The sequence below is a fragment of the Bidens hawaiensis genome, unplaced genomic scaffold (assembly GCF_021521415.1).
Source record: "Bidens hawaiensis isolate Kalapana, Puna unplaced genomic scaffold, B.hawaiensis_p1.1 tig00001511_1, whole genome shotgun sequence".
Taxonomy (NCBI): domain Eukaryota; kingdom Viridiplantae; phylum Streptophyta; class Magnoliopsida; order Asterales; family Asteraceae; genus Bidens; species Bidens hawaiensis.
The window spans coordinates 2,850,571-2,911,518 of record NW_027491085.1 but is presented as its reverse complement, the minus strand read 5'-3'; the positions used below and the strand labels follow the sequence as shown (position 1 = coordinate 2,911,518).

The 60,948-nt window shown below is 38.1% G+C and overlaps 3 protein-coding genes, 1 long non-coding RNA gene and 1 pseudogene across 5 annotated transcripts; 1 reads left to right on the top strand and 4 right to left on the bottom strand.

Annotated features, from left to right (window-relative positions):
- Nucleotides 1–459: 459 nt before the first annotated feature.
- LOC143581872 (uncharacterized) lies at nt 460–3,318 on the bottom strand. Its single transcript, XM_077064557.1, has one exon. It carries the CDS (start codon nt 3,316–3,318, stop codon nt 460–462), a length of 2,859 nt encoding a protein of 952 aa, XP_076920672.1.
- A 2,460-nt stretch (nt 3,319–5,778) lies between these two features.
- LOC143581079 (uncharacterized) lies at nt 5,779–6,206 on the bottom strand. The gene is made up of 3 exons (XR_013143774.1): nt 6,092–6,206; nt 5,921–5,998; nt 5,779–5,834 (listed from the first exon to the last, which is right to left on the bottom strand). It is a non-coding gene; the product is annotated as an uncharacterized LOC143581079 (long non-coding RNA).
- Nucleotides 6,207–7,741: 1,535 nt separating this feature from the next.
- LOC143583117 (katanin p60 ATPase-containing subunit A1-like) lies at nt 7,742–19,007 on the bottom strand. Of its 2 annotated transcripts, XM_077065517.1 has the most exons (9): nt 18,895–19,007; nt 18,599–18,723; nt 17,159–17,636; nt 15,196–15,393; nt 14,390–14,634; nt 14,137–14,295; nt 8,345–8,432; nt 7,970–8,273; nt 7,742–7,919 (listed from the first exon to the last, which is right to left on the bottom strand). In XM_077065517.1, the coding sequence occupies exons 2-8, from the start codon at nt 18,721–18,723 to the stop codon at nt 7,992–7,994; spliced, it is 1,575 nt and encodes a 524-aa protein (XP_076921632.1). In that variant the 5' UTR covers nt 18,895–19,007; the 3' UTR covers nt 7,742–7,919; nt 7,970–7,991. The 2 variants fall into 2 exon arrangements, with proteins under 2 accessions (XP_076921632.1, XP_076921633.1); XM_077065518.1 differs by lacking the exon at nt 7,742–7,919 and having other exon boundaries at nt 7,939–8,273.
- Nucleotides 19,008–22,997: 3,990 nt separating this feature from the next.
- Nucleotides 22,998–28,672, top strand: LOC143583108 (D-glycerate 3-kinase, chloroplastic-like). The gene is made up of 12 exons (XM_077065510.1): nt 22,998–23,258; nt 24,838–25,223; nt 25,882–25,961; nt 26,042–26,093; nt 26,808–26,849; nt 26,936–27,014; nt 27,098–27,129; nt 27,250–27,318; nt 27,428–27,502; nt 27,873–27,989; nt 28,060–28,110; nt 28,355–28,672. Exons 1-12 carry the CDS (start codon nt 23,105–23,107, stop codon nt 28,496–28,498), a joined length of 1,281 nt encoding a protein of 426 aa, XP_076921625.1. The 5' UTR covers nt 22,998–23,104; the 3' UTR covers nt 28,499–28,672.
- Nucleotides 28,673–31,200: 2,528 nt separating this feature from the next.
- LOC143581861 (hypothetical protein At1g04090 pseudogene) lies at nt 31,201–32,118 on the bottom strand (annotated as a pseudogene).
- Nucleotides 32,119–60,948: the final 28,830 nt, after the last annotated feature.

The following is a 60,948-nucleotide window of genomic DNA, read 5'->3' as shown; positions in this document are numbered from 1 at the left end:
GTGTGAAACAAAGAAGCAAATGAACAAATCTAAATTAGAAGTGGTGCGGGTTTAATTTCATGAATTTTCTATTATAAGCGGTTGTATGTTTGTTTACGTTCTTGTTTTTTAGTTTGTTTGTTTTGACTGCTTGTCTCTTGTAAGTGGTTACTTTTTTAGTTTTAATAGTATTGCCTTTTTTTTATAAATAAAATAAAAATTAAATACTCTCAAGGATAATAAAAACATCCCATAAACCGAACCATTTGGATCTCAAACTCGCCGATGTATTTGCATAGTTCGGCCGGTTTAGGTTTATGAACAACCTTATTAAAGCCTCAAACCAACTGGCCAAATTGTTTTGATCAAACCGGTTTATATAGATTCCAAATCAAGCAAGAAACTTTAGTCATCATTTAGCAATAAAAGTATACAAAGTTTCAAAATGTGTCACACCATCTACAATTCATTACATTACATTCATTCTATATCAACCTCTTTCCTCCTTTCACCATCTCCATTCACACCCGAAGTCATCTCCGCCTCCGCCACCACCGCCGGCAACCGCTCATACGCCACCGTCCTACGTGGCAACACTCTAAATTTCCCAAAATCAAGAACCCGCGCTAGCTTCTCGTAACCCAGTTTCTGTTGAACATATACTAAAACCGCAAGTAAAACCGCAATTATGGGTATCAAAACGTCCCCGATTTTTGAGTAGAAGTCGAGACGCGGGTCCACAAACTCGTATTCTTCTGAAAAATACGGGTTCGGGATCGGTGACCGTACGTAATCGTATACGTGTGGAAGAAGTTGAATTATCGTTAACCCGATAAAATATGATTTCCTTAACGGTACGCACCCGATTTGCCAAATTATGTTACCGATAACTTGCGGGAGTAAAAAGAAATCCCGAACCAGACCCACGTACTCCTCGAGCTCGACTAGCCACGGTTGCACCTTGTGGACAATGACAACACATATGAATCCGACCACGTGGACCACAGCGGTCACAATAACAACCCTTCGATCAGACGGTACACGGTTCGGTTCGTGAGGGGCCCGGGAGAGTAATCTTTCCCGGGACCTCCAAACTTTCTGGTAAAGCCTTACTGTTAACGAAAAGGAAACCAATACGAGAATATTAACCGTGTAATCTATAACCCGAATCATTTGACTTTTCTCAAGAACCGAAGATTCCTCGTACGATTTTGACTTTTTGAAAATCGCTTCGGCTCCCGTAACTAGCGGGATCCCGTACCCGACTGCCTGGACCGCTAACATGACTAATGAAATGTACGGAGTCAAGTCAGGATTCTCTTTAATATAAAACAATTCACTTAAAATAAACCCGATCGCAGCCGAAAGCGTAAGCGCCCGTAATATCCCCTCGACACCTTGTCTAGACAAAATATCTTCCCGTTGAGCCCGATACATAATCGGGACCGTTTGAAGCTTAACAGGCTTAAAAAACAGCGGGTCGACTGCGCTCCTTTGACTTGATATTAAAATTGTAGCTGTTGGATTAACGAGCCAACGGGTCGTGGTGGGTGGATATGATACCACAACCTCGATTAAACAATCAAGTCCGTCTACAAGATCCGCACTATCGTATAACACGTTCCACGAGGCCCGTACATCCCGACACCCCACCATATACAGTTTCCCGACAAGCGGGTGATATAACCCTTCGACAAACAGATTCGAAAAATTCGCGTATTGTGGGCCTGTAAGACTAATTTGGGCTGACACGTTAATCAAAAGCTGTTTTTCAGTGTATGTTTGTTTAACATGGTACGGAGTTTCTTCTTCGGTCACCGACTCGTTTTGTAAAGACCAGTAACGACCAAATAACGGGCCAATTGATAAAATCTCGAGTTGTAAGTCGGTTCGTGTAAACCTAGTCGGGCCCGACTTGGGAACCGCAGGGTGGTGAAGTGTGAGATCCTCGGATAAAAGAGACAAACCAACCAAAAACGAGTCAGCATCTTCGACTTTAGGGAAGGTTAAAAGTGACTTTTTGACCACGGTCCCGAAGCTGAATGGCTCGGTTTTCTCGAGCACGGCCCCCGCTGAGTCGATCTTGGAATACGTGTAATATGGTTTCGACCCGGTATATTGATCGTATAACTCGGATGGGCGTACCAATTTCTCAAATGATAAAGGAAAGTAAGACGAATTACTTGAGCTACCATCTTCGACATGCGATATTGACCCGAGAATTATGCTTCTTTGGTTGATGGAAAACGAGAGCGGGATGTATAAACAGACCCGCGAATCACAACCATTGGATTCTTGATCAACGACTCCACGACAACCTATCATGCACAGCTGCCCACTGGATGATTCCCACTTCCCTTCAACCGAAAGGGTCATATTATTAAGCCCGGTTCGTTGAGACACACGGTAATGATCCTCATATGGCGGCACGACTCGAATAACCCCCGCAACTTTCGTGTATTTACCTTTTTTACCCTTTGGATCCGACTCTTCACATCGAACATCTTGAAGACTTAATCTAACACCTTTAAAGCTCCCGTTAGTCGCTTTTATACTCTCATCGGTTTCAAACGGGCCCAATTTGGTACAAAATGTCCCGTTACCGTCACACTTCCAGTTCGGGACAACAGTCAACGGGTCCTGACCCGTAAACCGTTCCAAAATAAGGCAAAAATCACCCCCTTTATAAACCTCAAGATCCGCATCCATAACATTATCTTTAACCGGGTACGGCTCGCACGCTTTCGCCACGAGTTTCTCATTAAACTCGTAATTAGCCGACCCACTTAACGACGCGGTAACGTGCACATCATCAAAGTACTTTTCACTCGTTTTCGGGCTCAAACTTTTCAAAACCCCAAAAACCCCTCGTTTCGTCAAACTAAACGTATTCGGGTACCGAATCGTCAACAAAATCTGATCATCCTGAATCAACGGCGGTTGGGTCATGAACCCCGGCTCATTAACCCAATCCCACGGGTTATTCCTATCCTTATACCGATAAGGCAGCATCGTGTTACCAAGCAAACACATAACAGTTTCGCCTTCCCCATTACCATCATCCGAGCTATCCGACACAATCCCTTGAAAGGAAATCGTTAACTCCGAATGATCTTGGTATATATGAAAGGCGGGATCATTTTCATACGGTCTAAACCCGAACGAGCCCTCGGTCATGATCCCGAGCTGCAAAACGGCATTAACATTAACCGAGTTCCCGGACCGGTGAGCCCGGTCAACGTCAGTGACCCAGAATGATATTAGGTTTAATGGGGATCTTGGATATGAATACGGATCTGGGTTTGGGTTTGACCCGTTGGGTTTATGGGCAAATGGCATTAATGGGTAATTAGCCAAATCTTGAAACCAATCGCCGTTAATGAAGGATAATTTTTGTTTTAATCTGGTTAATCTTTTGTTGTAGGGTTTTTGGTTGGAAATTGGGGGTAATATTTTGGAGCATTGTTTTTGAACCTGGTTGATTCGGTCGTAAGTGTAGCTGATTTTGGGTTGGGATTCCGAAAATGTAGCTCCGAAGACATCAGATTGTGATGTTACGGAGTTAATGAAGAGGAGTGATATAAACCCTAATAATATTATTGAAAGAGTCTTCATGGAATAATAATAATAATAATAATAAAAATATAACCTAACCTGAACCAGTTTGCTGTGAAGAAGAATCTGATTGAAGAACGGAGTGAATCTTTGTGTGTTTTGAGATCTGAGGATTGATGAGAGTCAACTTGATGTGATTGTCAAATGTCTAGTTATTTTTATTTATTTTCCTTTTTGGACTGACTTTTGGTGGTCGGCGTGTTTTACGTATCGACTCCTTTTTTATTTTTATTTAATTAAGAAACAAACATTGATTGTAGGAACTATGTGGTAGAAGATAGCATAGACTAGTTGGATTTTTAAATTGAACGGATTTTATCTCAGCGTATTGTATCTTAATGTGATGAATTTAGCCATATAATCTAGCTCATTTGTAACCGGGAAAAAGAATCCTAAAGATAGTGTGATGAAGTCGAATCCAAGAATTAAGTTCAAGGAAGTGCGAGCTTTACAAGGTGTGAAGGACCTTGGGGGAACAATAGTAGTTGGTATTGAAAGGGAATGTAAAACTTGGTGCAACACCAACTTGAAGGACCCGAATGATTAATACGAAAAGTATAAGGGTTGTACGGAAAATCTCAAAGGGGTGTTTGGTGGAGATCCAAAGTTTATGGACCAAGTTGAATAACTTGGTGTCATAGTTATCTTTTATTTATTATTAAATATATTTGAAGTTTAGTTTGATTGTGTTTCCTAGTTTGAGTAAAATTAGAATTGCGTGTGTTATATAAAACCATCAAAAGGTTTATTTTTAGAGAGTGGAAAGTATTTTTTTTCTTGTTTCTTATTAATTAAAAGAGTCACATAAACGTTTTATGCAATATCGTGTTTTGTGTTCTTAATTCACTTGTCTAAGGTTTAATAAATAGCTTATTTGAATGATTCATTGATCGTTTAAAAATATAAAATAACGGGAAAAAAATTAAAAGAAAAATAATCCTATGTTGGTTTTTCTATTGTATGTTGCAATTGAACTTTTCTTATTTCCAGCATTATAATCACTTTAAAACTAATAATTAAACTAGATTGAAATTGTTTAATGTAGGTGAGTGAGTACAACTTATTTCTAATCTAGTTGATGGAAACTACATAAGTAGAGGAGCCGCGATGGTGAGCAACAAAACATTTAAAGGTGGTTTTAAACCAATGACTACTAAAACTATATGAGCAAGCTCACCTCAGCTCAAGCTTGACTTTGAAATTTAAACGAGTTAGCTCGGGTCAGCTTGAAAGTTATATGGCTGATTTCTATTAAACATTTTTAGCTACTTCCGAGTAGCAAACTATCCAACATTGTCATTACATGATGTGCAACAAAGCAACATTGTCATTACATGATGCGCAACAAAGCACGAAATCTGGATTTTTGTCAGCTTGATTTAGCCCCGTCCAGATGTGAGATGTTCATAAAACCATTGGAACTATTCATACGCCCTTAGACTGAATTGTTTGGGTTCACATGTTAAAGAGTGAAACGGATTGTGATAATCAAGATTTCAAGAATACGGACAAATAAGTCCGGAGTTTTATTTGTGTGAGTCGTTAGTGATTATCGGGTGTAACTAGATAGGTTTAAAGTTATAATCTAGTTGGTTATTATATTACTTATAGATAGTTTAGGCCACAATAGGTTTAGGATTGAAGTTCATCATGATTGTTTGGCTATAAATAGGGTCATCATGTAATAAGTTTGGATGTACTTTTATACAATCGAGTTATCAATAAAAAACCGGTTCAGTGCTTATCAATGCTCCGAGTTTTCTTAACTTGACGTCTAAATTTTTGGTTTGGATCGGGTTGGTCACATAAACCAGTAAAACTGAGATATACAATTAGGTTCAACGAGCGTGAGCTTATTCATGCGGTTATGAATGTAAAATATTGTTCAATAACCATTTAGAATTTAGAATCAATAATAGAATTACTCAATCGAATTCCATACTTGTTTCTCGTTTTCACTTTGTTTGCCTAATACATGTCTAATATGATATTTTCTAAGTAGATATAAAATCCTCGGGCCGATGTTTAAAAATCTAAGAATCATACGAAAAACCACTATATACGTTACGTATATATAAAAAAACCAGCATGGTCGGATGACCCCACACCCTATATAGCGGTTTGTCCATGCATACATGGATATATTATCATTTATTAGGTCCTCGATAGAAAAAATCCGGTTGCAATTGCAACAAGAACCGCAGGAAGCTTTGTGAGTGAATATGAAGCATCATTTTTCCCTAACACAAAAAAACAAAAAAATAAAAATCAAAATTTACATTTACATAATGAAAATGCATTAACAAGAACATGTAAAACAACTTACCACCACCTGGTGACGCCACACTGCTAGGCGGTGGTGGCGGGAAGAGATTTAGGTGCGCACAATCTCCATCTAGATAACCTGAAAAAAAAAAGATATCAGTCTTTTTTAACATCGATACACAAGACAAACAGACAACAAGTTGCGTCGCTCATTAATCATTTTGTTACGTACATTGTTGCATGCAAATGAATTTTGGATTATTAAACAAATTAGCAGCACGATCATGACACTGACAGTAGTGGTTATTTCCGTTCACCACGCACTCGCCATCGCCGCACCAAACTAAGTTACAAGCTGCTAAATCCGAGAAGATATTATAAGTTAACATCAAAACTCTCAAGCTGAGATATATTAACTAGAGTTATAGGCAAACTGAAAGAGGAAGGACCAATGGATATATGCTTACGGCTGGTGAAATTGATCGGTGGGAATGGAGGCGTGGGCGGATACTTTCCACCGCATGAGAAATCGACAGTACCTGACACGAAATTTACAAGTTTAGTTTTAAACTTGAATGGTTCGGATCAGTTTTGTTCGACCACAACTTTTACCTAAACGGATGTGTTTGGATCACGGGTTGACCTGTTTAATTTTATAACTGTCTTTAGAAAATATTATTAGGACATGACTTAGATTAATAAGTTATTTTATATCAAAATTTTAATTAAGATGAAAAACATTAAAATAAAATCAAATTTTCAAGTTAAATGCAATGAGTTCATGTTAAACAACTAAAACTTGTGTCATGTTTGGATTCATGTGTCTAACTTAATTCCGTAGTTGTCGTGTTCGGGTTTGACTCGTCCCAAAAAACACGACCCATTTAACACATCTAGTTTTAGGACCAGAGTGTACCAGACCAAAACCAAACACAATTTAAACAAAAATTTTTCATTGCCATTTTAGCTCATTAAGATGTTCTAGTCATATCGAATTGGTTCGAGCTTTTTATGAGCCAAGCTGAAGCTCAATATTCTTAACTTATTAAAATAAACAAGCAAGACGATCTAACTTGTTTAACTTCAAGCCTGAGCCCAACCCGACTGCTCCGGTCTTGGTTGTACTTAACGAGGCCATTTATGTGTAAATGTTGAATTAGGAAACTAACAGTTTGGGATAATGCAGCTGCCAAAGGGCATGGGTCCAATCATGATGGTCTTCCAACCAACATCACACTCGCAATGGAAAAATAAATCAGGGAATGTTGAATCAGGTACACACTTTCCTTCACCACAATCTTTGTCTTTACACGCATCTGCTTGTTGCCAAACACAACCACATTGATTAATTCATAATTACAAGTGTTATATAATAGTATGAAAAGCGGATCAACGACAGTTAACATGTTTAACCAGTCTGTAAAGGGACCATTGACTTTGACCAGAATTTCAGTCAATACATTGTAGGCCGGTCTATTAACTCGTAACCAAACAAGCGGCGGCACTAAATCCCGCAGGGTGTTCATTAACCGTTTAGACCAAAAACCAAACTGAATTCTTATTCGGCCCGGGTTGTAACCGTAGCCAAATAACCAATTCAGTTTTCACAACACTAGTTTTCTATACTATGAACAATGGTAAGTGTATGATGCTTAAAAACTTCTTTTTATTACAAACGAATGGCTTGCAATGCACATACCTTGGAGAGAGAGTGAAAAGAAGGCGAAGAGACATGTAATAACTCGAAAACACGAGTTCGAAACCATTGGAACGAGTATACAAATCAATCTTGAGAAAATCAAGATTGGATTTACAGGTAACTGATGTTAGTGAAGTCCTATTAATTAGTTTTATGTACCCATAACTAATGACAAATTGTCTGATTATTGATCATTGTAAAGTTCACAGACAATGATCAGGGCGATGCTAGCTATGATCTTTAACTTTTGCTATTGATCATGCTGCCAAGATTCCTTACATAATTAAATCCCAACAGTCATATAGCAGTCCAAGATTCCAAACCAAACACAACTCAACAAAAACACACAACTGGTTTCCACCTTAAAAATTTTAACCCCCTTTATGTTTTTTCCTGCATCATGACTTGTACGCCATGCAACAACAGTTGTACACTAAGCCGATCCAAATTCTTGAAACCATTTTTCATGGCGTTCAATATCGGCTGCAGAAACACTGGGTTGGACTCTTTTAATGGCTTCTTCAAAGTCACACATGGCGATTGGGTCTTTCGCAATTTCATCTTTCGGCATGCTTTTAATTTCCTCACGCGTTTTTCCTGCTATTTTACGTCGCATGCCGTTTAATGATGCATCACGGCATACATTTGTTAGATCATCACCACTGTAACCTTCGGTTCGGCGTGCTACAACGCTGATGTCCACGTCAGCAGCCACCTGACAAAGAATGTGGTTGGTTCAGTCACTTTTGTTTCCAAATATGCCATTCACAAAGTAACTGAGTTTACCTCAACAGTCTTCAAATTAATTTTTATAAGCTCCACTCGGCTCTCAAAATTTGGCAGAGGAATGTATATACGCTTTTCCAAACGCCGCCTGCATTTTATATATTAAGCAATGAAGCATTAAATAAATGAAATTCTTATGTCCCAAAATTATTATCCATGATTCTATTTTAATTTGTCCAAAATAATTGTCCACTATCTAAAATATATAGTTATAATGTATAAATGACACATTTTACCCTTAATAGGTAACTCCTGCAAGTTCTTCAACTCATTTTTATCAAGGGGTGTATAACGAGCCGAGCAGGTCATGAGCTACTCGATATCGACTCGCTAAAACCTCGAACCGAGCCAACCTTAAACGAGCTGAGCTTCACTTACCGAGCTCGAATATGCTCACTAGCCCATTATTTATGTAACTTTTATTTATTATATTAAATATATTTACATAATATTAGTCAATACATTTATTGTCTTATGGGCCAGCCCTAGGCTTTGTCAGCCGGCCCTAGAAATCTATTGTAGATCTATAAATATAGAACCTATTGTATTATGTTAAACACAATCAATATACAATCTTTCACCAAGTTTATCTTGGTATCAGAGCTTAGGGTTCTGACCCTCCTCTTTCTGCCGCCACTCTCCACAATACACTCATATCATCTTTCTTCTTTCCAGATCCATTACATACCATGGCTGATCAACAACTTACAGCCTTCACCACCACAGAGAAAACTTCACACAACTCTCATAAGTTTGGTTTCACTCTATCCCCTACAAACTATGGTCACTGGAAACTTATGATTCAACCCTTCTCACTACACATAGCCTATTCGGTTATGTTGATGGGAGTATTCCATGTCCTCCTCCCACCATCTCCGCTCCAAGAACCTCTGCAAAGGAGGATACAACACTTGTCACCCAATCAAACCCCAATTACACGATCTGGTTGTGCAATGATGCACATGTTAGGATGCTAATTATCTCAACCATCTCTCCTTTCAACACGTGCAAGGTGTTACCTCACGTGACCTTTGGCTTGGTCTTGAACGAGCCTATGCCCCCCACACACTTCTTCTAGAGAATTTACATTGAAGGCACAATTGTTAAAAATACAAATGGAGAAAGACGAGACATCTGCTGCATATCTTGCAAGGGCACAAGAGTATGCAAATGCCCTTGCAAATATTGGCCAACCCATGCCCGACAAAGATATTGTCATGCTTGTTGCAGGTCTTCGTGAGGAGTACAACGGAGTCAAACAAACCCTCTTTGCTAGACAATATACAGCTATCTTCAACGAACTCCCTGGTCTTCTTGAAGATCATGAGTTTATGATCCAAAAGTCAGCCCCTGCAATTCCAAATGCTCAAGCTTTTACAGCTGCCACAGCAGCTAGTACACCTTCGGTTCCAACTGATACAGTTCAGGCACTTCAACAACTTGTTAGCCGTCTTGGTTTTCAGTTACAACCATCTTCTGTTTCATCACCCGCCACCGCACCTCAAGCTTTTTACACAAACAGGCCCGGTCAGTCCAACTATAGTCGCGGCCGTGGTAATCGTGGCGGTCGTGGCGGCCGTGGGAACAACTTCTACAACCGCAGCCAGGGAAGCACCTCTCGTAATTTAGGTCAAGGTCAGTTTAGTTGGGCTTCAAATCAAAACATGGTACGGGGTTCTTGTAACAGGTGTGGAATTGGACATGTGCCATCTGAATGCCCAAAACGAGATCCCTCCACCTTCCGAACGAGACAACCGTCCGCCAATTATGCAGATTATCGCTCACAAGCGTCTACTTCGTGGCTTCCGGACACAGGTTCTAATCACCATGTAGCACCGGATTTGTCTGGTTTTGACTCCGCAGAATCTTACTACGGTGATGATCATCTCCGTGTTGGTAATGGTAACACTCTTCCCATTTTACATATTGGTTCATCAAAACTTTTCTCACCTAACAAAACCTTTCACTTAAACAATGTCCTTCATGTACCTGAGATCAAACAACACCTTTCTGTACAAAAATTTTGTGAGGATAATCAGTTTATTTTGAATTTCATGCTACATTTTTTGCTGTGAAGGACAATTCTACCCACACTACCCTCCTCACGGGTCCAAGTGACGATGGACTCTACCCTATCAAACTACCACTCCATCAACATCCAAAAGTTGCTTTTTCGACATCTCAAGCTTCAACAACCACATGGCATCAACGTTTGGGACATCCACATTCCCAGTTATTTCAGACTATGCTTTCTAAATATTGTTTACCTATTTCTGCAAAGACACTTTTGATTCTCATTGCATTGCTTGTTATGTTGAAAAATCTTCCAAACTTAATTTATTGTCTGCTGATTATAAAAGTACTCGTATTTTGGATTTAGTTTTCTGTGATGTTTGGGACCAGCCCCTATGACTTCGTTTGATGGTTATAACTACTTTCTTTTTTGTGTTGACCATTTCTCTAAATTTATGTGGTTGTTTCCTTTAAAACGAAAATCAGATGTGTTTGCCACCTTTACACAATTTGTCACTATGGCTGAACGACAATTCTCCACTAAACTAAAAACTGTGCAGACCGATTGGGGTGGGGAATTCAGAAATCTTTCATCTTTTTTTGCCTCTATTGGCGTTATTCACCGTCTCTCTTGTCCTCACACCAGCGAACAAAATGGTGTTGTTGAAAGACGTCATCGTCATGTTGTTGAAACGGGCTTAACATTAATGGCACAATCCCATGTCCCTCAACGTTTCTGGCATTATGCTTTTGAAACTGCCGTCTACCTAATAAATAGAATGCCCTCTCGTACAAACTCCAACACCAGCCCCTTCGAACACTTATACCATCGTAAACCTGATTTCTCCTTTCTTCGCGTTTTCGGTTGCCAGTGCTTTCCTCACCTTCATTCTTATAATCCCAACAAAATGGATTTTCGATCTACACCTTGTATTTTTCTTGGGTATTGCACCTCTCATCACGGGTATCGATGCTTAGACCCCGTCACAAAACGTATTTATATTGCCCGTCACGTTTGGTTCAACGAAAATTCTTTTCCTTTCCTTACTAAACCTACCACCTCCTTCCCGAATTCATCTCCTGATCCATATGTTTCATCTTATCCCACAACTTCCATTCCCCTAAACATGGTGGATTCTTCAAACACCAACACAACCCCACCACCCGACCCTAGTCATACACACTCTACAGATCCACCAACTCGTACTTACACCCGCCGGTCCACAACAAACCCGGTTCCCACTGCCCCAGCCTTTGACCGATACCATCAGTCAACCACTATTCACCCAACAAGCACCACTCAGCCATCTTCTACCACCCTACAATCTGACCAGCCGATTAACGACTTTAATCCACCTGATCCACAGCCTATTTCAGCCCCCCCAATCAACTCACACACCTCCTCCACAACGTCAACGTCCAGCTAACCTACGCCCACAACCCAAACAAACTAAACCATACAATCCCTCGTCATTTCAAGCCTCCATTCCTACATCTCACACAGAACCCTCCAGCTTTACCGTTGCCAACAAAAATTCAAATTGGCGCGGGGCCATGGCGGACGAATACTCAGCTCTTATCCGTAATGGTACCTGGTCTTTGGTTCCTCGTGTTCCACATACTAATGTGGTTGATTGCAAATGGGTATATAAAGTTAAAAGAGACCAAAATGGGGCAATTAAGCGCTACAAGGCGCGTCTAGTCGCTAAAGGTTTTAATCAACAACCTGGTATAGACTATAATGAAACATTTAGTCCAGTAGTGAAATCCACTACAATCAGGGTCGTTTTATCATTAGCTGTCACCAAACAATGGTCTCTACGACAGCTTGATGTTCAAAATGCTTTCTTACATGGTGATCTGAAGGAAACAGTATATTTGAAGCAACCACAAGGCTTTGTTGACCCTAGTAAGCCAAATCATGTGTGCCTTCTGCATAAGTCTTTGTATGGCCTCAAACAGGCACCACGGGCTTGGTTTGAACGACTCTCTTCTGCTTTACTTGCTCTCGGATTTAGGGGATCTAGAACAGATCCTTCCTTGTTTATTTATTCTGGTAAAGGGACATTTTTGTATATGCTAGTATATGTCGATGACATTATTTTAAAATGTAACAACAATCAGGCTATCAATCATGTGGTGCAATGTCTTAGTAAATCGTTTGCAATACAAGACATGGGGCCCTTATCGTATTTTCTGGGTATTGAGGTGATTCGTAAAGGTTTCGATATCATTCTTTCACAACAGAAGTACATTAATGAATTATTGGACCGGGCGAAATTGTCCCAGTCCAAACCGGTTCCATCACCGTGCGCGACAGGTAACCCTCTTTATCTTGGTGACAGCTCTCAGTTTGAGGATCCGGTAAAATATAGACAAATGGTTGGTGCATTACAATATGTTACTCTCTCCCGGCCTGATATCACATTTGCGGTTAATAAAGTTTGTCAGTTCATGCATTCTCCTACTGACAATCACTGGTCTGCTGTAAAACGCATCTTACGATATTTACATGGAACTGCTAGTCATGGTCTCTTGATTTCCAGCTCCTCATCTCCTGTTTTGCATGCCTATACGGATGTTTCCTTTCATCAGTTGACCGCCTTTTCTGATGCTGATTGGGCTGGATGCCTGGATGACCGTCGATCCACGGGAGGATATGCTATTTATCTTGGGTCAAATCTTATTTCATGGTCAGCCAGAAAACAAAAGACTGTATCTCGGTCATCTACCGAATCTAAATATAAGGCTTTGGCCGATACGGTTGCTGAATTGACTTGGCTTGAAACATTATTAAGAGAACTTCGTGTCCCAATGCACTCTGCTCCTACTCTATGGTGTGACAATCTGGGAGCTACATATCTATCTGCTAATCCGGTTTTTCATGCTAGAACAAAACATGTGGAAGTAGATTTTCACTTCGTTCGAGAGAAAGTTGCACAAAGAAGGCTATCAGTTCAGTTTATCTCTACACATGATCAAATTGCCGATGTGTTCACAAAGCCGCTACCATCAGATCGTTTTCTATTCTTCCCCGGCCTTAGCTTGAAGGAGAGTATTAGTCAATACATTTATGGTCTTATGGGCTAGCCCTAGGCTTATGTCAGCCGGCCCTAGAAATCTATTGTAGATCTATAAATATAGAACCTATTGTATTATGTTAAACACAATCAATATACAATCTTTCACCAAGTTTATCTCATAATAATAATAATAATAATTATTATATATAAAATTATGATAAAAGTAGGTAGATAATATATAGCATGTTAGATACACAATTATAATCAGAAATATATATATATATATATAAACAACTATAAAAGTAATCAATTAATTAATATAATACGTAATAAATGATAACGAGTCACACTCAAGTTTTGGAAATAAAGCTCGAAACGAGCCATGCTAGAGCCGAGCACGAGCTTAGGCAAGCTTGAGCTCGGCTCGTTGACACCCTTATTAGTATCTTAAATACAGAGGGTAAAATTGGCATGATGCTAACTAAAATATGCATTAATTCATTGATTATATACATCTTAAGTTGTCTTTAAAAGATTTACCGTTATAATTTACCAACTTACCCATTTTACCCTTAATTACCTTTATTATTAACTCTTGCAAGTTCTTCAAGTCAACTACTATCTTAAATGCATCAAGGGTAAAATTGGCAATATGCTAATTACAGTCCATTAAATGAAAAAATCTTTAATTAATATTTCATTTTGTGGAAAATAATTTTGGGGTAGCAGGAAGTAACATAATATGAGAGAGTAGACCTTAGTGCTTCATCAATATCCCATGGAAAATTAGTAGCTGCTAAAACCATCACTATCTTACGGCTACCATCTTCATTAGTCCCTGAGCTGTTTGCACCATCAACCTGAACTAGAAGTTCAGACTTAACCCTTCTTGAAGACTCATGTTCCCCTGAAGCTCTGAACAAATTAAAAAATGTCATATATCATGTGTAAATTGCACACTCACACACAAAAATGTCATATATTATGTAATACAAATAGAAAAACTCACCCACGAGAAGTACAAAGAGAATCAATCTCATCAATGAATATCGTGCTCGGGGCATATGCACGGGCCAGGTCAAACAAGCACCGAACCATGCGTTCACTTTCACCGCGCCATTTTGAAGCCAATGTGGCAGACGAAACATTAAAAAACGTGGTCCCACACTCGGTGGCAACAGCTTTGGCAAGTAGTGTTTTCCCAGTACCAGGTGGACCGAACATAAGAACACCTTTCCATGGTCTCCTGATTCCCTGAAATTATTATAAGATTCAGATTTAAGGATTCATGGAAAGCACGTAAGCTGACTAGTTGATTTGGGTTGGGTTGACTATACTTTAGTCAACTTTCAACTCCTTTGACCCTTTGAATTAATCTTTTTGAATATATAAATATATACAAATTGTAACCAAAATTATAATCCAAATTTTAATATATATAAATTACAGATTTTGTAGTTTATTAGTAATGCATTATATATATGTTAAAAACATTTTTTTTTAAATAAACGACCTGACTTGAGCTCAACGGTTCAGCTTGTTAAAATAAATTAGTTGAGCCCAAGCCCAACGGCTCAACTCGGTTTGGCTCGTTTACATCCCTACCGCATTAGTTGAATAACAATTTAGGCAGATGAATGCATAGAAATAGACTTTGAGCAAGTTTCAACCCTTTTGGCCCATACTCCTTTTAGCTAAACCTTTTTATTTGACTCATTTTACCCGTGTGAGATAACACAACCCAAATGGCCAAATCGACAAATATCTAAGCAAATGGTTCAAAATTGCCACTAATAATTCAAACCAGCATCATACCTGGAAGTAATCAGGCATCAATAAAGGCAGAACCACAGCTTCTTCTAGAAGTCTTTTTGCTTCACTCAACCCTGCCACATCATCAAATCTCACTCCAGGGGTGTTTTCTAAGACATCCCTTTCAAGCATTGCAGCCAAATCATGATCGGGCCCCTCATACTGCCCACGTTTTGATGTGTGTTCTTCAGAATCTCCATTCTAGTTATTGCAAGATAATGGGATGTGAAAAGTGGATATAATATTATAAAGCAGTAAAAGTAACACACGTTTAGTTGTTTAAAACTACTTCCCTAATTGATAGGCATTGTTGCAAAGTGAAGAATATCTAAAAATGGTAGATTAAAACTATACTTGAAAGTTTAGTAAAAGTAATATTCTCTATTCATTTTTCATTGTGAACGTGTTACTAAAAGTGTAGGTCGTAAATTTGATGTGATTACCACAGCCTAAATAAACACCAGATACAAGTGGGAAATTTAGGGTTGTAAACGAACCAAAACTGCGAACCATTCAATGGGTAGTTCCTTTACTTATCAAACGAACAAACAAGAGCAAGATTTTATGTTTGTTTAGCTAAATGAACAGGCACACACAACCTTCTCATCCGTTCATTTACGTTTGTGAACGTTCGGTAAACTCTTTGTTCATGTATACTAGTTTATCTACAAATGAATATTATGTGTACTTTAACTTAAGTATTTCTTTGATGATTTATGTATTTTATGTTCTTTAATATGCGTTAGTTCGTTTTTTTATTAAATGAACGAACACCAACAGTTATATTGTTATCAAATGGACACGAACAAGAAAATCTGTCCTTTTAAGTGTTTGTGTTCGTTTTAATAAACATAAACAAACGAACACGAAGAAACCCATTTTTATTTGTTTGTTTGTTTCATATACAACAATATAAAATTGAAAACTAGATCAAATGATCAATAATTTCTAAATGCCAAATGATTATGAAAACCTATGTGAGTTACATGGCATACGCAAATCTTAAAACTTTGTGTTGGGACCAGTTACCCTCATTGGCAGTGGGTGATGAGGTATTATGGATGGTTGGCTTCTTCTTTGCATTGTGTTCATTGCTTCATCCCACACCCACTTCAAAATGAAGAAACCTCCAATCACATGAGCATGTCAAAGAAAAACAAGATTTGTGTCTTGCTCCACCTCTGATTCAAACTTCAAGGGAGATCAAATGAAGATCGTTCCTTCCTTGAAACTAATATCTATAGACGTGGAGCAAAACTTGAATCGCGTTGTTCTCTGGGAGGTTTACATGATTAGAGGTTTCTTCATTTTGAAGTGGGCTTGGGACGCTGGAATAAACATAATGTAGGAAAGAAGGCAATCATAACCAGACCGACCATCTTCTTTACTCACGCCGATGAGGGTAACTGGTGCCTACGAAACGTGCTTATGATTTAATCTTTCCATATATGCCATCTAATTCACATAATTATTTTGTAACTCACTGGATTGCGAAGTTATTGATCTAGTTTTCTATTTCAAGTAGGGATGTAGATGAAACAAAGACAGACGGGCTAGTCTATGTTCAGTAGCCTGAGTTTAGTTAAAGAAATGAACTAACACAAACATGTAAACAAACCTAATATAGAAATTAATTTATATAAAACTTGGAATTGTAGATTTCGCATTAAGCCATTAAAAATGAACCTAATATTGAAATTATGATATCTTATATTTAATATTCATTTATGAATAATTGGTTAAATACAAGTCTTTGCAATTATTTAAATAAACAATAACTAAAAAGTAAGTAGAATTGTAGAAAAATTTTAAACTCTAAAAAAATCAGTATCAGAATTTAGTGTACACATTAGAGCATATATGTATTTTAGTTTTAACTATAAAAGTGAACCTTTTCTTCCAAATGGTTCCTCCTGTTTTCAAAACACTGACTTTTACAATAAATTAGTGTAAGAGCGAAACTTACCCCTGAATCATCTTTGGCGGAGTTCGATTTCCCTGAACCCGTTCCTTTTTTCCCAGTCGATGCTCGGGCCCCAGGTCCAACCCTACTAGAACCACCAGCTTTTCCTCCCCGAGCCGTGGCTCCACCTCTAGTGGTAGAACCCCGGGCCCAAGCACCATCTTGTGGTGACTTCTTTGAACCACCTACTCCAACTCTTGCAGATCTTCTAGTTGAAGTGTCTCGGCTAGGTGGTCTCCACACATCTGGATCATCGAATGAAGGACCCGATGAAGTTGGGTACTCATCCAACGGTTCAAACACAAATGATGATTTATTGGTGGATATAGGAGGTGAAGACGGTCTTCTATCAATGGAACTATCTTTAAAAGACCTTTTTTCAGTATCTAACTGTTTTACAACTTCTGTTTCCTCTGCCAGAGCTTTCTTTACATTCATCCACTTTGAACGAACCAGGGGATCATCAAGGGTGCTCAAGTACCTAATATAATATCCAAATGATTAGGTTTTATTTACACTCAACAACAGACACATTGTTGTTAAATCTTGAAATTGTGTTATTAGTTAGCTCTGTGAAGAATCATAAGGTTTGTTTTTAAAATGTAATCGGAATATCACATTTACTTGATGAACACCTGGATATTTACTTAAAAGTGATTATCTGATTATCGTGTCTTCAAATGGAATATGATTCATACCTAGTGTTTGGATATAGTAAAACCGATACATTCAATCCATTCCAGCTTCAGATAACCAAATTAGTAGTAGTTAAAACAGTAACTTATTATAATTAACTAACCCTAGCTTGTATACACGCAATCAGCTGATTAAGCTTATTTTCATATCAAATTATCCTATATCCGAGTGTGTATAAGTAAACCCTAGAGTTTGAATTACATCTGAATCTAACATCTACTAACACTATTTCTAGATCTGACAACAATGAGTTTGGCATCGCGTCTAAAAGTGATTATCTGATTATCATGTTTTCAAATGGCATATGATTCATACCTAGTGTTTGGTTTGGGCATAGTGAGACCAATACATAGTAGTTACAATATAACAGATAATAATTAACTAAGATTTGGATCATATACAAATGAAATTAGCGTGCTAATTGTGAGAATCAAGTAGAGTAATAACTATATATACAAGTCCAGTAATATACAGTTATTACTCTACTTGATTTTCACAATTAGCACGTTAATTTCATTTGTACGTTAAATTTCCCCTAATTAACTAACCCTAACTTGCATACACTCAATCAGCTGATTATGCGTATCAAGTAAAACCTAGAGTTTGAATTACATTTGAAACTAACACTATTTCAGATCTAACAACAATGCGCGTGTTATTATATTAAGTGTAAATCTAAACTGAAAGCAAACAATAGAGAGAGAGAAGTGAATATAAATATAAATATAAATATAAATATAAATATACTTGTTGATCTGAGCAATGGCGCCATCGAAGAAGATGACGGAGGTATCATAGAGGCCTTCAACAGCATACTCTCTCGCTAACTTCAAATGATCTTGTAATCCTGCAAGCGAAGCACCACCTGCCATCTCTAATCAATTGATCGTTGAATGTTAGGGTTTTTTTATTTTATTTTTCAGATCAGGTCACAGAGAAACTGATTTAGAAGCTGAAGGGAATATAAGGTTATAATAATAAAGATGTTTGAATTAGCTAGTAGGATTTGAAATGTAAAGTAAAGAAGAAGAAGAGTGACTGACGGCGACGTTTAAACGGCTAAGAGACGGATGTGCTTTTGCGAGCTAATGTGGTTGCTTGGTTGACGCCGGTTATGACTTATGACGTGTCTTTGCCACTGCCAATCAACGGCTATGTATATTGTTATCTTTTTGTTTACTTCTTAACTTAAAAGAGGGCTTGGTTTCAAATTAAGATTTGAATAAGTAGTAATCCAAATTTTAGATTTTATTTTAAAAAAAGTTTGATATGTATAGGTGGTAAAGCTTGACTCGTACTGAGTTGAAATAAAAATGACATCGTCTCTTTATCTTCACAAATTTTATAAGGTGATCAAAAACACAACACCAATCGTCTTTTTGTATTATTTGATATTCCATTGTTCATTGTCAAATAATAACATTTCTCTTACCGAATTTATCCTCACTGGTATTTGAATTTTTAGCCAAACACATGCCTGTCGGCAAATAGGTTTAGCTTCTAAACATGAGATCAAAAGGTGCTCTAATGTTTCATGCATATGATCACAATTAATAACTTCAATATTATCTAGATACACACCACGGATTGCCAACGCCACTTTGGACGCTATTCAGTCCATCTCTGCCCGTCACCCAAAATAATTGACTGTCAGTGAAACCCATTATTTCAAGGGAACAACCAACCGTTGAAATTAACCCCAACACTCCTTAGTCCTTACCATTTTTCATCTCACCACCTTTTTGCTATAGTCTCTATGATCTTTTCCAATTACATACTTCCAAACATCTTGATTTTGATTAATATTACATCTGTATATTTGCCCATCGTCTCAATGTATTTGATTTGTTGTGTATATATTGTTCCTTGTTTTATAAAGCTTCTTCTATTTTATAAAACTTGGATTTTACTGAATTTAGTATTTAATGTTGTATATCTTTAAACCATTTATTTTTAACCTTAAGTTATTCTATAAAAAAAACCCGGCTTAGTTTGTAAAAGATATAATATTAACAAAAATGCATCCATGGTATTAAGTTCAATCCAACTGTTAACCATTTATCCTTAAATTGGTGTCTTATATATACTCAAGATGTGTGGCTCGTTGTTGCCTCAAAGTTAACTTGGTTACTTTGCCTAGGCATGCATAATAGGGTCATGCATTTATTAAGGGTGTTCTCATCTAATCCCTATTTTATATAAGATATGCTTTTATAATTTAGAAAGTGATTTAAAGTGTTGTGAGTGAAAATTTTTTATACTTTTATAAATCTAGTGATTTTTTTGTATATTTAAAAAGTTACTGTTTTAATATATTTTGAAAATGGTTGTGAATGAAGTAAAGAGAAATGGTAATTACAAAGGTATAAAAAAATATTATTAAAAAGAGGGAAAATATAGTGATTTTTAGTGTAATTATGGATATGAAAATAGGGGTTGGATGTAAATGCTCTAATATCATGCCAGTTCACATAGCCACGTCAAAATTTAAGATTTTCTATAGATAGAAAGTTAAATACGGTTGTATCACGCTCAACCATGTACAACCATCACTTTTATCATAATAGAAATTGTAATTTGAAAATTGAAAAATGTTGCACACATGTATGCGTCATCAGTAATCGATTGTGTTCTTTTGGAAGAGAAACAAGGAAATGTCAAAGATGTGTGAAGTAGAGTCACGTAATTGTGTGTTTAGAGGTGTACATTTTTTTGCCAAACCATTTTGGGTTGTAAAGCGAATCAGTTTGGTCAAAACCCGCTCGCATCATAGACGGTGTATGGAGGAAAATATTTGACCATGTACAAATCAATTTGGATTGGGTTAAAACCGGTAGCTCCAAACTAGCAGTTTGAGGCGGTTTAGAACCGTGTTTGCTCAAACCTATAAGAAATGATTGATCACTTTTTGTACTCGTTACTAATAAAGTACGATATATAGTTACACACACACATATATATATATATGGAGAGGATCATGAGAGAACTTCATTTTATGGAGAGAACTAGAGAACTAATAATGAAGTATTTTTAATTTAATTAAAAAAATATTTTTTAATTTTTTTTTCTTTCATCCTTCTTATATGTTATTCTTCACAACAAAAAAAATAAAAATAAAAAAATAAAAAAAAATTAACGAGTAATGCATATATGCAATACACCGACTTTTTTTATAATGCATATGTGCAATAGTGTGCATTTTGATATTTGAAATAGTGTTGAATAACATATATATAGTTGTATGTATTGTTTATTTGCAATAGTGTTATATTATATACAAAAATAAAAAAAATCGATATAGTGCATATGTGCATTAGTGTTGTATTACATATATGCGATAATGTGTTTTGCATACAATTATTAGTATTGTATTTGCATGTATTCAATAATGTGTATTGGATAATGCAATTGTGTTATATTATATGCAATAAAACACTATTGTATATATGCAATAGGCATTAGTGCACATATGCAATACAGTACTACACCGACAAAAAGTTTTTTTTTTTGTAGTATCAATATCATCTTATTAAAATGAGGAAAGAAAAAAATCACAAAATAATTTTTTTTAAAACAGTTAAAAATAATTTTTCACCAGTTCTCTCTTTAAGATGAGTTCTCTCTAGATTCCACCCATATATATATAAAAGGAAGAATAAACATAACCCATCATTTGGTGTGGTGGGAAATGTGGTTTACTTTAAAATGATGGTGAGGGGTTTGATCCCTATCATTAATACTAATAATAGCATCGGGCTATAACTTTGACTATAACTTTTGAGTAGATAATACACATTCAAAATATACAATTAATGTGTTTCTAATAAAATCGGTTTAGTTTGTAAACTATTTGAGTGACAAGAGGGACAACCAGTATACAGACTAGCGGTTGGGTAGGGCTGGAATCAGTTTGGGCCAAACCGGTTTAGGCGAGCTAACAACAGTTTTGGTTACAATCACATCAAATTTTAGACCTTACTAATTTCATTGTTTTTTCTTTTGACAAGGACAACTTTAGTGGTTATTTATTACTTTCAGGGTGTTTAATCTTTATTGTATTTACTTAACAATCATTAAACTTAAATGATGTATCGTTTCAGTTTTTAACTTTTTATAACCAAAATCGTGTAAAAAGTATATGACAGCGAGATTTTTCATTTGTGGGATAAAATCTTAAATGGGTCAAGTCATCGTCATGCAATATTGGTCAAGCCAAAATTGATCGAGTCAAAAGAATCACATGAAGATAAAGTTACTAGTTTAAAGCCTACCTATTTTACCGCCTCTAAATTGTAAGGTGTAGCCTCATCATCCAACTCTAGTAAAGATATTTTAGAGGGTTTCGACTACAAACATGAAACATCTACTCGTGCTCCAAGAACAGAAAAATAAAAAATAATAATGATGCTAAATATCACTTAAGAGTTAACAACACTAGTGATATATGAATACATCATATCTTGTCGTTCAATTCATCATCTCTAAAGAAATTATTTCGTTATTAATAATAAAAGATGGATGTAGCTGCACGCAATGCTAACAAAATAATATATGTTTTTCTACAGTTGGCCTTCTGGTCCAATGACATGGGTTGATAGTTAAAGCTTGGAATCCATGAGATATCTGGTTCTAAACTTGACTAAAGTGTGTTTTCCTATAGTATAGACGGTTGACATCCTGTCCAAGAAAAACTCGTTTGAGTATTTGGATTAGTTCTAAACGTTGTTTTAAAAAAAACATATGTCTTTTTAAAAAAAAAAAAAATAATAATTATAATAATAGGAGGCCATCAATCTTCATTCCGATAAATTACAAGAAAAGAGGTATTGATGTAAAATTGGAAAAAAGAAAAAAAAATATTTGATGTAAAAATGGGAACGACTTTTTTGTGTTTTTAACCAAAAGAGTTTTAGACATTGACGTAACATAGTTTATAAATTATGGATCAGTACCAAATTGGATTAGAACATTTTAGACGCCCCTAATTAGATTAGATCAAAAGATAAGACACGCTTCTTCCTTGCATCACTAATATTATTTTATTAGATTAATAAAATAAATTGACTAGGCAAGGTAAGTTGTTATTTGTTAAAATGAAAGAAGACGACGAATATAATTATAGCCATAAATATATGGTACGATACATACATACATACATACATACATACAGTTGTCACAGTCCATAAACATCGACCCCAAACATCCAAATATAGATAACTTTAGACCCGCCACCACAAACAAACCACTTGTTCTATGGCGGTTATTCTGCCTCGCCCAGCTAAGCCGTTGGTTACATCACCATTACCGTCCTTCTATCACCGGAATCTCAATCATAATGTTTCCGGCACCTTCAGATCGTTACATCCAATCACTTCTCACTTGCCACCGCTCAATTCCTCCAAATCAGGTACGCTGCATATTAATGATTACGCAATTTACATTCGATTTGTTTATCTCGTTAGCTCGCTTTCATATCACGAATTAGGTTTACGAGTTTGCGTAATTGTTCCGTTCATTCGTGAATAGGATTTATTTATTTGAATGGCGAATAGTGATTTATTTGATTATAATGTGGTTGGTTTGGATTTGTTTGTTATCATTACTGGGGCCTATTTACTCAGATTTGTTTTTTTAGAACAAGAATGTGATGCTTTTTGGTAACAGAATCTGCTCCTTTTTGTTCTGATAAAGTAGATGGGAATATATAGTAAATTATTTTAAGTCAAATAGTAAACGCTATTTGAGTGTCCTCAGATTAGTCAACTGGTCAATATTGGTCTAGTCAAGGTAGTCAACAGGTCAAAACGGGCAAGTATGTATTATATGACTTGTTAACTAAAAAATAGTCCACATAGGTTTAACACCGCTTATGATAATTATTTATCTCCATCACTTACTCGCTGGCAAAGCTTGTACAAAAAACGCAAGGATCGGGGGATGTGAGTTGAAAATTTTAAGACGAAATTTGGTAATTCACACTACGTATAAAAAATTTCGGACAAAAACGGGTAAAAATACGCTACTGAGCAAAAAAGGGGGGGGGGCTCGGGCCTAAACGAAGACTCGCCCCTACTTGTTACCGACTTACCGGCACCTCCACCACTCGGGGCAAGCGGTGATAACCGACAAAACTGATTCTAATATAACTAATAACCAACATGACCGATGGTTAGGTTTCATGACTAGGAATAACCGAAGGTCTGGTTTTGGTTTCGGTTAAGCATTCCATAACTAAGCAATATATTAGGACTGAACCGATATGTCTAGAATAGGACCAACATGGGTTTGTGTTGCATGTGTTGTATTGTATGTTTACAGTGCATCAATAATATCCAATAAGCTAGTAAGCTACACATGTCTAAGAAGTTTTGAAAGGGTTAGGTACTGTACAAGATTTAATAATAAACAGCTAGGCAATTTTAGAGAACTCAAAAACATTATGGTGGCCATGCAAATGGAAATGTGGAATCTTATGGTGGGGCAAATTTAACGAACAGAAATATACTTTACTCTTTTTTTATAAGTTATGATGTAAGACCCATTATAAATAGTTCATTTTTACCATGTTTAATTTTAATACAGTATAGGTGGTCTGTTCCTATAAACCTTTTTATTAATTTTTGAGAGAATTGCCATTTCCATCCCTATGGTTTGTCAGTTTTGTTGTTTCCGTCCAAAAATTTATTTTTCGCCATTTCCGTTCTCATGGTTTCTAAAAGTTGTCATTTCGTTAAAATCACCAACTCTGTTAGAATGATCCTGTTATAAATTACACGAATGGTCCTTGTAGTTTGTTTCACATCTTGTATTTGGTCCCTAAATATTTTTTCTTTGGCGGATTTAGCCCCCATGCTTGTTGGTTTCTTTCAGTATTGGTCCAAATGGCTAATGTGGTTAGATTTTTTCTGTTAAGTTTAGAGACAGAGATAGGCAAGAGAGAGAGATGGGATAATATATATATCATGATTGAGATATTATTGATGCAGGAGATGGATGTTCATGGATGCAAGACAACTCAACCTATAAAGATATTATAGCCAACAACAAAAGGAATCATGGTCCATTACATGCAGTGTTTCCACCTACACCTGCACAAGTTTCCTCTGTGAAGGATCTTTATGAGTTTATTTGCGAGGGCCCACTTATAGAGAAACTCGGGTTCACCCCAGAAACAGTAGCTGACACTATAGACGAGTGGTTACAAGGTGGTTTTCACGTGTGTAAATTGTTTAAGCTCAATGAGCTATACCTGACTACACCGCAAAAGGCTAGAATTTATCACTATTATATCCCGGTCTACTTGTGGTGTGAAAAGCAGATTGCTGATCATAGATCTACATTCAAAGATGGAGATGACATCCCTCCTTTGGTGGTATTTTCCTAACCTTTTAATAGTACTATCTTTGATTGTTTGGATAATGTATACATTAAATGAACCGACCGGACACAAACAGTTAAATAAACAAGGTTTTCTTGTTCATGTTCGTTCATTGAGAAAATGAACATGTTCGTGCTCGTTTATGTTCAATTGTGAAATAGTATAAACGAACGATTCACGAGTGTAAATGAACGAACTTAACTGAACATAGATAAATGAACATTATTGAGCTAAAACCAGTAAGTTGTTTGAAGAGTGAAGACAAGTACAATGTGGTAGGTTTTAAAAGTTATTAAAACAAGACTAAGTTGTAGTGAGCAAAATAGTTTCAATGTAAATATTAATGAACGCTTCTTGAACGTACGCAAACAGGCATAACTGAAATAGATAAACGAAAATAACAGAGCTAAAACCAGGTAAAAGGAATTTGAAGAACAATGTGTTGGGCTTAAAAAAGTTATTATGTAATGAACAAAAACATTTCAGTGAATATAGTAACGAACAGTTCATGAACGTAAACAAATGAGCATAATTGAACATTAATAAACATAACGAACAATTCCTATCGAATTGTTCACGAATTAACCTCATAAATAATGTTTGATTATTGCATACCCCTTAAGTTGCTAACTGATCCTCTGTTATTATGCAGATTGGTTTTAGTGCTCCACAAGGCTGTGGAAAGACTACACTGGTCTTTGCTCTAGACTATCTTTTTCACACTTCAGGGAGGTAAAGCGCATGCACAACAATGATACATGTTTGATTAATATTGAGAAACATAAGAATTTTTAGCATGTTTTATTTATCAGGAAGTCTGCAACTATTTCCATAGACGATTTCTATTTAACACATGATGATCAGGTAATACTCAAGACTTATAAATATTACATATTGATTTAAAATTTCTTTTCTAGGGTTGAAAGTTATTCAAGTGTGATTTTATACTTATTTTTAAGCACCTTTATAAACTGAAACGGGGATATTTCATTTATTAGCTCCTCCCTAGCTTGGTAACGCCTATAAACGAATCAAACGAACACGAATGGTAGTTGTTCATGTTCGTTCGTTTAACTTTTACAGAACAGACTATCGAACACTAACAACTGAATGAACAGAATTTTCTTGTTTGTTTTTGTTCTTTAAGAAAATTGACGTGTTTGTGTTTGTTTATGTTCGTTTGTTAACTGTATAAACTAACAAATATAACTGACCATAGATGAACGAATATAAACGAACATAATTGAATGAACATTAAATAAAAGTAATGAGCTAAATTGTAACGGTTAATATTGTAATTTCATAAAATTAAACTAAATTGTAATGGACTTCAAATTTTGTAATGAATATATAAAACAAACGTAATCTAATGAACATAAATGAACGTCAATGACCGAAAATAAACAAATGTAAGAATGGACTTTAACAAACGAACATATATGAATGAACGAGACATGTGTTCATGCTCATTTAATTAAATGAACAAAATATGTTCGTTTTTGTTTGTTTATTAAATAAATGAACTTCCCGCCGAACGGTTCACTGATGTCTAATGCAATTATACATTTGTTGTTATAGGTTAAACTGAGAGAGAAACATCCTGGGAATGCTCTTTTAGAGGTAAACTTTAAATTTTATTTTTCTTTAAAAGCAGAAAACTTAAAAACAGCAGGATTAAGGGTATGAGTCTTTTTATTTACCCGCAGTTTCGTGGAAATGCTGGAAGCCATGATCTTTCTCTGTCTGTTGAAACACTAACTGCTGTCCAGAAACTGACTAAAGAGGGTTTGAGACACTTATTTATTCAGATCCGATCTTTTGCTTAATCACATGTTTTGAACTAAATTTTGATGCACAAAAATGTCCAGGTTTGAAAATGAAGCCGCCCAGATACGAAAAGGTAAGCTCCATTTAGCTATCCTCTTTTTTTTTTTCAGTTTTACGTGTTTGACCCGTTTAGGAATGATACAATTGAAATGTTGAGCTGTTCACCTGTAATGTGATGTTCTCCTTAATGCAGTCTGCCTACAATGGGAGAGGTGATAGAGCTGACCCTTCAACATGGCCTGAAGTTGAAGGACCTTTAACAGTAAGTAAAACTCCAATTAATATTATTTTCTTTAACATTTGTAAAAGGGTTTATATTGAATTGTTTTCTAATAACTTTCATGTGCCTTTTCTTCTGTTTCATAACTTAGGTAGTTCTTTTTGAGGGTTGGATGCTTGGTTTTAAGCCTGTTCCTGCTGAAGTGGTCAAAGCTATTGACCCACAGGTAAGACTACTGAGATTACACGCCATGTAGGATCAGGATCATGATCATTTCAGAATCACAATTAATTTAAGAACTTATAACAACCAATCATTTGATTTGTTTGGTTTATATATATAATATATATGTATATGTATTAGGATCAAAGACAGTTATACAATAGATTTATTGTGCTAAACGTACAACTAATGTAATTATGATAACACTAGAATAATTATTATTACTTTACTTCATTTTTTGTAGTGTAATTACGCTAGTTTAAAACTGTAGAGTAATAATAATTACTATCTATTTGTACATTTAGCAGGCTAATTTCATTTGTACCAGAACGATATGTATTGTGAAATTAACATGACCTTAATTTTTTGTGCAGCTAGAAATAGTTAATAAAAACCTAGAGGCTTATTATGATGCATGGGACAAGTTTGTGAAAGCATGGATTATTATCAAAATTAAAGACCCAAGTTGCGTCTACCAATGGCGGTTACAGGTGTGCCATCATCATCTATGTTGTTATAGTTTCTTTAGGTGATACTAATATTATTTGGAAAATCTTGCAGGCAGAGATTCAAATGAGAGAAGCTGGAAACCCAGGGATGTCTGATGAGGAGGTATGATCATATTATTTCGTTTCTAATTCCTTGAAGGGGGTTGCGGCGCTATCCAAAAGGGGGTTGCGGCGCAGCTTGTTGCCCGCTTACCTGCCACTTCATTGTAAATCGTTTGTATTTTTTCTATCGAAATGGGCCTTTAACTAAGATTCCTTGAATAAGTTAAAGTTAAAAGGTTTTATGCATCAAAATACATAATTGAGTGGTTGTTAACTAACATGATATCTTTTATGTGATCTTGCAGGTGATGGATTTTGTGTCAAGATACTTACCAGCATACAATGCATACCTTCCTACACTGTACACAGAAGGACCAAAAGGATCGGACTCTGACCGCACCCTCATTGTTGATATTGATGAACAAAGAAATCCGATCCTTGCTGGCTAGATACAGGTAACTATTGCTACCTTTTTCATCTTTGTTAATTATGTTTTCAGCCTTAAGTTTGTATATTTTAAACCCTACATATAGTTACTCTATTCTTTTATATTCGATTCTAGTGTAAATGAATGATGTTCTATATACTCACTACTTAATAAGAGTAACTCTTTCTTTCATGCATCCACACTCTCACTTGAACACGCTTAACTGTAGAGTTTTCCTGTCATCCACATTTAATGCTCCCTTTATGAGCCATGATATCTCTCATGCGGTCATGTCCACAGTCGGGTGCTACACACATATTATTTTTTATATTAAAAAAGTACAGCCAAGAATGAAAGCTGTTAAACAAGTTGGACGTCTTAAACGGGTGAAAGTTGCCCAGAGTATTTTTAAATGCATACAACTGCATAACTCGCTCCATTCCAAAAAATATGTCATTTTTGACTTGTTAACCGATCTGTTTGCCAAGGAATTCACAGCAATACTGACATGGCAAGTCTAGCAGAAGAAGCCAACTTAAAACACACACAACAAATAGAATGTTTAATATATGTAGGTGTTCACAAACAGAGACAAACATAAAATTAATATGAAAACATAGTCCAAATAGCAATGCCTGACTTTGATCGTACGAGACTACTTGCAGCAGCAGCAACAACGACAACATCGTTCACATTTCTTGGGGCAGCAACAACAGCAAAACATCGGGAAGAAGCTACATCGATAAAAGAAAAGTATCACGAGACAAGTTTCTTTAGAACATCATCTGATCCCATTGGTTAATAGATTATTAGTGAGGTCTCCTGAGTACACAATAACAGGTATCACTTAAAAGTGGGTAAATATGTAAGTTTTTAATTTACCGTGTTTTCTCGACACTGCTCAAAAGTAATCGGATTATTACGAATTTGAGTCATAGCAATCGTATAAACAGTTTAAAAACGTAATTTGAAACACTGTTAGATAAAGATGAAATAAAATGCAGTTGAGAAGATATACGAACAAAGCATATAGGCCGCCGCCTTGTTCCTCCTTACGCTTTTCGGCATGATGGTGGTATGACATTTCTTGTGTTTTTGGCGCTTCTGGCATCTTGAGTGTTGAGGATCAATTTTTTCTGAAAGAATGCAACTTTTGTAACATGAAAAGATAGAAAGGAGAAGATGAGTATATAGAATGGTATGAGTTGTATGACCATATTTAATGAGAGTGGTAGTTGGTGGTTAACAACCAGCACATGGGATGTAGATCAGTAGATGTGATAAAACAGGCAAATGAGATCAACACTTTTTGCAAGTACATTTGTAAATAGCTAATATAAATTGATTTTAAAAATACATATTTTGAAAGAATGTGTACATAATACATATTTTGAATATTTTTTTTAAACGGAGATTATATTAAAGTATCGACCATTCTTCTGATTCCGATCCAGACCTTGTCGGTCTTTTCCAGTTGCTCTCCCAAACCGTAGCATTCTCCACCACCTTGTATTTATGGATAACCAAACAATATATGTTCGATCTGTTCAAGAGCGAAAATAGAAGGAAACTTCTCCATGAGTGGTAAGCGATTACCGTAAAGGTTGCTTTTGTTAAAATGCTATATGGAAGCATCTTAAAATTAGTTGGACTGAGACCATTCTCCTATGAAGATGACATCGTCCGCATAGAGAAGATGAGAGATTGTGGGCCCATTATTCGGAGTACGAATGCAGTAGAAAATACCATTTGAACTAGCCTAGACCGTAGTAAGGTGCAGGGCTTCCATTGCAAATATGAAGAGAAAGGGGGAAAGCGGGTCACCTTGATGGACCCCTCTTTGTGTTTCAATTCTCGGGTCGTTGACCCGCTCACTAGCACCATAGTTCTAGCCGATAGTAAGGTACCCCGTATCCAACTTCGCCATTACTGTTGAAAACCCATTTGTCGCAGAACCGAAAAAGGAAACCCCAGTTTATCAAATCAAATGCTTTTCGAAATCAACTTTGAACACGAGCGCCTCCCTTTTCGTTTTCTTTAACCAAGAGATTGTTTCATTTAATTAGTGTAAACTCTTAATCAGCTTATTGGTGAACTTGCATGAGTAATTATGTTTATACAAGTGCTGTTAGTGTTATTCTCATGGTCCTTAAGAGAGTTAGAGGGTAATCTTCTTGTATCACTTTCGTGAAAATGAATTTTATTACAAAAATATTGTTAATCAGCTGATCTTCATCGCAGTTTCTACCTTTGTATTTTTATGGTCACACCATCTATCTATTTTATCCAAAGGATTCAAAGCAAAAGTAATACCCGTCTTTTATTGATTGTTTCTCGACCTCTTGTTTATTTATTTTTACGCATGTTTATTTTATATCGGTAATCAAAGTAGCTATTGATCATTGGATTTACAGCATCCTGTCATTCTATATTAAGTTGCAAGAACCAAATTTCTAATCTTAAGTCGATTTTGGGGATAAACGGCTTGTTTCGTTATTCTTTTTATATAACTATCATTGATAACAGACGGATAGATTAAACCAAAAAATTGCATTTTATAAATATTTTTTTAACAATCTATGACATTTGTGATCATGATTCACTACACACGCTCATCTCCCCACCAACTGTCTTTCATTTTCGGGCCTTGAGGTCCTTCTTCTCCAAACACCTCAGCAGGGATTTTTCTAATAACTTTAAGGAAAATTCGTCTAAAAAGCGCGGCTAAGCGTGTACAACCTTCATTAACTCCTCTGTATAATTATAGCTAAACTTAGGACCCCATCTCCCTGTATAATTCACCCATGGTTCAATACCAAATGGTTTGTAATCAACATAAATAACATTATAGCTTGATGCGATATCCATCACGTTGTTACTTTTTGCAGCATCGTCCCTAAGACCAAACCCAAAAGAGTTTCCATCTCTAACAATTGGGTATTCTGTTGAACCGTTGATCTTCTTAAACTCATCCTGTAGCATTCGTACGTCGCTTTCATCAAGGTAGCCAGCTAAATGTGTATGAGAAGTTGGAGTCGAGTAATGTGTGTGACCATGCAATGATGAATACACCACCGGTCTGGTCCCATTCATGAGCTCAAATGCATTGGGTGCTAGCCATTCTCCCTTAGCGTGTTGCGATAGATACACCTCCCTTAGAGTCCCGTGAAAGTTACCGACCCTTAACGTTATGTGTTCCCAATCGCCAACATGTTCCCCTATCCTTCCTAACTTTATGGTGAAAGGTCCGAATTGAAGTTTCCCTCCCCCGTTGAAAGGGTAATACAACCATATGGCTAGATCGGTACATGTCCCTCCTAGTGCTTGTTTCACATGTATGTACGCGACTGCGTCAGATAAATACCCGTCTTGTAACCTTTCCCTCGAAGGTTGACCTGGCGGGAGGCCTAGAAAGGCATCATCCGCATTACCAGTGCTTGGAAGATTATCACCATCATTGATCACACCCTCTGAAGGTTGACCGGATTTGTGTAGCTCGGCCCCATTTTCAAAGAACCATAAAACCGACGGTGGAAAGTATTGCTCATCCGGATGGAAATAAACCCACGGGGCATAAGCATTGATCATTGCACTGATTTGCGAGGAATCAGGTATAGCAGGATAAACACCATTCTTAACCATCTTTAAACACGTTAACTCGTGTGTATTCGAGCCATTTCGCGCCAAAAACACACCTATTGGGACACTTCGACCTCTAGTTTGTGGTTTTGTAGTATGCAAATTAACCATACTCGAACTCATCCCCGTCGTATGCCCCCAATATCCATTTGTCCACCTTGGTTAACTCTGTGAAGTCGGATCTAACACACTTAACCTTGTCGAGTGAGGGCTTTTCAAGGGAAGTCGTGACAGTGTGACCGATGGGTTTATAACCGTCGGGCGCAATTGGGAGCCAAATGTATCCATCTACGCGTTGGCTTACATTTGAACCCTTACTAGTCCAAATAAGAGTATAGTCTATGGGACTCTTCAGTGCACCGTGTGATGGGTCGCCTGTGGTGTCTTTAGCTACAAGAACCGCTGAAACCATGGGTTTGGAGTTTGGTTTGCAAAAGTGACCGATCAAACTGAAGCCGGCTGGGATGGAAGTTGGTTCATAAAATGTAGCACCAAGACCCTTTGGACCACCACTGTGTGTTTCCCATATTTTCTTGAAGTACAAAGCTTCATGAACCTTTAAACCTCCAAGATCAATTGCCCCATTTCCAAATTCTCCACCACCTGTAAACAAATTAATACACTTAAATAAGCTTGTTAAATTAATTAAACCATAGTTTATTGAGATCATAAACCTTATAACTACATTATTTACAACACTGAATAAGGTATTAAGTTTCAAACACCGAAACAAAACAGTTTAAAGCTGAACCGAATTACATATTCGTTTTTGTTCGGTTTCCAGTCGAAACCAAATTGGTTTTCCAGTTTCAAAAATCTGAATTCAGTTCAAACTGAATAAACGGATATCAAATAATGGTAATTTAACTTTTGCCATTTAGTCCAATCTGATTACAATGTTAATTTTAGTTCAATCTATTTAATGAACACAACACAACACAACACAACACAATCCAATAACAAATTATGGTAAACAAAAAATCCGGTTCATTGGTTGAACACTGAAAGCTGAATCAACTTCGGTTCAATTTTTATTTTCTTGATTCAGTTCGATTTTCAGTGCCGACTTAAAACACGCCTAATTAATTTAGGATTAATCAATTGATTTATCAAGCGTATAACTTAAAGAAAATCATCTTATAAGCATGCATACACATATATGCGTGTATAAAGTATGTATGCATAGCATATGTTTGTAGTGAGCTAAAGTCTAGAATGATTAATAAAAAATTGGTAAACATTTTTCTTTTAAATGCATCTTTCTTTTAAGTTAGTACACCATCTTTTTTAAAAAAACAACTATATAACATCAATAACATTATTTTTATATCATTTATAAATAAAGGCAACGAAAAATATACCTGCAGGAAATGAGAGTGATTGACCAACTAGATCAAATGATACGACATCATTTTCGACATAATTAGGATTAACCAAAGTTGAGAGATCATCAAAGGCATGAGATGTGCTACAAACAATTTGAAATAATACTATCAAAATTGTTTTGTAGATGTGAAGTGAGAAACCCGTCATTTCGTGACTAATTCTAATACTTTGCGTACGTACGTAGTGCATAGTTGCATAGGTACATACATATATATAGTGTTGTAATAAAGTTCTTTATCGCCCATAGTAATATTGTATGATTGTATCACCATAATACCATTTTAAATCACAATGGCCACATTATGAACGTATCGGAATAATCACGTTGTATAATATTTACAGCGTTGACTAACAAATAAATTAAATTATGTATAATGTTATATAATATTGTCATATATGATATTAATAATTTTATGATATAATAAATTATATAATGTTTGATAATGTTACTTTATTATAATAATAATAATTAAATATAATAAAAAAGTACTGCCCATCGTTAGTACCGGAGGGGAGAACCTAGTACTAACGCAAACTCTTTACATTTTCGGAAAAACTATGATGCTTTATTTATTACATATTAATTAATTATTATAAATGCAATTGTTTTTCAAATTAACACTCAATATAAATATGGAAAAAGTTAACACGGATAGAAAGACAAAAATAAGAAGTATGAGAATGATTTACAGAAAAAAAAATATTAAATAATAATAATACAAAAATTATAACTCACAACATAAATAAAAAAAATTAAAATATTTCTCCCGTCATTCATGTTCCAAAAAAAACAACGAAAATACACAATGCCGAAATGATGAAAGTAAACAAAAAATAAAATGATAAATAAAAAAGACAAAATAGTTCGCAAAATATAGCACAATGCCGAATAATATATAACACAAAGAAATAATATCAAGGAAAAAAACATAATCGATGACGAATATAAATAAAAAAACACAATGATAAATAAAGAGACATAATGATCTTTTTTTCTAAACGTTATTTTTTAATTTTTTTTTTAATTTTTGAGAACGAGAAAGACGGTGGGAACATTTTTGTGTTTTTACTTTTTTAGTTTTATTACATTTTGAGTTATGATTCTTTTAATTAATTTTTTATTATTTTATTAAGGTTTTTTCTGTTGCTACAAATCATTTTTATCCTTCTTATTTTTCTACTTCTTTATAATATAACCTTAACCATACAAATATATCTACACTTTTTTTCGTTTTTTAACGGCCAACAAAAGCAATACATCAAGATGGATTAAAGAACAAACAAACCGGATCTATCAAGAAGCTAAAGCATGACCCAAACACCTCCAGCAGAAATACCACAACCAAACACTAAAACGACATCCAGTTACAATATAAGTTGGCACCAATCATCCCAAGACAATTGTGCCCCCGCCCGATCTATTTTTAACCCAAAAAACTAATCGTTTTTATGTCCCCACCACACTTTCCGTTGTTACCGTTGAGCTATTGAACACCATATCATTCCTTGCGTTCCACAAACATCATACATTTTCTGAAAAACTATAATGCTTTAATTATTACATAATATTAATTAATTATCATAAATGCAATCATTTTATAAATTAATGTTCAACAAATATAGATATACACACACTTTTTTCCCTTTTCTTAATGGCCAACGAAAGCAATGTATTAAGATTGAACACATGCCAAACAAACCGTATCTAGGAAGAAGCTAGAGTATGGCCCAAACACCCTCAGCAGGAATACTGTAACCGAACACTAAAACAACATCAAGTTACAATTTAATTCGACACCAATCATCCTAAGACAATTGCGCCCCACCCCGATCTATTATATATGTCCCCACTACACTTTTCACTGTTACCGCTGAGCCATTAAACACCATATCATTCCTCGTGTGCGACAAACATCACACATTTTATGATAAACTATGATACTTTAATTATTACATGATATTAATTAATTATCATAAATGCAATCATTTAATAAATTAATACTCAATACAAATATATATACACCTTTTTTTTCTTTTTATAACGCCCAACGAGAGCAATGTATTAAGATGGAACAAAGTACAAACAAACCGTATATAGCAAGAAGCTAACCTTAAGTAGGAATACCACAACCAAACACTAAAACGACATCCAATTACAATTTAAGTCTACACCAATCATCCAAGACAATTATTTTTACACTAGATTGTGAACGCCTGCCAAACCACCCGAGCCAAGCCTCACGAACCGAAGACATGATCATTTGTTTCATCCGACTCACCACATGCCGAGCAGTCTAATGGTCCGCCTATTTATTCTGTTCAGCAACTTTGAACGCACCAAGACCCTATCCAACTCCACGAGAATACCCACTTTACCCGGAACCCAATTATTCCATGAAATCGTATAACCCGGGACATCGAACCAGACTCATACTTTTTAAATAGCAACTGAAAAACCACCTGCACTATCCATATCCCACTTTACCAACGCCACCCTAGACATGATCGAATAAGATGGCCTAACTCCACCAGTTTTGGACCCGACCTCGGCTCTCTTAACCAATTCCAAGTACTTCGTATTTCGCCATCCACCATCACTAGTCGGTTTGCCACAGTTAACACCGTTTCATTCTAAGTATATATCTCATCACCAATCCATAAATCAAGCGAGAATAATGTATTATTACAACTTCGCACAACACTGTTTATATGGCGCATCAATTTAATCCCAAGAAAATTGAACACGTTCGCCGATCTCTTAATTTGTTTCCCAGGGCTGTCCCCGAGAATGAGAAAAAAAATTTAGGCCTCGTGTGAGACAAAATTTGGGCCTCATCCTTATAATATAAACTCATTGGTTATATATCAAAAAACCACAATACGAATGCTTTGAGGTAGTTTTGAAAAAAAAACCTTATGTATACACGGCCCTTTGTCAGCCTTTGTTTCCCCCCTCTAGCTACTTATTTTTACGTTTTGGGCGCTAAAGAGGTATTTGAATATGAGAACGGGAAAAACAAAAATAATTAAAGTTTCAGTTATTGTGTTATGACACCAATGTTACATTTTGATTTAGCTTCATAAACCCATTGTCATGTTTATTTAAAAACAATTTTAGAAAAATCACGTACAAGGTTGCTCGAGGTTTTGAAAATTCCATCAGAGTTTTTTCCAATAATGCCTCTAGACAAAGGTTAAATGAAAAAGGGGGGAAAATATTTGGATTAATTATACGGAAGACGTGTTATGCAGATATGTTATGCAGATATGATATATTAGTAATCCACTAAGTTTGATTTGAGTTAATATTTATAATTTAATGCTTGTGGTCCAATTTCTGTCTTTACATCTAGGCCTTCTTCTTTGTTTAATTAAATTGGACTTGGGCCTTAAATATTATATAAAAGCTACAAAAAAAAATCTTTGGCCCCCTAAAACGTTTGGGCCTCGTGCACTGGCCCAGACTGCACTGCCCAAGAATCGGGCTTGTTGTTTCCACAGGCTCGGAATTGATAATGTCATCGGAATACTTTGCCAATCCCTCGACTTATGATGGATTGACCATAATAAAATAAATCAAAATGAGAAAATTGGCAAATTTATTTAATTAATGATGGGTAAATTTGCAATTAAATATTAGGTTCGGGTAAACATGCATTAAAAAGTTATATAGGGGGAAATATGTCATTGTCCCATTCTTATGGGTTAGGCTCAGTAAGTAAGTAAGTAAGTAAGTAAGTAAGTAAGTAAGTAAATGGGTAAACCGATCATATTATTATGTCTTTCTTGGATCACCTGCATTAAAGCAAAAAAGGGCGATTATTGGCGGCTTTGAGCATCTCAATTCATGTTTTTCTCCACCGAATCTATCGTTGAAGACACCATGATGCATATGCAAGCCAAACCACTCGTGATTATCTATGGGTGTAGGGTTAGTGTTAGTAGTTGGATTCAACTAGTTGTTCAACTATACTTTGAATTTATATTTTAATTTAGTCATTCTGTTAATTGAATCCCTATGTTTATTTGGTTTGATTAAATAGTTGTGAGTACTAAGGTACATTTGATCTTATTTATGTTTCATGTATTGATATTGGACCTGTCTTGGTGCTCTCATCTTCTTGGCAAGCCTTCATCCAACCGGTCCATACTGAAGCGTCTCCTCTTCCTTTCCGTTGAAGATTGTTGCTCTCTTTAGCTGGCATTCGACCGTTGCTAATCAGTATGGACTGCTCTTTCCTTTCTTGCTTGGCTGCTATTGATTTTTTGAAGGAAAGTGATACCAATCAACAATGTAGTCTTCTAATTTTCTTCGGTTGTTCTTGTTGGATTTTATGGACGTTTCGGGTCAAGTCAACGTGACCGACCCGAACGTGATCCGGATAGAGTTACACCGGGGGTAACGAGATTATGGCCTACTTTAAATATTAATTAATTAGGCCCGACACAATCGATTACGCGGACTGGATATTCGTTAAAAGGCTTAAGCCCAAATTGGTTTAATTGTTAAACCCTAAAATGTAACCTATAAATACATACTATTTATCTATTTATAAAAACCAACTTAAAAACAAGAAACCCTAGCTGTTAACACTATTCCGGCGCCGCAATTCCGGTGACCGTTTTTCCGGCGAAGCAATTCCGGCCACCAAACATACATACACCACCTCTAATATCATTCTCCAATCACCACCGCAACTCCCTGTTAGTCCCGGCGTGATTAAAACCCTATATACGTTTTTCCGGCGACTGGTTCATCTTCTCTGGCGACTGGTTCGTCTTCTCCGGCGAACATCGTTTTTCCGGTGAGGTCCATTTGGTGATTGGAAGCCCGTGTTAGCTGTTGTTGTTGACCATTGGCGTACCTCGTTGCTTAAAGCCTCCAGATTTGAGCCGTACGTACTGCCGGAGCTCCGCCGCCGCCGCCGCCGCCGGATCATCTTTTGGCCGTTGATTGTGTCCCCTTATCTAGTGCATCTCGTTAACTCGCGGTGTGTCGTCCCGGTTTCATACCGAGGTATATCGAATACCTTTATCTATGGTTGTTTATTTACTCGTTTATTAGTACTCGTATTGTTGTAATCGGATCCGGGTTTTGGGTTTCGGTTATGGTTCGTTTTATATCGTTTAACTTTCCGCTGCGTTTTTTATAACTTGTTCATATCATTGATTTATTAATATGGATTAATAAATATTGAAACGATAAATTAACTTTCAAAGTTTTGTTTATAAGCTTGATTATTAATATAGATTAATAATTATCTAAACGACATAAATAACTAAAATGGGTCTAAAAGGTTTGTTCGTTTTCGTTCCAAACCACCGTTGAATCCCAACAGTGGTATTAGAGCCGCGGTTACAACGTACGAGTCGATACCGGTTCGTTTAAAGCCGGATCTACATCTTAAACTTTAAATCGTTTAAAGTTTATAGATCTAGAATTATTTTCGGGTGATTTTGAGTTGGTCAAAGTTTTGTTTATTTTATTTGACCAAATCAAAACGAACCGAAATTTTATTTATTGTGAATATGTAAATCCGGCCCCGACCTATGTGATTGATTGGTTGTGTTTGGTGTTTGAGCTTGTTTTGGCCATATGGTTGGTTCAAAAGTTGTAAAAGGGTTATTATTTAATTTTCGGTTTTCTTTTGGCCATAAAGATGGTTCAAATTTGTAATAGGACATATTAATGTTAGTTTATAAATTTGTAATTAAGAAGACGCGAAGATAACCGAGGACGAGCTCGAGGACCATTTTGGAGTTAGTGGGAGTTCGGGCAAGACGGCGGGATGCACGACATAGTCCATCCTTGTGGTTGTTTGTGTTGTGAACCCCTTGACCCGATCGGTCTCCCTAATTGGTTCTAGCGAGATCGATCAACTTTTAGCCATAAAGGATTTACATATTTTTATTTGCTATTTGTGGTTGCTTGGTTTGTTTATAATAGGATTATAATATCACCGACCTAATACCAAATAAATTGGAAAAATAAACATTTTATTAACCAATTTTGTTTTGCAAATTAAAAGCATTTTGATTTCCAAAATTAATAAGTTATTATAACTTAAAATTGGTTAGTCATATCGCCACAAACTTAGTTTTGATAGGTTATTTAAAACTAAGTGTCCTGAGAGATGAAAGGGTTTCATCTATGCGTCGCGGTAATAAATACAGTAAAATTTGACTTTTACTCTATTTGGTAATTTTAAAATTTATCCCAATTTAAAACCAATAGTTTATGCCAATCCTACTACAAGTCACACTTGAGGCATACTGCGAAATTTTGAGTGTTTGGAGCTACAGCACCGCACTTGTTTTCTAGCCTATCCCATCAAGGTGAAAGCGCTTCGTTGACACATCCGGCGCTTTTACACGTCACGGTACTAAAACAACTATTATTTTACTCTCCTGTTACGTGCTAAAGCTGTCTGGAGACTTAAAATGGGCAAAGATGAGGCTAAACTTATCTATACTGACAATCGTTGTCTCTATAGGCCTCATAACCGAGAGTTGTGCTCTATTCACAATTGGCAATCGTTGTCAGTCTGCCTAACCGCTTATTAATGTTGTGTGCTATAGTTGCCTTTAATAACTAGAAGCCAGATTCTCATACTCCTAATTAATTAATGTTATTGGGTCATTAATAATAGGACTACAACATCGAATATACTAATTTAATTTACTTTTGCTTAATTAATCAGATGTCGTCAAACGAAATTTCACCCTACGCCCTTAAGACTATCCTTGAGAAGGATAAACTGAATGGTACCAACTTCATCGAATGGCACCGCAACTTAAGACTTGTTCTAACCATGGCAAAGCGTCTGTATGTTCTCGATGGACCTGTTCCAACTGAGCCTGAAAACAACACAGCCGCTGCACGAAAAGTTCTTGACAAGCATAAGGATGACTCGGCTGAGGTCTCCTGTATTATGCTAGCCACCATGACTTCTGAGCTTGCTAAAGGCTTGGAAGACTTTGGTGCCTATGAGATGCTTGAGCAACTCAAGGGCATGTTCCAGAAACAAGCCCGTCAAGAACGTTTCGACACCATGAAACAACTCATCAGTTGCAAGATGGCAAAGGGGTCTCCCGTCAGTGCTCATGTTCTAAAGATGAAGGGGCACATCGATCAGCTCAAGAAACTTGATTATCCCATGCCCGATGAGATGGCATCGGATTTCATTCTCAACTCTCTCCCCAACTCATACGACCAGTTCGTAATGAATTTCAACATGAATGGTTGGGTGAAGACAGTGCCGGAGCTTCATAACATGCTCAAGACGGCTGAGATGAACATTCCTTCTAGGACCAATCAAGTTCTGATGATTCGATCTGCTGGTGTCAAGAAGCCCATGTTGCCACCCATGTTGCCACCAACACTAACAAGGTGGTTGCAAAGAAAAAGCCGCCGCCCTTTGAGGAGCGCAAGTGCTTCAAATGCAACCAAATGGGGCACTGGATGAGAAACTGCCCCGAGCACCTTGCTGAGATCAGAAAGAAGAGAGCCAATGGTGAAGGCTCTTCTGGAGGTATTTTCATATACGTTATTGAACTTTTCACTGTCTCTAGCAACACATGGGTATTTGATACCGGATGTGGTTACCACATCGTTAATGTCTTGCAGGAGCCTGAGAAGTGGAGGAAACTGAATAAAGGCAGCATGGAACTCATCGTTGGAGATGGGAAGAGAGTACCAGTTCTGGCAACTGGAGTATTTCATTTTACTTGTCCATCTGGCCTAGTTTTTCCTTTAAATAATTGTTTGTATGCTCCTGGCTTGACCAGAAACATCATTTCAGTTTCGTTGTTATTTGAACAAGGATTTAAGTATGTTCTTAATGGCATGGCTATCTCTGCTTACTTAAATGATATCTTTTATTTTGAGGCTAAACCTCGAAATGGTATTTATGAGATTGATGTTCAACCTGACAATAACGTATATCATCTTTCAAAACGTATCAAGACTAGTGTCAATGATACTTTTCTATGGCATTGCTGTAACACCCCGTAACCGCAGCGGAAACGTACACGGGATGCAACAGACACATCTGATATCAACAGCATTGCTTATAAAGAAAATACCACTACATTAATTTATAACATATTACATTGTTGCGAGTTTCATTACTGTCTAGGTGTTACACACATATTTTACCGATAAGACATTAATAAATTCATTACAAAACATAGAGCAGCAAGCTTCCAACAGGTAGCACAGATAGTTAAGCACACATCAATCAATCCAACTTGGGCATACCTAGAAAACATGTAAAGAAAACGGGTCAACTACGAATAGTTGGTGAGTTTCACTAATTTAAATAAGCACTGACAAATCATTTTAATAATCATTTATTAACAATATAATCATGCTGGGAACTATGTTACCCCAGAACATTTCCATTAACTTCCTGGGAACTATGTTACCCCAGAACAATAATAACCCCTGGGAACTACGTTACCCCAGAACAATAATAACCCCTGGGAACTATGTTACCCCAGAACAATAATAACCCCTGGGAACTATGTTACCCCAGAACAATAATAACCCCTGGGAACTATGTTACCCCAGAACAATAATAACCCCTGGGAACTATGTTACCCCAGAACAATAATAACTCCTGGGAACTATGTTACCCCAGAACAATAACACATGATAAACATTTTATATATTCTGTGCATCAGATCATATATATATAAATGTACAAGTATTTCCATACGATCGGTATGTACTTAAATACTTTGAATAAGACATGTTTTCCGCCCCGGGAAAATATAATTAAAACAATTCATTAAAAGGGGCTCGTGAAAACTCACCTTTTGTGAGTCGGTGAGTAATACAAGGAACAGCTACGTGCCTGGATCTATAATATAATATCTAGTCGTTACTATATAATTCCCATAACTTAAATACGTATCAATCGGTACATCTGGGAACATTGTTAACCCAGTACTGTACTCGATTCGGGGACTATGTTAACCTCGTGACACTTCTAAGGACTCAGATTGTGACATTGCTTAGAGTTTGACAGTCAATTTAGTTAAGGTGATGAAATTATAGCTCGGTTTGACACCCCGTTTGGCCGTGGGGCCCGTTCCCGATATTTCGGTGCCGGAAACGGTAAAATCGGGTAAAATTACCCAAATCATCCGAATTATTTTCGGATGATTTATTTTTACTTAATTTACTTAGATTTATGAAATAGTCCATTTTTAGAGTTTTCATGTACCAGTCAGCTCGCTTATGCGAACTTTGCCGGTTTACACGTTTTAAGCTTTAAAAACTTGTTTTTATGTTCTTTTTAGCACAAATAATTATCCGATTAGTCTCGGGTCTTGAAATTTTGCACAAAACTTAATTTGACAGTAAGGAATTTTGTAAAAACTTTCCAGATTTATTTTCTTATATTTACACTTATTTATCTATTTTTAAATCTTATTAAAATACTAAATATATCAAAAATACCAAAACACTTTAGAAAAATCCCAAATTTTTCTGGGATGATCTTTATCATCCTCATAACTTTCTGGAATTTTCCCAGATTTATTTTCCTATATTTACATTTATTTATCTATTTTTAAATCTTATTAAAATACTAAATATATCAAAAATACCAAAACACTTTAGAAAAATCCCAAATTTTTCTGGGATGATCTTTGTCATCCTCATAACTTTCTGGAATTTTCCCAGATTTATTTTCCTATATTTACATTTATTTATCTATTTTTAAATCTTATTAAAATACTAAATATATCAAAAATACCAAAACACTTTAGAAAAATACCAAATTTTTCTGGGATGATCTCTATCATCCTCATAACTTTCTGGAATTTTTCCAGAATTTAAAACTTATTTTTCAAGCCATTTTCACCCAAAACCGAGCTAGAAAGCCCTAGAACTCGTTTCACCGAAAAGCCTACTTAGTCTTTTCCAACTGAGCTCAAATTTTGTGGGTGACTTTTATATGTTATAAAAAGCTTATCTTAAATTTTCCGGAATTTTTCATCATGTTTTACTATTTTTCACTATTTTTGGCCAAAACCGAGCATTAAATTCACCAAATATTCATCTTTTATCCAAAAATTACCAAAAATTCACAGATCTCTTATTTTCATGTGTAGATCATCTCTGTGAAATTTCGTGACCCGACTCTAAGCACACGAAAATCTGTCCAAATTTCATAAACACACGAAAACCGAACTATTTTGTGTTTTCTAGCTTTAGATCGCAAGGATCTCGGTTTCTAGCCTTTGCTAGCCGCTAGATACAACACTTACAAACACATCAACACCACACCAAGCAAGTTATACCCACAATCAAGCCATTTCTTTCCTAGTGTCGGTTAAAACATCAAAACTACGATTTTGACCGTAAAAATCCGTTCTCGACTCTTTTTACTCATTTCTTGGACCAAGATCCCTTGTATAACTTGTATACATCTCTTGGTCATGCAAGAGTCGGTTTCATCTCGGATTTTCACCCGTCTTTCACATGGAAAATTCATTTGACAAGATTTCAACCGTAAAAATTCCTTCTAAACACTTTTAAGTAATTACTTGGATCAAGATCCTTTGTATAACTTGTATACATCCCTTGATCATACGAGAACCGGTTCCATCTCGGGTTTTCACCCATATTTCACTTGGAACCTCTTGTTCTTGCAAAACAACTCAAAATAAAGAAATCAATACTATGATTTAACCAACTAAACCATGTTTTTACCTTCAAAATCTTGGTAGAAATCAAAGAACTTTGAATGGATGTTGAAAGGATTGAGAGGTTGAGAGAGTTTTTGAGTGAAATATGTTGTAAAAGAAAAAACAAATGAATGTGTGTGTGTGCATATAGGGCCGGCCACATGGAGGTGTGTGGGGGGGGGGGGCCCACATCTCAAATATTGTCCACACATTTGGATTGTGTAATCCGGATAATGTTGTGGATAATCTGGTTCAGTTCGTTTCTCGTTTAAACTCGTAATTTGGCTTGAAACGAGCCTAAAATGGTTGTTTTTCGGGTTAAAATAAAATTTATATAAAACTGATTTAAAAACTTTAAAAACTTAACCCATGACATTAAAACATCATATTATTAATAATTACGCATCTTTTTCGGCTTGATTGACCGTCTCTTGCTTGGTTTGGTGTTAAAGGTTTCGTTTATCGTACCGACGTACTAATAAATCGAAATCCTTTTTCTGTGCTATAATTCACTTATCCCGAAGCATTAATACCTCGTAAATATCACTAAACAATATATACTTCGTCTATAATGTAATTCCCGATTCGTTCGGGTTTCAATAACCGATCATTGATTAATTGTAATTCCAATACGATTCACTATATAATTGAGTATGATTCATACTGTGAACCATATATATTCGTATAAACGTACTATAACTCATATAATCAATATTAAATGACACGTAAATAGTATATTCCGGCTAGGGTATACCTGGATTTGCCGGAATCGTTACATTCTCCCCCCGTTATAAAAATTTCGTCCTCGAAATTTTATGCGTCAACTACTTCCTTTTGAGGAAATAGGTGGGGGTATTTCTTCCGAAATTCATCCTTTCGTTCCCAAGTAAATTCTGGGCCTCGTTGCGAATTCCATCTAACTTTGACCAACGAGATCTTATTGTGTCTAAGTTGCTTGATCTTACCGTCCACTATTTCAATGGGCTCCTCTACGAAGTTGAGCTTATCACTTATTTGAACACCCTCTAAGGGTAACACCGATGTCTCATCCGCCAGACATCTTTTCAAATTCGACACATGAAACACGTTATGAACTGCACTTAGTTCCTCAGGCAGTTCTAGTCGGTAAGCTACCGGACCGATCTTTGCAGTAATAATGAATGGTCCAATATATCTAGGGGCCAACTTCCCCGCCTTTCCAAATCTGACCACTCCTTTCCAGGGTGATACTTTCAAGTATACCTTTTCACCCTTCTCAAATGACAACGGTTTTCGACGGGTATCAGCATAACTCTTCTGCCGATCCCGCGCGGCTTTCAGGTTGTTCTTAATTTCAAGAATCTTGCTGGTCGTCTCCTGGACCAGATCCGATCTAATGACCTGCGGGTCACCCACTTCAGACCAGCAAAGTGGTGATCGGCACTTCCGCCCATACAATGCTTCATAAGGTGCTGCCTTTATACTGCTATGGTAACTGTTATTATAGGAAAATTCAACGAGTGGGAGATGTTGATCCCAATTTCCCTTAAAGTCCAGTACGCAAGCACGAAGCAAATCCTCCAAAGTTTGAATGGTCCTCTCAGACTGACCATCGGTCTGAGGGTGGTAAGCTGTGCTTAGGTCAATACGTGTTCCCAATGCTTCTTGGACAGCTTGCCAAAGTTTGGAGGTGAAATGGCTATCCCTATCGGAGATGATCGAGATGGGGATGCCATGACGAGACACTATTTCATTTATATAAATTTGCGCAAGTCTCTCAGTGTTAAAAGTATTCCTAATTGGAATAAAATGTGCCGATTTGGTTAATCGATCCACGATTACCCAAATCGCATCATGACCTCGGGGTGTCTTGGGGAGGTGTGTCACAAAATCCATTGTGATCTGCTCCCACTTCCATTCGGGAATTTCTGGCTGTTGCAACATTCCCGAAGGTTTCTGGTGCTCCGCCTTAACCCTCGCACAAGTCGTACACTTGCCGACGTATGTGGCTATATCCTTTTTCATACCTGGCCACCAGTAAAATTCTTTCACATCCTGGTACATTTTATCAGATCCCGGATGTATGAAATATTTCGACTTATGCGCTTCGTCCATGATTAAATCACGAAGGTCATGGAGGGTCGGGATCCAAATCCGATTTTTGAAATAAAGAATTTTGACCACACGCTGTTCGAAATTCTTCTCATTCCCGTAAAGTCCTTCTTTATCCAATTGGCCCTCTTTCAACGCCTCGCGTTGAGCGACTCGAATCAAATCTGAAAGGTTCGACTGGACTATCATCCCCAACGCTCGCACACGTAGTGGCTTGACTCGATCCTTTCTACTCAAGGCATCGGCTACAACGTTAGCCTTGCCAGGGTGATATCGTATGTCACAGTCATAGTCACTCAGCAACTCGACCCATCTTCGTTGCCTCATATTCAGTTCTTTCTGATCGAATATGTGTTGCAAACTTTTATGATCAGTGAATATGGTGCACTTTGTACCGTAGAGATAGTGTCTCCAGATTTTAAGTGCAAAGATGACTGCTCCCAGTTCCAAGTCATGAGTAGTGTAGTTTTTCTCATGAACTTTTAACTGTCGAGACGCATAGGCTATGACCTTTTTATTTTGCATTAACACGCATCCTAACCCTTTACGGGATGCGTCACAATATACAACAAATCCATCGTCTCCGTCGGGGAGACTTAAGATTGGCGCTTGGCACAATCTTTGTTTTAGCGTTTGAAACGCCGTTTCCTGCTCTTCACCCCATTCATATTTCCGATCCTTTTGAGTCAGGAGGGTTAAAGGTTGGGCGATGCTGGAAAAGTTCTCTATAAATCGACGATAGTATCCAGCTAAGCCTAAGAATTGGCGGATTTCTTTCGGAGATTTAGGCGCTTGCCAATTCTTAATAGCTTCAACCTTACTCGGATCAACGTGTATTCCTTGGTGGTTTATAACATGACCGAGGAATTGCACCTCTTGTAACCAGAAGTTACACTTGGAGAATTTTGCATATAACTTCTCCTGATCCAGGAGCTCTAAAACTAACTTTAAGTGTTGCTCGTGCTCCTCTTTACTCTTCGAGTATATCAAAATATCGTCAATAAATACATTGACGAACTTGTCAAGATAGGGTTTACAGACTCGGTTCATGAGATCCATGAACACCGCTGGCGCATTTGTTAGCCCAAAAGGCATAACTAAAAATTCGTAGTGGCCGTAGCGAGTCCGAAACGCGGTTTTTGGGATATCCTCCTCTTGAATTCTAACTTGGTGGTATCCCGATCTAAGATCAATCTTTGAGAAATAGCTCGAACCTTGTAGTTGGTCGAACAAATCATCGATTCGGGGAAGAGGATATCTATTTTTGATGGTTAATTTGTTCAATTCCCTGTAGTCAATGCACATTCGAAGGCTTCCGTCCTTCTTTTTCACAAATAGTACAGGTGCACCCCACGGGGAGTAGCTGGGACGAATAAATCCCTTATCCAACAATTCCTGCAACTGGTTGGATAATTCTTGCATCTCGGACGGTGCAAGTCTGTAAGGGGCCTTAGCAACAGGGCCAGCTTGAGGTAATAAGTCGATTCTGAATTCGACTTGTCGGGTTGGCGGTAATCCAGGAAGTTCCTCTGGAAAAACTTGTGGAAATTCGCGTACCACGGGAATATCGTCCACCCGTTTTTCCTCAGAATCAGCGGCCGTCAGGCTCGCTAGATACGCCACACATCCCTGACGTATATATTTCAACACCTCGAGGTGGGATACAAATGGTATCATGGTGCCGGATTTTTCTCCCTGCACTAATACCTCCTCGTCATCCGACACCCGGATCTTGACGGTTTTCTTTTCGCAGTTTATTTCTACCCTGTTACGTGCCAACCAATCCATTCCCACTATCACGTCAAAACTACCCAATTCTACCGGTAACAAGTCAATCAGGAAGGATTGTTCGCTCAGAATAAAAGAGCAATTCCGAACAATCCGATTAACTATCATGGTTTTACCGTTAGCGACCTCTACGGTGTAGGGTTCTATGGTTTCACCAATAGGAAGGTTTGCTATCGAAAGGAACCTAACGGAGACAAAACTTCTATCGGCGCCTGTATCAAATAATACAGAAGCGTAATGATCAGAGACGAGGAAGGTACCTGTCACTACGCTGGAGTCCTGGCGCGCCTCGTTCGCTCCCATCACAAATGCCCGGCCTCGCGCCGGATTGGACGCCGATGGCTGACCCGCGGGTTGTCTCCCGTTTCCTCCCTGATTCAGTTTCGGGCAGTTCCTATTGAAGTGATCCGTGCTGCCGCATTCGTAGCAAGCACGGCTAGTGGTCACCATCTGGTTTCCTTGCGGGTTCTGCTGTCGGGCTGGTTGAGTTCTAAATGGTTGCGCCCGAATAGGTTGCGGTTGACGGTTCAGGTTGTTCAGATTTGTCTTACAATTTGGTGCGTAGTGTCCAACCCTGCCACACCGGTGGCACACCACCTCCTTGCACACGCCACTATGGTGGTAACCACATTTCCCACATTTAGGAAACGTTCCCCTCTGCGGTTCTTGCCTTCCGCCCGAACTAGTCATGGCATAGCTCTGGGCAGCGGGCCTAGCTCGTTTACCTTGCTGTTTCTCTCGGATCCTATTGTCATACGTACCTCGCTTTCCCCCGGCCGACTCTCCCGTCGCCTTTATCGATCCGCTCCTTAAGAAATCATACGTGACAATACCAGCCTGTGTCACTGCACCCTCATACGTCTGGTGCCCTCCCGCGTTAACTATACTCCTCACTACTGGAGTAAGTCCCCAAATATAACGTTCCACCCTCTTTGACTCTGGGGTGACCAACCACGGCACTAATCGTGACAGTTCATTAAACCGGTTGGTATATCCCAAGTGGTCCGCCCCATGCATCTCTAGGTTCCACAACTCATGTTCCAGTTTCTGCAATTCATTCTTTGGGCAGAAATGTTTCAAAACAAGATCCTTAAGCTCTGTCCAGGTCATGCGGTTTGTCGCCGCCTGACCTCGAGTCTGTACTATGGTGTTCCACCATGTCAAGGCATGGTCTGTGAACGTACAGGTGGCGTACTTAACGACACAATCCTCGGGACAGTTGCTGATATTTACCACTGATTCTATTTTCTCTAACCATTTCACTAACCCATTCGGTCCTTCCGACCCGTTAAATTCTAAAGGCTTGCACAACATAAAGTCCTTGATTGAACAACCCCTGGATGGTCCAGTGCGGTTGGTCTCTACAGTAGGGATAGGGCCATTACTGTCGGTAGCGACCACCGTAGGCGGTGCGTCATTACTCGGCATAGTGTTGTCATTCCTTGGAGGATTAGCGTTTTGTTCCCCGTCATTATTTATGGGCGTTTGATTGCTCGGAGGGGTTGGATTGGTCGAGTTATTAATACTGGCGGCGATGCGCGATACTATATCCGGTATCGCCGCCTCCAACTGTTGAGCAATCAAACGGCTCACATCTACTTCCGATATTTTCGTTGATCGTTTCGGTGCCATTCTACACAACATCAAGGAAACACATATAATTAATACCATTCCAAATTATGAAACACAAACACATCCCATACATTAATAAACATTAGTACATATTACACAAACATCCATTTACATACTTCCCAGTCATCATTACACAATTAAGTTTTAATACAAAGGGCCTATGTTGGTATCATCCTCGACATAACCCGCAATGGGTCAGTGCTTGAATGATACCCAAAAGTATCGATAATGATATGCCCTACAAGAGACCCCCTATGGGCCAGTGGTTGTACTATAACTAAACAAGATTCACTCCGTGTTAGTATCACCACTAACTACTTACACGGAGTATCAAAAAGCGGTTCAAGATTCTACCATCCAACACATCTACACATGGTGGTAAACCAACCCCACCAACACCGCCACCAGCACCACCAACACCGCCATCATAACCCGCATTCGGGTTTCCATCTGGTCGATCAACCAGTGGGAGTATGAGCACTCCCTTTTTAACTGGTTAATAGCATACTGGTGGTCCAGTATGCTGTCCCCGAGGTACGCCCGCCTCTGTACCCCCACGACCAGGGCGGCAGAGTGCTCGTTCACCTGCTCGGTGAGAACACGTAGCCAAGCCGCCAAGTCCCGCTCCTGCCTTGGAAGACCCCACACAGGTAGGGTTGCAGGCTCGGGTTGGGGGCGGGAAGACTCGCCCCGGTGGTATGTGGATCTGGGTGGGGTAACAGTGGGCGGGACATACGGGGCACTGATCCGCGCCGTGAGGCGGGGACCGTGCCTGGGGGGAATCGGGGCGGTCTGTGGTGCGGGTGGTGTAGGAGACCTGGTAACCCTAGCAGGGGAGGGTAAACTAGCACTCCTAGCTGGGGTGGTCTGTCTAGAGGCACTAAGACTAGCCTCTGAAGGCTCGGAGCTGGGTGCTACCCTTGGGCTTCCAGAGGCCCCGGAACTGACCTCTTCCGGGTCCTCTTCCGTCGACACACTAGGTGTTCTTGCCATTTTTACCTACACACAAGTTAACAAACATATAGTCCATTTCCATAGTGTAATTCATAATTAAATTAATCATTTAATTTCATGCACTTACTTATACAATTTTGCCACATAGTAATATTATTATACATTTACACATATGTTGCCAATTTTTACCTATTTAAGTTCCCCGTGACTTCCCCTGAATTCCCTCGTGCAGACAAGCCTTTTATTATGTTCCGGACCATAATAACCCACTTGTCCATCCAAGTTCATCCCGATCTCGTCACAATATATTATTAGTTGATATTCAGATCCTATAATACTTGAGCTACTGGTTATATTTTAGGTATCTCTTTCAGACATCCTAATTCTTTATAACCAATGGCTCTGATACCAAGTTCTGTAACACCCCGTAACCGCAGCGGAAACGTACACGGGATGCAACAGACACATCTGATATCAACAGCATTGCTTATAAAGAAAATACCACTACATTAATTTATAACATATTACATTGTTGCGAGTTTCATTACTGTCTAGGTGTTACACACATATTTTACCGATAAGACATTAATAAATTCATTACAAAACATAGAGCAGCAAGCTTCCAACAGGTAGCACAGATAGTTAAGCACACATCAATCAATCCAACTTGGGCATACCTAGAAAACATGTAAAGAAAACGGGTCAACTACGAATAGTTGGTGAGTTTCACTAATTTAAATAAACACTGACAAATCATTTTAATAATCATTTATTAACAATATAATCATGCTGGGAACTATGTTACCCCAGAACATTTCCATTAACTTCCTGGGAACTATGTTACCCCAGAACAATAATAACCCCTGGGAACTACGTTACCCCAGAACAATAATAACCCCTGGGAACTATGTTACCCCAGAACAATAATAACCCCTGGGAACTATGTTACTCCAGAACAATAATAACCCCTGGGAACTATGTTACCCCAGAACAATAATAACCCCTGGGAACTATGTTACCCCAGAACAATAATAACCCCTGGGAACTATGTTACCCCAGAACAATAATAACTCCTGGGAACTATGTTACCCCAGAACAATAACACATGATAAACATTTTATATATTCTGTGCATCAGATCATATATATATAAATGTACAAGTATTTCCATACGATCGGTATGTACTTAAATACTTTGAATAAGACATGTTTTCCGCCCCGGGAAAATATAATTAAAACAATTCATTAAAAGGGGCTCGTGAAAACTCACCTTTTGTGAGTCGGTGAGTAATACAAGGAACAGCTACGTGCCTGGATCTGTAATATAATATCTAGTCGTTACTATATAATTCCCATAACTTAAATACGTATCAATCGGTACATCTGGGAACATTGTTAACCCAGTACTGTACTCGATTCGGGGACTATGTTAACCTCGTGACACTTCTAAGGACTCAGATTGTGACATTGCTTAGAGTTTGACAGTCAATTTAGTTAAGGTGATGAAATTATAGCTCGGTTTGACACCCCGTTTGGCCGTGGGGCCCGTTCCCGATATTTCGGTGCCGGAAACGGTAAAATCGGGTAAAATTACCCAAATCATCCGAATTATTTTCGGATGATTTATTTTTACTTAATTTACTTAGATTTATGAAATAGTCCATTTTTAGAGTTTTCATGTACCAGTCAGCTCGCTTATGCGAACTTTGCCGGTTTACACGTTTTAAGCTTTAAAAACTTGTTTTTATGTTCTTTTTAGCACAAATAATTATCCGATTAGTCTCGGGTCTTGAAATTTTGCACAAAACTTAATTTGACAGTAAGGAATTTTGTAAAAACTTTCCAGATTTATTTTCTTATATTTACACTTATTTATCTATTTTTAAATCTTATTAAAATACTAAATATATCAAAAATACCAAAACACTTTAGAAAAATCCCAAATTTTTCTGGGATGATCTTTATCATCCTCATAACTTTCTGGAATTTTCCCAGATTTATTTTCCTATATTTACATTTATTTATCTATTTTTAAATCTTATTAAAATACTAAATATATCAAAAATACCAAAACACTTTAGAAAAATCCCAAATTTTTCTGGGATGATCTTTATCATCCTCATAACTTTCTGGAATTTTCCCAGATTTATTTTCCTATATTTACATTTATTTATCTATTTTTAAATCTTATTAAAATACTAAATATATCAAAAATACCAAAACACTTTAGAAAAATCCCAAATTTTTCTGGGATGATCTCTATCATCCTCATAACTTTCTGGAATTTTTCCAGAATTTAAAACTTATTTTTCAAGCCATTTTCACCCAAAACCGAGCTAGAAAGCCCTAGAACTCGTTTCACCGAAAAGCCTACTTAGTCTTTTCCAACTGAGCTCAAATTTTGTGGGTGACTTTTATATGTTATACAAAGCTTATCTTAAATTTTCCGGAATTTTTCATCATGTTTTACTATTTTTCACTATTTTTGGCCAAAACCGAGCATTAAATTCACCAAATATTCATCTTTTATCCAAAAATTACCAAAAATTCACAGATCTCTTATTTTCATGTGTAGATCATCTCTGTGAAATTTCGTGACCCGACTCTAAGCACACGAAAATCTGTCCAAATTTCATAAACACACGAAAACCGAACTATTTTGTGTTTTCTAGCTTTAGATCGCAAGGATCTCGGTTTCTAGCCTTTGCTAGCCGCTAGATACAACACTTACAAACACATCAACACCACACCAAGCAAGTTATACCCACAATCAAGCCATTTCTTTCCTAGTGTCGGTTAAAACATCAAAACTACGATTTTGACCGTAAAAATCCGTTCTCGACTCTTTTTACTCATTTCTTGGACCAAGATCCCTTGTATAACTTGTATACATCTCTTGGTCATGCAAGAGTCGGTTTCATCTCGGATTTTCACCCGTCTTTCACATGGAAAATTCATTTGACAAGATTTCAACCGTAAAAATTCCTTCTAAACACTTTTAAGTAATTACTTGGATCAAGATCCTTTGTATAACTTGTATACATCCCTTGATCATACGAGAACCGGTTCCATCTCGGGTTTTCACCCATATTTCACTTGGAACCTCTTGTTCTTGCAAAACAACTCAAAATAAAGAAATCAATACTATGATTTAACCAACTAAACCATGTTTTTACCTTCAAAATCTTGGTAGAAATCAAAGAACTTTGAATGGATGTTGAAAGGATTGAGAGGTTGAGAGAGTTTTTGAGTGAAATATGTTGTAAAAGAAAAAACAAATGAATGTGTGTGTGTGCATATAGGGCCGGCCACATGGAGGTGTGTGGGGGGGGGGCCCACATCTCAAATATTGTCCACACATTTGGATTGTGTAATCCGGATAATGTTGTGGATAATCTGGTTCAGTTCGTTTCTCGTTTAAACTCGTAATTTGGCTTGAAACGAGCCTAAAATGGTTGTTTTTCGGGTTAAAATAAAATTTATATAAAACTGATTTAAAAACTTTAAAAACTTAACCCATGACATTAAAACATCATATTATTAATAATTACGCATCTTTTTCGGCTTGATTGACCGTCTCTTGCTTGGTTTGGTGTTAAAGGTTTCGTTTATCGTACCGACGTACTAATAAATCGAAATCCTTTTTCTGTGCTATAATTCACTTATCCCGAAGCATTAATACCTCGTAAATATCACTAAACATTATATACTTCGTCTATAATGTAATTCCCGATTCGTTCGGGTTTCAATAACCGATCATTGATTAATTGTAATTCCAATACGATTCACTATATAATTGAGTATGATTCATACTGTGAACCATATATATTCGTATAAACGTACTATAACTCATATAATCAATATTAAATGACACGTAAATAGTATATTCCGGCTAGGGTATACCTGGATTTGCCGGAATCGTTACATTCTCCCCCCGTTATAAAAATTTCGTCCTCGAAATTTTATGCGTCAACTACTTCCTTTTGAGGAAATAGGTGGGGGTATTTCTTCCGAAATTCATCCTTTCGTTCCCAAGTAAATTCTGGGCCTCGTTGCGAATTACATCTAACTTTGACCAACGAGATCTTATTGTGTCTAAGTTGCTTGATCTTACCGTCCACTATTTCAATGGGCTCCTCTACGAAGTTGAGCTTATCACTTATTTGAACACCCTCTAAGGGTAACACCGATGTCTCATCCGCCAGACATCTTTTCAAATTCGACACATGAAACACGTTATGAACTGCACTTAGTTCCTCAGGCAGTTCTAGTCGGTAAGCTACCGGACCGATCTTTGCAGTAATAATGAATGGTCCAATATATCTAGGGGCCAACTTCCCCGCCTTTCCAAATCTGACCACTCCTTTCCAGGGTGATACTTTCAAGTATACCTTTTCACCCTTCTCAAATGACAACGGTTTTCGACGGGTATCAGCATAACTCTTCTGCCGATCCCGCGCGGCTTTCAGGTTGTTCTTAATTTCAAGAATCTTGCTGGTCGTCTCCTGGACCAGATCCGATCTAATGACCTGCGGGTCACCCACTTCAGACCAGCAAAGTGGTGATCGGCACTTCCGCCCATACAATGCTTCATAAGGTGCTGCCTTTATACTGCTATGGTAACTGTTATTATAGGAAAATTCAACGAGTGGGAGATGTTGATCCCAATTTCCCTTAAAGTCCAGTACGCAAGCACGAAGCAAATCCTCCAAAGTTTGAATGGTCCTCTCAGACTGACCATCGGTCTGAGGGTGGTAAGCTGTGCTTAGGTCAATACGTGTTCCCAATGCTTCTTGGACAGCTTGCCAAAGTTTGGAGGTGAAATGGCTATCCCTATCGGAGATGATCGAGATGGGGATGCCATGACGAGACACTATTTCATTTATATAAATTTGCGCAAGTCTCTCAGTGTTAAAAGTATTCCTAATTGGAATAAAATGTGCCGATTTGGTTAATCGATCCACGATTACCCAAATCGCATCATGACCTCGGGGTGTCTTGGGGAGGTGTGTCACAAAATCCATTGTGATCTGCTCCCACTTCCATTCGGGAATTTCTGGCTGTTGCAACATTCCCGAAGGTTTCTGGTGCTCCGCCTTAACCCTCGCACAAGTCGTACACTTGCCGACGTATGTGGCTATATCCTTTTTCATACCTGGCCACCAGTAAAATTCTTTCACATCCTGGTACATTTTATCAGATCCCGGATGTATGGAATATTTCGACTTATGCGCTTCGTCCATGATTAAATCACGAAGGTCATGGAGGGTCGGGATCCAAATCCGATTTTTAAAATAAAGAATTTCGTCCACACGCTGTTCGAAATTCTTCTCATTCCCGTAAAGTCCTTCTTTATCCAATTGGCCCTCTTTCAACGCCTCGCGTTGAGCGACTCGAATCAAATCTGAAAGGTTCGACTGGACTATCATCCCCAACGCTCGCACACGTAGTGGCTTGACTCGATCCTTTCTACTCAAGGCATCGGCTACAACGTTAGCCTTGCCAGGGTGATATCGTATGTCACAGTCATAGTCACTCAGCAACTCGACCCATCTTCGTTGCCTCATATTCAGTTCTTTCTGATCGAATATGTGTTGCAAACTTTTATGATCAGTGAATATGGTGCACTTTGTACCGTAGAGATAGTGTCTCCAGATTTTAAGTGCAAAGATGACTGCTCCCAGTTCCAAGTCATGAGTAGTGTAGTTTTTCTCATGAACTTTTAACTGTCGAGACGCATAGGCTATGACCTTTTTATTTTGCATTAACACGCATCCTAACCCTTTACGGGATGCGTCACAATATACAACAAATCCATCGTCTCCGTCGGGGAGACTTAAGATTGGCGCTTGGCACAATCTTTGTTTTAGCGTTTGAAACGCCGTTTCCTGCTCTTCACCCCATTCATATTTCCGATCCTTTTGAGTCAGGAGGGTTAAAGGTTGGGCGATGCTGGAAAAGTTCTCTATAAATCGACGATAGTATCCAGCTAAGCCTAAGAATTGGCGGATTTCTTTCGGAGATTTAGGCGCTTGCCAATTCTTAATAGCTTCAACCTTACTCGGATCAACGTGTATTCCTTGGTGGTTTATAACATGACCGAGGAATTGCACCTCTTGTAACCAGAAGTTACACTTGGAGAATTTTGCATATAACTTCTCCTGATCCAGGAGCTCTAAAACTAACTTTAAGTGTTGCTCGTGCTCCTCTTTACTCTTCGAGTATATCAAAATATCGTCAATAAATACATTGACGAACTTGTCAAGATAGGGTTTACAGACTCGGTTCATGAGATCCATGAACACCGCTGGCGCATTTGTTAGCCCAAAAGGCATAACTAAAAATTCGTAGTGGCCGTAGCGAGTCCGAAACGCGGTTTTTGGGATATCCTCCTCTTGAATTCTAACTTGGTGGTATCCCGATCTAAGATCAATCTTTGAGAAATAGCTCGAACCTTGTAGTTGGTCGAACAAATCATCGATTCGGGGAAGAGGATATCTATTTTTGATGGTTAATTTGTTCAATTCCCTGTAGTCAATGCACATTCGAAGGCTTCCGTCCTTCTTTTTCACAAATAGTACAGGTGCACCCCACGGGGAGTAGCTGGGACGAATAAATCCCTTATCCAACAATTCCTGCAACTGGTTGGATAATTCTTGCATCTCGGACGGTGCAAGTCTGTAAGGGGCCTTAGCAACAGGGCCAGCTTGAGGTAATAAGTCGATTCTGAATTCGACTTGTCGGGTTGGCGGTAATCCAGGAAGTTCCTCTGGAAAAACTTGTGGAAATTCGCGTACCACGGGAATATCGTCCACCCGTTTTTCCTCAGAATCAGCGGCCGTCAGGCTCGCTAGATACGCCACACATCCCTGACGTATATATTTCAACACCTCGAGGTGGGATACAAATGGTATCATGGTGCCGGATTTTTCTCCCTGCACTAATACCTCCTCGTCATCCGACACCCGGATCTTGACGGTTTTCTTTTCGCAGTTTATTTCTACCCTGTTACGTGCCAACCAATCCATTCCCACTATCACGTCAAAACTACCCAATTCTACCGGTAACAAGTCAATCAGGAAGGATTGTTCGCTCAGAATAAAAGAGCAATTCCGAACAATCCGATTAACTATCATGGTTTTACCGTTAGCGACCTCTACGGTGTAGGGTTCTATGGTTTCACCAATAGGAAGGTTTGCTATCGAAAGGAACCTAACGGAGACAAAACTTCTATCGGCGCCTGTATCAAATAATACAGAAGCGTAATGATCAGAGAAGAGGAAGGTACCTGTCACTACGCTGGAGTCCTGGCGCGCCTCGTTCGCTCCCATCACAAATGCCCGGCCTCGCGCCGGATTGGACGCCGATGGCTGACCCGCGGGTTGTCTCCCGTTTCCTCCCTGATTCAGTTTCGGGCAGTTCCTATTGAAGTGATCCGTGCTGCCGCATTCGTAGCAAGCACGGCTAGTGGTCACCATCTGGTTTCCTTGCGGGTTCTGCTGTCGGGCTGGTTGAGTTCTAAATGGTTGCGCCCGAATAGGTTGCGGTTGACGGTTCAGGTTGTTCAGATTTGTCTTACAATTTGGTGCGTAGTGTCCAACCCTGCCACACCGGTGGCACACCACCTCCTTGCACACGCCACTATGGTGGTAACCACATTTCCCACATTTAGGAAACGTTCCCCTCTGCGGTTCTTGCCTTCCGCCCGAACTAGTCATGGCATAGCTCTGGGCAGCGGGCCTAGCTCGTTTACCTTGCTGTTTCTCTCGGATCCTATTGTCATACGTACCTCGCTTTCCCCCGGCCGACTCTCCCGTCGCCTTTATCGATCCGCTCCTTAAGAAATCATACGTGACAATACCAGCCTGTGTCACTGCACCCTCATACGTCTGGTGCCCTCCCGCGTTAACTATACTCCTCACTACTGGAGTAAGTCCCCAAATATAACGTTCCACCCTCTTTGACTCTGGGGTGACCAACCACGGCACTAATCGTGACAGTTCATTAAACCGGTTGGTATATCCCAAGTGGTCCGCCCCATGCATCTCTAGGTTCCACAACTCATGTTCCAGTTTCTGCAATTCATTCTTTGGGCAGAAATGTTTCAAAACAAGATCCTTAAGCTCTGTCCAGGTCATGCGGTTTGTCGCCGCCTGACCTCGAGTCTGTACTATGGTGTTCCACCATGTCAAGGCATGGTCTGTGAACGTACAGGTGGCGTACTTAACGACACAATCCTCGGGACAGTTGCTGATATTTACCACTGATTCTATTTTCTCTAACCATTTCACTAACCCATTCGGTCCTTCCGACCCGTTAAATTCTAAAGGCTTGCACAACATAAAGTCCTTGATTGAACAACCCCTGGATGGTCCAGTGCGGTTGGTCTCTACAGTAGGGATAGGGCCATTACTGTCGGTAGCGACCACCGTAGGCGGTGCGTCATTACTCGGCATAGTGTTGTCATTCCTTGGAGGATTAGCGTTTTGTTCCCCGTCATTATTTATGGGCGTTTGATTGCTCGGAGGGGTTGGATTGGTCGAGTTATTAATACTGGCGGCGATGCGCGATACTATATCCGGTATCGCCGCCTCCAACTGTTGAGCAATCAAACGGCTCACATCTACTTCCGATATTTTCGTTGATCGTTTCGGTGCCATTCTACACAACATCAAGGAAACACATATAATTAATACCATTCCAAATTATGAAACACAAACACATCCCATACATTAATAAACATTAGTACATATTACACAAACATCCATTTACATACTTCCCAGTCATCATTACACAATTAAGTTTTAATACAAAGGGCCTATGTTGGTATCATCCTCGACATAACCCGCAATGGGTCAGTGCTTGAATGATACCCAAAAGTATCGATAATGATATGCCCTACAAGAGACCCCCTATGGGCCAGTGGTTGTACTATAACTAAACAAGATTCACTCCGTGTTAGTATCACCACTAACTACTTACACGGAGTATCAAAAAGCGGTTCAAGATTCTACCATCCAACACATCTACACATGGTGGTAAACCAACCCCACCAACACCGCCACCAGCACCACCAACACCGCCATCATAACCCGCATTCGGGTTTCCATCTGGTCGATCAACCAGTGGGAGTATGAGCACTCCCTTTTTAACTGGTTAATAGCATACTGGTGGTCCAGTATGCTGTCCCCGAGGTACGCCCGCCTCTGTACCCCCACGACCAGGGCGGCAGAGTGCTCGTTCACCTGCTCGGTGAGAACACGTAGCCAAGCCGCCAAGTCCCGCTCCTGCCTTGGAAGACCCCACACAGGTAGGGTTGCAGGCTCGGGTTGGGGGCGGGAAGACTCGCCCCGGTGGTATGTGGATCTGGGTGGGGTAACAGTGGGCGGGACATACGGGGCACTGATCCGCGCCGTGAGGCGGGGACCGTGCCTGGGGGGAATCGGGGCGGTCTGTGGTGCGGGTGGTGTAGGAGACCTGGTAACCCTAGCAGGGGAGGGTAAACTAGCACTCCTAGCTGGGGTGGTCTGTCTAGAGGCACTAAGACTAGCCTCTGAAGGCTCGGAGCTGGGTGCTACCCTTGGGCTTCCAGAGGCCCCGGAACTGACCTCTTCCGGGTCCTCTTCCGTCGACACACTAGGTGTTCTTGCCATTTTTACCTGCACACAAGTTAACAAACATATAGTCCATTTCCATAGTGTAATTCATAATTAAATTAATCATTTAATTTCATGCACTTACTTATACAATTTTGCCACATAGTAATATTATTATACATTTACACATATGTTGCCAATTTTTACCTATTTAAGTTCCCCGTGACTTCCCCTGAATTCCCTCGTGCAGACAAGCCTTTTATTATGTTCCGGACCATAATAACCCACTTGTCCATCCAAGTTCATCCCGATCTCGTCACAATATATTATTAGTTGATATTCAGATCCTATAATACTTGAGCTACTGGTTATATTTTAGGTATCTCTTTCAGACATCCTAATTCTTTATAACCAATGGCTCTGATACCAAGTTCTGTAACACCCCGTAACCGCAGCGGAAACGTACACGGGATGCAACAGACACATCTGATATCAACAGCATTGCTTATAAAGAAAATACCACTACATTAATTTATAACATATTACATTGTTGCGAGTTTCATTACTGTCTAGGTGTTACACACATATTTTACCGATAAGACATTAATAAATTCATTACAAAACATAGAGCAGCAAGCTTCCAACAGGTAGCACAGATAGTTAAGCACACATCAATCAATCCAACTTGG

What these genes read in the sequence shown, in the direction of transcription:
- LOC143581872 (XM_077064557.1), bottom strand. Translation starts at nt 3,318, where the DNA reads ATGCCATTTGCCCATAAACCCAACGGGTCAAACCCAAACCCAGATCCG.
- LOC143583117 (XM_077065517.1), bottom strand. Translation starts at nt 18,723, where the DNA reads ATGGCAGGTGGTGCTTCGCTTGCAGGATTACAAGATCATTTGAAGTTA. An exon ending in GATATTGATGAAGCACTAAG is followed by an intron (nt 8,433 to 14,136) that starts GTCTACTCTCTC and finishes TATAAAATGCAG; the next exon opens with GCGGCGTTTGGAAAAGCGTA. An exon ending in TTAATTTGAAGACTGTTGAG is followed by an intron (nt 8,274 to 8,344) that starts GTAAACTCAGTT and finishes ATTCTTTGTCAG; the next exon opens with GTGGCTGCTGACGTGGACAT.
- LOC143583108 (XM_077065510.1), top strand. Translation starts at nt 23,105, where the DNA reads ATGGCGGTTATTCTGCCTCGCCCAGCTAAGCCGTTGGTTACATCACCA. An exon ending in CTTTTTCACACTTCAGGGAG is followed by an intron (nt 25,962 to 26,041) that starts GTAAAGCGCATG and finishes TTTATTTATCAG; the next exon opens with GAAGTCTGCAACTATTTCCA. An exon ending in AGCCGCCCAGATACGAAAAG is followed by an intron (nt 27,130 to 27,249) that starts GTAAGCTCCATT and finishes TCCTTAATGCAG; the next exon opens with TCTGCCTACAATGGGAGAGG.